The sequence below is a fragment of the Oncorhynchus gorbuscha genome, linkage group LG12, assembly GCF_021184085.1.
Source record: "Oncorhynchus gorbuscha isolate QuinsamMale2020 ecotype Even-year linkage group LG12, OgorEven_v1.0, whole genome shotgun sequence".
Lineage (NCBI taxonomy): Eukaryota > Metazoa > Chordata > Actinopteri > Salmoniformes > Salmonidae > Oncorhynchus > Oncorhynchus gorbuscha.
In genome coordinates, this window is record NC_060184.1 from 67,216,366 (window position 1) to 67,288,221 (window position 71,856).

The 71,856-nt window shown below is 42.9% G+C and overlaps 3 protein-coding genes and 1 long non-coding RNA gene across 9 annotated transcripts; 3 read left to right on the forward strand and 1 right to left on the reverse strand.

Moving 5' to 3' along the window:
- The first annotated feature begins 4,434 nt into the window (after window positions 1-4,434).
- LOC123991272 (neutral cholesterol ester hydrolase 1-like) lies at window positions 4,435-10,837 on the forward strand. 4 transcript variants are annotated; one of them, XM_046292705.1, is made up of 7 exons: window positions 4,436-4,694; window positions 5,315-5,454; window positions 7,566-7,791; window positions 7,877-7,946; window positions 8,090-8,261; window positions 8,341-8,480; window positions 8,579-10,837. In XM_046292705.1, exons 2-7 carry the CDS (start codon window positions 5,317-5,319, stop codon window positions 9,054-9,056), a joined length of 1,224 nt encoding a protein of 407 aa, XP_046148661.1. In that variant the 5' UTR covers window positions 4,436-4,694; window positions 5,315-5,316; the 3' UTR covers window positions 9,057-10,837. The 4 variants fall into 4 exon arrangements, with proteins under 4 accessions (XP_046148662.1, XP_046148661.1, XP_046148660.1 ...); XM_046292706.1 differs by lacking the exon at window positions 5,315-5,454 and having other exon boundaries at window positions 4,435-4,694; XM_046292704.1 differs by lacking the exon at window positions 4,436-4,694 and having other exon boundaries at window positions 5,176-5,454.
- Window positions 10,838-18,746: 7,909 nt separating this feature from the next.
- tnfsf10 (TNF superfamily member 10) lies at window positions 18,747-28,616 on the forward strand. 2 transcript variants are annotated; one of them, XM_046292710.1, is made up of 7 exons: window positions 18,747-19,356; window positions 21,427-21,567; window positions 22,826-22,852; window positions 23,230-23,275; window positions 24,591-24,707; window positions 27,425-27,669; window positions 27,831-28,616. In XM_046292710.1, the coding sequence occupies exons 1-7, from the start codon at window positions 19,240-19,242 to the stop codon at window positions 28,038-28,040; spliced, it is 903 nt and encodes a 300-aa protein (XP_046148666.1). In that variant the 5' UTR covers window positions 18,747-19,239; the 3' UTR covers window positions 28,041-28,616. The 2 variants fall into 2 exon arrangements, with proteins under 2 accessions (XP_046148666.1, XP_046148667.1); XM_046292711.1 differs by lacking the exon at window positions 22,826-22,852 and having other exon boundaries at window positions 18,751-19,356.
- Window positions 28,617-30,078: 1,462 nt separating this feature from the next.
- Window positions 30,079-36,935, reverse strand: LOC123991273 (E3 ubiquitin-protein ligase MSL2-like). Of its 2 annotated transcripts, none has more exons than XM_046292709.1 (3): window positions 36,635-36,935; window positions 31,295-32,631; window positions 30,079-31,196 (listed from the first exon to the last, which is right to left on the reverse strand). In XM_046292709.1, exons 1-3 carry the CDS (start codon window positions 36,711-36,713, stop codon window positions 30,885-30,887), a joined length of 1,728 nt encoding a protein of 575 aa, XP_046148665.1. In that variant the 5' UTR covers window positions 36,714-36,935; the 3' UTR covers window positions 30,079-30,884. The 2 variants fall into 2 exon arrangements, with proteins under 2 accessions (XP_046148665.1, XP_046148664.1); XM_046292708.1 differs by having other exon boundaries at window positions 35,460-36,935.
- A 27,490-nt stretch (window positions 36,936-64,425) lies between these two features.
- On the forward strand, window positions 64,426-66,641 carry LOC123990331. The gene is made up of 4 exons (XR_006830630.1): window positions 64,426-64,550; window positions 64,828-64,951; window positions 65,529-65,607; window positions 65,741-66,641. It is a non-coding gene; the product is annotated as an uncharacterized LOC123990331 (long non-coding RNA).
- The last annotated feature ends 5,215 nt before the right edge of the window (window positions 66,642-71,856 follow it).

Genomic DNA, 71,856 nt, shown 5'->3' on the forward strand with positions numbered 1-71,856 from the left:
AGGTCACTAGGCTCTGGATAGGAGATCAGCTCGTCCTTGAGTTGCTCCGACAACCCCTGGTAAAAAAACGCTTGTAGTGATTCCTCATTCCAACCACTCTCCACAGCCAATGTCCTGAATTCTATCACAAAGTCTGCCACACTGCGAGCTCCTTGGCGAAGAGAGAACAAACGTTTAGCTGCGTCCTTACCTCGGACTGGATGGTCAAAAAGCTTTCTCATATCTGCCGTGAAACCCTGGTATGACATCATGCATGTGTCCCGTCGTTCCCAAACAGCTGAAGCCCATTCCAGAGCTCTACCACGCAGCAGCTCAATAACAAAAGCTATCCTAGCCTTATCTGTGGCGTAAGAGTAGGGCTGCAGATCAAAAACTAACCCACACTGTAAAAGAAATGAACAGCATCCTCCCAGATCTCCCTCGTACTTCTCCGGTTTCGGAACCTTGGGCTCACGGAAGGAACCCGCTCCTGAATCGGCAGGTGATATGGGTGAAACAGGTGGTGGATGATCCGCCGGCAACCTGAGCTGATCCTGGATACTCGTTAATCTATCCGATAAGTTCCGGATTGAACCCGCTATCTCGTGTAGCGCCGTGTTGTGTTGTCCCAAAATCTTCTCCTGCTGGGTAATTGTATGGCAAACGGAGTCCAGGTCCGCTGGGTTCATCATTGGCCGGATCGTTCTGTCACGTTCTTTCAAAATCGAACCCAGAAGCAGACCAGGACAAGGAGAGTAGGTAGAAGGTGAGTATTTATTTACAAGTGAATGTGAATGGGTAGATATATCCAGGTGGCGTAGCGGGCAGCGGTGGTGAGTTGATGGGAGTAAATAGGTGGATCCAATGGGGTAGCGGAATCCTCCGACGACCAGGCAGGAATGGGGTAAATGATCCGGGTGAGTAATGTTCATGGCTAACGATCCGGCAGGGAATGGATGTCAGGTCAGAGCTTTTAAAGGGGAGAGGTGATGATCAGGACAGGTGTGCAGATTACTGATGGGATACAGGTGCGGGTGAACATTGATCTCCCAACAAGCTAATTCGCCCGGCAACCAGACAGGGTGCGTTCCAGGACACCCTGGAAACACACTCCAGGACAGAAACACAGGCAAACACAGACTCAGGAAGCGGGATTCGTGACAGTTGAAGGTTCTTCAACAAAGTACTGAGTAAAGGCTCTGAAATCTTAAAAAAATAATAATTAATAACTAGGCAAGTCAGTTAAGAACGAATTCTTATTTATAATGTCGGCCTACCAAAAGGCAAAAGGCCTCCTGCGGGGACGGGGATTGAGATCAAAAATAAATAAATATATATACAGTGCCTTGCGAAAGTATTCGGCCCCCTTGAACTTTGCGACCTTTTGCCACATTTCAGGCTTCAAACATAAAGATATAAAACTGTATTTTTTGTGAAGAATCAACAACAAGTGGGACACAATCATGAAGTGGAACGACATTTATTGGATATTTTTTAACAAATCAAAAACGGAAAAATTGGGTGTGCAAAATTATTCAGCCCCCTTAAGTTAATACTTTGTAGCGCCACCTTTTGCTGCGATTACAGCTGTAAGTCACTTGGGGTATGTCTCTATCAGTTTTGCACATCGAGAGACTGAAATTTTTTCCCATTCCTCCTTCAAATCAAATCAAATCAAATTTTATTTGTCACATACACATGGTTAGCAGATGTTAATGCGAGTGTAGCGAAATGCTTGTGCTTCTAGTTCCGACAATGCAGTGATAACCAACAAGTAATCTAACTAACAATTCCAAAACTACTGTCTTATACACAGTGTAAGGGGATAAGGAACATGTACATAAGGATATATGAATGAGTGATGGTACAGAGCAGCATACAGTAGATGGTATCGAGTACAGTATATACATATGAGATGAGTGTGTAGACAAAGTAAACAAAGTGACATAGTTAAAGTGGCTAGTGATACATGTGTTACATAAGGATGCAGTCGATGATGTAGAGTACAGTATATACATATGCATATGAGATTAATAATGTAGGGTAAGTAACATTATATAAGGTAGCATTGTTTAAAGTGGCTAGTGATATATTTATATCATTTCCCATCAATTCCCATTATTAAAATGGCTGGAGTTGGGTCAGTGTCAATGACAGTGTGTTGGCAGCAGCCACTCAGTGTTAGTGGTGGCTGTTTAACAGTCTGATGGCCTTGAGATAGAAGCTGTTTTTCAGTCTCTCGGTCCCAGCTTTGATGCACCTGTACTGACCTCGCCTTCTGGATGATAGCGGGGTGAACAGGCAGTGGTTTGGGTGGTTGATGTCCTTGATGATCTTTATGGCCTTCCTGTAACAACGGGTGGTGTAGGTGTCCTGGAGGGCAGGTAGTTTGCCCCCGGTGATGCGTTGTGCAGTCCTCACTACCCTCTGGAGAGCCTTACGGTTGAGGGCGGAGCAGTTGCCGTACCAGGCGGTGATACAGCCCGCCAGGATGCTCTCGATTGTGCATCTGTAGAAGTTTGTGAGTGCTTTTGGTGACAAGCCGAATTTCTTCAGCCTCCTGAGGTTGAATAGGCGCTGCTGCGCCTTCTTCACGACGCTGTCAGTGTGAGTGGACCAATTCAGTTTGTCTGTGATGTGTATGCCGAGGAACTTAAAACTAGCTACCCTCTCCACTACTGTTCCATCGATGTGGATAGGGGGGTGTTCCCTCTGCTGTTTCCTGAAGTCCACAATCATCTCCTTGCAAAACAGCTCGAGCTCAGTGAGGTTGGATGGAGAGTATTTGTGAACAGCAGTTTTCAGTTCTTTCCACAGATTCTCGATTGGATTCAGGTCTGGACTTTGACTTGGCCATTCTAACACCTGGATATGTTTATTTTTGAACCATTCCATTGTAGATTTTGCTTTATGTTTTGGATCATTGTCTTGTTGGAAGACAAATCCCCATCCCAGTCTCAGGTCTGTTGCAGACTCCATCAGGTTTTCTTCCAGAATGGTCCTGTATTTGGCTCCATCCATCTTCCCATCAATTTTAACCATCTTCCCTGTCCCTGCTGAAGAAAAGCAAGCCCAAACCATGATGCTGCCACCACCATGTTTGACAGTGGGGATGGTGTGTTCAGGGTGATGAGCTGTGTTGCTTTTACGCCAAACATAACATTTTGCATTGTTGCCAAAAAGTTCAATTTTGGTTTCATCTGACCAGAGCACCTTCTTCCACATGTTTGGTGTGTCTCCCAGGTGGCTTGTGGCAAACTTTAAACAACACTTTTTATGGATATCTTTAAGAAATGGCTTTCTTCTTGCCACTCTTCCATAAAGGCCAGATTTGTGCAATATACGACTGATTGTTGTCCTATGGACAGAGTCTCCAACCTCAGCTGTAGATCTCTGCAGTTCATCCAGAGTGATCATGGGCCTCTTGGCTGCATCTCTGATCAGTCTTCTCCTTGTATGAGCTGAAAGTTTAGAGGGACGGCCAGGTCTTGGTAGATTTGCAGTGGTCTGATACTCCTTCCATTTCAATATTATCGCTTGCACAGTGCTCCTTGGGATGTTTAAAGCTTGGGAAATATTTTTGTATCCAAATCCGGCTTTAAACTTCTTCACAACAGTATCTCGGACCTGCCTGGTGTGTTCCTTGTTCTTCATGATGCTCTCTGCGCTTTTAATGGACCTCTGAGACTATCACAGTGCAGGTGCATTTATACGGAGACTTGATTACACACAGGTGGAATGTATTTATCATCATTAGTCATTTAGGTCAACATTGGATCATTCAGAGATCCTCACTGAACTTCTGGAGAGAGTTTGCTGCACTTAAAGTAAAGGGGCTGAATAATTTTGCACGCCCAATTTTTCAGTTTTTGATTTGTTAAAAAAGTTTGAAATATCTAATAAATGTTGTTCCACTTCATGATTATGTCCCACTTGTTGTTGATTCTTCACAAAGAAATACAGTTTTATATCTTTATGTTTGAAGCCTGAAATGTGGCAAAAGGTTGCAAAGTTCAAGGGGGCCGAATACTTTCGCATGGCACTATATATATATATATATATATATATATATATATATATATACATACAAATAATTGGACAAAACACACATCATATATATATATAAAAATAATTGGACAAAACACACATCATGACAAGAGACAACACAGCACTACATAAAGAGAGACCTTAGACAACATTTACATAAATGTGATATTAAAGTTTTTTATATAAATATATAAATTAGCAAAAATGTCTAAAAACCTGTTTTGTCTTTGTAATTATGGGGTATTGTGTGTAAATTGATGAGGAATAAGACTAACGTCACAAAATTTTGAGGTCAAGGTGTCTGAATACTTTCAGAAGGCAGTGTATTTTTGAGGCCATTTAGATGCTTCTACCTGGTGGCAGAAGAAGAGAATGACACTTTCACATAAAAAGGCAAGAGAACTTTATCAAAGTTCGTACAGTGTGAAGATGGGCAGAAACTGCTTCTGCAATAGAAATCACTGAGAACACTTGTAGGCGATGTCATGGCTACGTTGGCTAGTTAAACTCATGCGTATAAACACGTCGGCGGGTGTAATGGACGTGTCATGCCGAAATGCGAACGTCAAATTAGGCATTCCTTAAAGTTGTTTTTGACGAACATGAAAACGTGACAGTTTGCGATGTTGCGTCTCTGGGTTTAGAAACTCTGTGCCTTCATGCTACGGGTGAGTAGACGTTCAAGCCCAGCACTGATTGTCACTCCATGTTAATTACATATATCTACTTTGTGGTTGTCCCTTCAAACGTATTCAATTATTCCTGACGAAACATTTGTCAAGTTCTCCATCTTGTTGTAGTTGAGTCTGAATAGTTTGACTAGTATAAACTACAGTTCCCATGAGCGCTACGCGTCTCATTACGCAATCCTGAGGATTTCTTATCAGCTTCTACGTAATGCAGCTGACTTTCGAAAGCAAAAGCCGGGAGCAAACTTCAAAATAAAAGCCACCTCAGACTGAAATCCACAACATCTAGGCCTATTTTGAAAGGTATAATATTGATAACAGATGCTCTTGTATCTCATTTTATATTGTAGGCCTACTGGACTCTAATGGGCTTGTTGAACAAAAATACTTGGAATCCAATTTTAAATTTAATCATAACAGGACTTTTATTCTGACACCACTATTAATCCTCATTCTTGTCTACGTTTCTGGTTTACCCCCAATGTTAAACCGACCTCTACCAACCACGGGGATACAGAAAAAAACGAATCACCGTGAATTCAATTCACATCTCTTTTATCGGGTGAACGTGCCCCGGTGACAGTCCGTTTTCCCTGCAGTTATGAGGCTCCGCTGGTCCGGGGGCGTGCTGCTGTCGGTGGCGGCTGCCTATTACGTCTATACTCCGTTACCGAGTGCGGTGAGCGAGCCCTGGAAGCTCATTCTGCTGGACGCGCTGTTCCGGAGCTTCATACATGCGGTAGGACTGACTGGTAATGACTTGAAAATAGAGTAGAACGTATTAGTTAAGGCAGGTGTTTTGCTGTAAATAGTATTGAATACTAGAATTAGTCGGTTCATGACATTAGTGCAGTGAACTGGTTAGCCTATGAGTCCCATCAGGTCATACAGCCCACAGGACAGTCATATAACCTATAGTACCTTGACAGTCCATTAAGGTCACCAATCAGGGGCGTCATGCACCCCAAAAATCTGCGGGGGCACAAAGTATGTAAGGGATGTGGTCTGGGGAATACATTTGAGAATTGAACATTTTTCAAACACCTGAGACAGCTTTCCCCTGCAATCTTGAGCCATAATAAATATGCTTAATTCTATGTAAAAACAATTGGTCTATTTCTATATATATATATATATATATATATATATTTTTTTTTTTTTTTTAAAATTTGACCCCATTTCTCCTCAATTTAGTTAAGACCTTGTCTCATTGCTGCAACTCCCCAACAGTCTTGGGAGAGGCGAAGGTCGAGACATGCGTCCTCTGAAACATTTACATTTTTTATTTCACCTTTATTTAACCAGGTAGGCTAGTTGAGAACAAGTTCTCATTTGCAACTGCGACCTGGCCAAGATAAAGTGTAGCAATTCGACACATACAACAACACATGACCCGCCAAAACACGCTGCTTCTTAACACTGCTCACTTAATCTGGAAGTCAGCCGCACCAATGTGTCGGAGGAAACCAAGTTCGACCCTCCCCTAACCCAAACAGCGCTGGGCCAGTTGTGTGCCACCCTATGGGGTCCCAGGCTGTAGTGGTGAACCCCAGGCTGTAGTGGCACTGCGCCACATGGGAGGCCAATACAACTATATTTCATCATATCTAAGCATACCTCTTGAGCTACCTGTATCCTGCTGACTAGTGGTTCTTTTTTTAAACAAACTAAATATGCTTCTCTGCATCTCTGCTAATATCTGGGTCTTATTCAGTACATTGCTTTTCTAAAGTCTACCAACCTTGCCAGCAGGCATGCCAGCTAAGATAGATGGACAAGCTAGCTGGTCTAACTTGATTGATAGCCTGAAATGACTTCTTGGTAGCTAGTTATGAGGTTGAGAGATTGGGAACCTATCTGGGCTAGTTAAACCCAGCTTCAAATAATTGCTAAGTGGCTAGTAGTGTTACAGAGAAAAAATAAAAACAAATGATATATCTGTGGGGGCACGTACCCCTGTGCCCCCTATGGGTATGACACCTCTGGTAATAGTGTTTTGGGTTGGAGAATAGTAGCATGACATTATAGGCCTTTACTTGACCAGACTGTCTGAACTTTGAACCTCTATCATTGGCCAGCTACAATAAGGACATACACACAGGACTTGTGTGGTGATAAATTGAGTACACTGCATTCTTTTCCAAAAAGTAGCCTGGCCCTCTTTGAAGTCACGTAGGTTGATTCATCGATGTCTTTTTATCTATAAATCTCTCTTACAAAAACTCCCGCCGTGCCTAACATCATTATTCATCTTCAGTTACTATATCCGATCCCGGGGATGGCTAACCCTGAGAATCCCTTTGGTCTCCTCAGAGTTAGGTAAAACTGCTTTTAGTTCATTTGCAGCCCATGTATAGAACAGATTAGAGACCTCCTTGTTGTGGAATGTGGTTGTTTTTCTTGACTATTTGTATTTTTACATTGTGTGTTATTTTTTGGGGGAAAATTGTGTATATGCAGGGCTCCTTGCTCCCTTGCAGAAGAGACCTTGGTCTCAATAGTGACTCCATTTAAATAAATAAATAATGAAAATTGTCACAGTGGTCACTGGCCTTGTGCAACAGTGGTCAACAACAGTAAGGATCTGATGAAATAGAGAGTGGGGAGTGGCTGAAAGTCATCAACACGCCTTAACCTGTGTCTCTACCTAACCTCCCTCTAACCTGAACTACCAGTCCAAACACCTACCTAGCTTATTAGTAATACTGTAGAAGATTACACACACTGATCACACTGAGACCTGCAGTGCCAGTCCCCACACCCTATACAATAATTCTGGATGGCTGGTTGTAGTTTATACATCCCATCACTGTGTGCAGATATTAAACTGAGCGTGTGTGTGTGTTCCAGGGTGATGCGGCGCAAGCTCTAGGGTTGTGTCACAGTGTCCATATGTTGAACTCTGTGGTGTCTCGGTTGGAGGTGATTGAGCCATGGTCTAGTCCTACTGTACGTGTCACTGACTCCGCCTTGGGGGGCGTGCCTGCACGAGTGTTCCAGCCAGTTGGAGGAGGAGCCAAGCTCAGGAGGGGAGTGCTTTACTTCCATGGTGGGGGATGGGCCCTTGGCAGCGGACGTAAGTGTGTTTGTGCTAGAGTGTCTTTTTAAACATTCCATATGTGTTTATGCACAAAATGTTCTGCATTTGTATGTATGTGTAGGAATGAGATCTTATGACCTGCTGTGTAGGAGGATGGCTGAAGAGCTAGATACAGTCGTTGTGTCGGTTGAGTGAGTATCAGAATAATACTTAAAAAATATATCTACATAAATCATATGGGAACCGAACTGGAAACCGGAAGGCTACCATTGTGCCCATGAGCAAGGCACTTATACTAACTTAACTTATGGTGTGTTAATTGTTGTTACCATAGTTACCGCTTGGCCCCTGATTCAGTGTTTCCAGACCAGTACCATGATGCTCTAGCAGCGTCCAGGGCCTTCCTGTCCCCAGAGGTCTTGCAGCGCTTTGGGGTCAACCCAGCCAGGGTGGGGGTGTCTGGAGACAGCTCTGGGGGGAACCTCGCTGCAGCCGTGGCCCAGCGGGTACACACATCTAAACTTGCACACACACACACTCACACACACATAAACACACACTCACATGTTTTTTTTCTGGCCACAGATTTCTGTAGATGACAGTATGAGTGTGAAGTTCAGTATCCAGGCGTTGATCTACCCAGTCCTCCAGGCTCTAGACCTGAACACCCCGTCCTACCAACAGAACCACAATGTACCCATCCTGCACCGACACCTCATGGCCAGGTACAACACACACACACACACACACATACACATACACATACACATACACATACACATACACACACACACCTGTTACTAACCTTCCTTTCGCTCTCTAGGTTCTGGCTGATTTACCTGGGGGCTGATCCCTCTCTCCTCCCTCATCTCCTCTCCTCCCCCTCCTCCCTCCTTCATCCCTCCATCTCTCCTTCCATCCGTTCTCATCTCAACTGGACCTCCCTGCTCGCGGCCAAACACCAAAAGCATTACCGGCCCGTTGGCATAGAGACTGGGTCGCGGGAGGTCACGGGGATAGTGCCGGGGTTGGTGGATGTGCGAGCGGCGCCGTTGCTTGCAGAACAGGGGATTCTGGGTAGAACGCCGCGAGCGTACGTGATGACGTGTGAGTTCGATGTTCTGAGGGACGATGGGTTGATGTACGCCAGGAGACTACAGGACGCGGGCGTCACGGTTACCAGTGTTCACTATGACGACGGTTTCCACGGCTGCATGGTCTTCTCCTTTTGGCCGTTTTTGTCCTCCGTTGGCCAGAGGAGTCTGGACAACTACATCCAGTGGCTAGACCACAACCTCTAGAACAGCCATACTCAACAGGCGGACCGCGGTCTGGAACCGGACCCAGAAGAGGGTCGATACGGACAGTGTGTTTAAAATCTATTTTTTAAGAAATCAATCAGGCTTTTAACTTACTGCTGTTGAGTAGTTATCATGGGCAGGGGACTCGACCCCAAGGGGGCCCCCATGGATTTTGTTGAATCACTCAGGTATCATATGAACACACATAAGAAGACATGGCAAAATGTGTAGAATTGCAGGAAATTTGCTTTAAAACTGCAAGTTTTTTTGCCCCATGTCAAAATGTGTGGAATTGCAGAAAATTTGCTTTAAAACTGCTACGTTTTTTCTCCGCCAGCAGAAGGGGTGTGAATTGTTTGAACAGTTTAGAGTTACATGCGTTGCGAAGGGCGGGTTTGTTACTACGCCGACAGATGACAATACCCATCCGGACCTTTTCCACTTAGGACATTTGTGTGACCAGACCATCTAAAATAGTAGTCTAGACCACGACAGAACCCTATGGAACCCAAGTTATGTTGAGAATCAAAACTATAGGATCACAACCTAGAATCCAATAGGAGCACCACTAGGACTAAAATGTCCAGGCAACCAGACAACCACACCTCCCATGCCTCTTTCCTTTTGACTACCTAGCTGATCCTGTGGTTGTTCAATGTAAAGACCGTGAACTGTCAGCTGTCTATGGAAAATGATTTAAAGCTTTGAATGCTAACAGTCTGATACACTGAAAGACTGACCAACATACACATCTGTGTGGAATCTCTGGGTTGTGCAATAATATGTTGTATTTATTTATTTGACCATTCCAAGCTTAGAGAAGCAGGCAGAAGAGGGCCAAAAACAGACCTCACCACATGTTTTAACTGCAGCCCCCGAGGAACAGTGTTTTAACAGGGTATAGGACCACTCAGAGAGAATCTGACACGGCATGAGACCAGACAGGCTGAAAATGATTTTTTATAGATATTATTTTAGAAATGAAGTAACTCACTGGGCAAAAATGGTTGAATCAACATTTTTTCCACTTTAAAAAATATCTGTGATGGAAAACTGATTGGAATTGCAAAAAGTCATTAACCTAAGGGAATTTTGTCATTTTTTTCACCCAACTTTTGACCTAAATCCAATGACATGGTGAAATTGTTTGTTGATTTCACGTTGAATTGACATTATTGACAACTCAACCAAATGTTCAATCAAAACTACACGTTGAAATGACGTCTGTGCCCAGTGTGAAGATATGTTATGTGCAGAGAGAACATTGACCATAGAACGTGTGTGTTTTTTTAGTATAAGGAATATTGTCTGTTCTAAATCAGTCAAAGGATCAGGTGTTTGTGTTATGTGAAGATATAAAGCCATGTGAACCAGGAATTCCAGGTATTCCAAATGGGCTTTTATTTTAGAAAGATCTGTCCTCTTTTCTCACACAATGTACGTAGCTATTGGTTTGGCGTATTATGTTGATGTGTTTTCCTTTTGCCTGATATTTGTTGACCACTCGGACATTTCAATGTACTTTAGGCCTGGCCAAAGTCATACATTTAGACATATGGCTCTGGGCCTGGCTATTGACCCTGGGTGTAATACCACTACTAGACAGATGGTGACACTGTTGTGCCCTACAGATTAGAAAACCCCTTCCAAGAATCAACTGACTGTAAACTGGTAGGGAACAAAGGCCTCTGTTTGAGCTTCAAAACTGTGAAGTTTTATATTATCACTGGAGAGAATTTAAACTAATGAATATATGTACATAAAATATATATTTTATCTGATGTTGAGTCTAAATGGATCTGAAGTTTCAGTGGCGTGAATTGGTTCAGCTAACTTCCTGTTCTGAGCACAGTATTGTAACAGTATTGTAATATACACTGCTCAAAAAAATAAAGTGAACACTAAAATAACACATCCTAGATCTGAATGAATTAAATATTCTTATGAAATACTTTTTTCTTTACGTAGTTGAATGTGCTGACAACAAAATCACACAAATTATCAATGGAAATCAAATTTATCAACAGATTGAGGTCTGGATTTCGAGTCACACTCAAAATTAAAGTGGAAAACCACACTACAGGCTGATCCAACTTTGATGTAATGTCCTTAAAACAAGTCAAAATGAGGCTCAGTAGTGTGTGTGGCCTCCACGTGCCTGTATGACCTCCCTACAACGCCTGGGCATGCTCCTGATGAGGTGGCGGATGGTCTCCTGAGGGATCTCCTCCCAGACCTGGACTAAAGCATCCGCCAACTCCTGGACAGTCTGTGGTGCAACGTGTCGTTGGTGGATGGAGCGAGACATGATGTCCCAGATGTGCTCAATTGGATTCAGGTCTGGGGAACGGGCGGGCCAGTCCATAGCATCAATGCCTTCCTCTTGCAGGAACTGCTGACACACTCCAGCCACATGAGGTCTAGCATTGTCTTGCATTAGGAGGAACCCAGGGCCAACCTCGCCAGCATATGGTCTCACAAGGGGTCTGAGGATCTCTTCTCTGTACCTAATGGCAGTCAGGAGCACATGGAGGGCTATGCGGCTCCGCAAAGAAATTCCACCCCACACCATGACTGACCCACCGCCAAACCGGTCATGCTGGAGGATGTTGCAGGCAGCAGAACGTTCTCCACGGCGTCTCCAGACTGTCACGTCTGTCACATGTGCTCAGTGTGAACCTGCTTTCATCTGTGAAGAGTACAGGGCGCCAGTGGCGAATTTGCCAATATTGGTGTTCTCTGGCAAATGCCAAACGTCCTGCACGGTGTTGGGCTGTAAGCACAACCCTCACCTGTGGACGTCGGGCCCTCATACCACCCTCATGGAGTCTGTTTCTGACCGTTTGAGCAGACACATACACATTTGTGGCCTGCTGGAGGTCATTTTGCAGGGCTCTGGCAGTGCTCCTCCTTGCACAAAGGCGGAGGTAGCGGTCCTCCTGCTGGGTTGTTGCCCTCCTACGGCCTCCTCCACGTCTCCTGGTGTACTGGCCTGTCTCCTGGTAGCGCCTCCATGCTCTGGACACTACGCTGGACAGACACAGCAAGCCTTCTTGCCACAGGTCACATTGATGTGCCATCCTGGATGAGCTGCACTACCTGAGCCACTTGTGTGGGTTGTAGACTCTGTCTCACTAGAGTGAAAGCATCACCAGCATTCAGAAGTGACCATAACATCAGCCAGGAAGCATAGGAACTGAGAAGTGGTCTGTGGTTATCACCTGCAGAACCACTCCTCTATTGGGGGTGTCTTGCTAATTACCTATAATTTCCACCTGTTGTCTATTCCATTTGCACAACAGCATGTGAAATTTATTGTCAATCAGTGTTGCTTCCAAAGTGGACAGTTTGATTTCACAGAAGTGTGATTGACTTGGAGTTACATTGTTGTTTAAGTGTTCCCTTTATTTTTTTAGCAGTGTACTTACAGGTGAAAAAATGTTTTTATTTTATTTAACTAGGCAAGTCAGTTAAGAACAAATGCTGATTTACAATGATGGCCTACCCCAGCCAAACCGTAACCCGGACGACGCTGGGCCAATTGTGTGCTGCCCTATGGGACTCCCAATCACGGCGGGATGTAATACAGCCTGGATTCGAACCAGGGACTGTAGTGACGCCTCTTGCACTGAGTTGCATTGCCTTAAACTGCTGCGCCACTCAGGAGGTGAAAAATGTTCTTCCTGTTAAAAATAACAATTGTGTGTGTGTGTGTGTGTGTGCTGTTCCAGTTTAAGGAATGCAGTTTGAACCTCCAGGGTGTTTTGAAACTGAGTGGCACGTCTCTTTATTGCTACAGGGTAAAATCACACACACACACACACACACAGACAGATGCATACATACATACAGTGCACACACATACACTAACACACACATACATGCACACTAGCACGCCAGCTATATGGGAGTGTGTGAATTGAATGGTAGCAGAAGGTTTTAGGCAGGAGATGGCGTCCCAAATTGAGAATTAGGGAACCTGTTCTAATTTTCTATCTTTCACACTCTCCCTTCGCATTCTCTTTCTCAACTTCTGCCTTCCTTTCTTTCCTGGTCTCTGTCTCTCTATCTCTTTTCTTTCTCATACCCTGAAGAGGAAGAGGGTAACCTGACCCATCAGATGATCACATGACCTGTGACATGACAGTAGAAAGTGAATAGGTACAGTACATGCTCGATCAACACATCTGAGTGTGTGTGTGTGTATACGCAAGTGACTACATGTTAGTGACTGCATGTCAGTGTGTTTGTGCGTGTCCCTGACCTTGTTTGGGGAGTTAGTCTATGTGCCCTGGGGAGTAACCTGTTAATCACATGCTGCTGGATGATTATTTCAAAAGAAAACAAAACCTACAGAATGAAAATGGAGAGGATGTGAAAAAAGAAGTGTGGGAGTTGATGGGGTAATGTGAGAGGAGAATGTTATCACTGAGAGTAAAGGTTACATTGTTCACTGCTTCCTGACAGGGAGAATTAGGGAGAGAGATGGAGGGGGGAGTAAGGGAGTAAGAAGTAGGGAAAGAGAGAGAGAGAATGGGAGGAAGAGGGGTAGAGAGAGTGAGAGTTTGTGCTTCAGGGCAGTGTGCTAGAGACCAACATAAAGACAGTCTGTATCTAGCCCCGTTTATACCTGGTTCTAACATGCATCCTTTGTCTTGGGCTCCCGAGTGGCACAGCGGTCTAAGGCAATGCATCTCAGTGCTAGAAGGGTCACTACAGACACCCTGGTTTGAATCCAGGCTGTATCCCAACTGGCTGTGATTGGGAGTCCCATAGGGCGGCGCACAATTAGCCCAGTGTCGTCTTGATTTGGCTGGTGTAGGCCGTCATTGTAAATAAGAATTTGTTCTTAACTGAATTGCCTCGTTAAATTAAAAAATATGACTTCCATATTCTGATTGTGCCCACATTTTCAGACAGATGTAGATGATTAAAAGATGCATTGTGATCACATTTTTTCTGACCACCTCCGGAGGTAGTCAGGCACGCATTTTTTAAATTTATTATTTTTATTTCACCTTTATTTAACCAGGTAGGCTAGTTGAGAACAAGTTCTCATTTGCAACTGCGACCTGGCCAAGATAAAGCATAGCAGTGTGAACAGACAACACAGAGTTACACATGGAGTAAACAATAACACAGTAGAAAAAAAGGGGGTCTATATACAATGTGTGCAAAAGGCATGAGGAGGTAGGCGAATAATTACAATTTTGCAGATTAACACTGGAGTGATAAATGATCAGATGGTCATGTACAGGTAGAGATATTGGTGTGCAAAAGAGCAGAAAAGTAAATAAATAAAAACAGTGTGGGGATGAGGTAGGTGAAAATGGGTGGGCTATTTACCAATAGACTATGTACAGCTGCAGCGATCGGTTAGCTGCTCAGATAGCTGATGTTTGAAGTTGGTGAGGGAGATAAAAGTCTCCAACTTCAGCGATTTTTGCAATTCGTTCCAGTCACAGGCAGCAGAGTACTGGAACGAAAGGCGGCCAAATGAGGTGTTGGCTTTAGGGATGATCAGTGAGATACACCTGCTGGAGCGCGTGCTACGGATGGGTGTTGCCATCGTGAACAGTGAACTGAGATAAGGCGGAGCTTTACCTAGCATGGACTTGTAGATGACCTGGAGCCAGTGGGTCTGGCGATGAATATGTAGCGAGGGCCAGCCGACTAGAGCATACAGGTCGCAGTGGTGGGTGGTATAAGGTGCTTTAGTGACAAAACGGATGGCACTGTGATAAACTGCATCCAGTTTGCTGAGTAGAGTGTTGGAAGCAATTATGTAGATGACATCGCCGAAGTCGGGGATCGGTAGGATAGTCAGTTTTACTAGGGTAAGCTTGGCGGCGTGAGTGAAGGAGGCTTTGTTGCGGAATAGAAAGCCGACTCTTGATTTGATTTTCGATTGGAGATGTTTGATATGAGTCTGGAAGGAGAGTTTGCAGTCTAGCCAGACACCTAGGTACTTATAGATGTCCACATATTCAAGGTCGGAACCATCCAGTGTGGTGATGCTAGTCAGGCATGCAGGTGCAGGCAGCGATCGGTTGAAAAGCATGCATTTGGTTTTACTAGCGTTTAAGAGCAGTTGGAGGCCACGGAAGGAGTGTTGTATGGCATTGAAGCTCGTTTGGAGGTTAGATAGCACAGTGTCCAATGATGGGCCGAAAGTATATAGAATGGTGTCGTCTGCGTAGAGGTGGATCAGGGAATCAGGGGTGCCTAGATATCTTACTAATGTAGACAGATCTGAAAAGTGAAATCACATCAAATCTTATTTGTCACATGCTTTGTAAACAGCAGGTGTGGACTAACAGTGAAATGCTTACATATATAAGCTGGGGCTTCCGTGTATGCAAATTATCCAATGGATATTCTTTAAAAAAATAATATGAATTTATTTATTTTAAGACAATTACTGATGCAGTAAGTCAACAGTGCTACCTGTCAATGAAATTAGAGGCTGGTATAATGATATTTTAAATGGTTTTACCATCCATATATGTTTACACTTGATTGAGGAGGTGGTCAGGATGAGCTGATCACAATCAAATCCGTGTGTCCTTTAATTGTTTACACCTGTCTAAAAATGTGGGCACAATGAGGATGTGGACCAGATCATGACAAAGGGCGCATGTTAGCACCAGGTAGAAAAGGGCTTCTGATATTGTATCTCACTCTCTTCCCCTCTCTCTCTCCCCCCACGCTGTAGGTTGATTCTGACTGACTGCCTGATTCCTGAAGTGAAATGAGGCATTGAGTTAGCAGCTCCCACTACAATGGTGCTAGTTACACACACACACAGTCATACAGTCACACAGTCAGTACATCAACTTTAGTTGGGGCTTTTCCTGGCGTCAGAAAAAATAAACAATGCCTAAAACAGAACTCTGGAAAACCCAAAATGTCCTCATTGGCCATTGGTCAGTTCTCTGATTCCCAATCTTTCAATTGGCCCATTCTATTGTCTCCTGCCTTCCACCCCCCTGTAGTGTGCGTGTGCCAGATATTACTGCAATGGACATGGATGCATTGTTTAGCTGTATTGTGTGTGTGTGTGTCTGTCTGTGTGTGTGTTACAGCCGTGTGGTTGACTGAATTGTTTAGCTGGGAAAGAGTTCTGAGGTCATCTCAACATCAAGGTCTAGAGAGAGAGAGAGTTCTGAGGTCATCTCAACATCAAGGTCTAGAGAGAGAGAGAGTTCTGAGGTCATCTCAACATCAAGGTCTAGAGAGAGAGTTCTGAGGAGGTCATCTCAACATCAAGGTCTAGAGAGAGAGAGAGTTCTGAGGAGGTCATCTCAACATCAAGGTCTAGAGAGAGAGAGGGTTCTGAGGAGGTCATCTCAACATCAAGGTCTAGAGAGAGAGAGAGTTCTGAGGAGGTCATCTCAACATCAAGGTCGAGAGAGAGAGTTCTGAGGAGGTCATCTCAACATCAAGGTCTAGAGAGAGAGAGAGTTCTGAGGTCATCTCAACATCAAGGTCTAGAGAGAGTTCTGAGGTCATCTCAACATCAGTTCTGAGGTCATCTCAACATCAAGGTCTAGAGAGAGAGAGAGTTCTGAGGTCATCTCAACATCAAGGTCTAGAGAGAGAGTTCTGAGGAGGTCATCTCAACATCAAGGTCTAGAGAGAGAGAGAGTTCTGAGGAGGTCATCTCAACATCAAGGTCTAGAGAGAGAGAGAGTTCTGAGGAGGTCATCTCAACATCAAGGTCTAGAGAGAGAGAGTTCTGAGGAGGTCATCTCAACATCAAGGTCTAGAGAGAGAGAGAGTTCTGAGGTCATCTCAACATCAAGGTCTAGAGAGAGAGAGAGAGAGAGAGTTCTGAGGAGGTCATCTCAACATTAAGGTCTAGAGAGAGAGAGAGAGTTCTGAGGAGGTCATCTCAACATCAAGGTCTAGAGAGAGAGAGAGTTCTGAGGAGGTCATCTCAACATCAAGGTCTAGAGAGAGAGAGAGTTCTGAGGAGGTCATCTCAACATCAAGGTCTAGAGAGAGAGAGAGTTGGGAAAGAAACAGAAAATAGAGAGTGGGGGAGTAGAGTAGTAGTACCATATTATGATTATTATTATTAGTAGTACAGTATTATTATTATTAGTAGTACAGTATTATTAGTAGTAGTATTACAGTATTAGTAGTAGTAGTAGTAGTACAGTATTATTATTAGTAGTAGTACAGTATTATTATTAGTAGTAGTACAGTATTATTATTAGTAGTAGTAGTACAGTATTATTAGTAGTAGTAGTACAGTATTATTAGTAGTAGTAGTACAGTATTATTAGTAGTAGTAGTACAGTATTATTTTTATTAGTAGTAGTAGTACAGTATTATTATTAGTAGTAGTACAGTATCATTATTAGTAGTAGTACAGTATTATTATTATTAGTAGTACAGTATTATTATTAGTAGTAGTACAATATTATTATTATTAGTAGTACAGTATTATTATTAGTAGTAGTAGTACAGTATTATTATTAGTAGTAGTAGTACAGTATTATTATTAGTAGTAGTAGTACAGTAGTATTATTATTAGTAGTAGTACAGTATTATTATTAGTAGTAGTACAGTATTATTAGTAGTAGTAGTACAGTATTATTATTAGTAGTAGTACAGTATTATTAGTAGTAGTAGTACAGTATTATTTTTATTAGTAGTAGTAGTACAGTATTATTATTAGTAGTAGTACAGTATTATTATTAGTAGTAGTACAGTATTATTATTATTAGTAGTACAGTATTATTATTATTAGTAGTAGTACAGTATTATTATTATTAGTAGTAGTACAGTATTATTATTAGTAGTAGTAGTACAGTATTATTATTATTAGTAGTAGTACAGTATTATTAGTAGTAGTAGTACAGTATTATTAGTAGTAGTAGTACAGTATTATTATTATTAGTAGTAGTACAGTATTATTATTATTAGTAGTACAGTATTATTAGTAGTAATAGTACAGTATTATTAGTAGTAATAGTACAGTATTATTATTAGTAGTAGTAGTACAGTATTATTAGTAGTAGTAGTACAGTATTATTAGTAGTAGTAGTACATTATTATTTTTATTAGTAGTAGTAGTACAGTATTATTATTAGTAGTAGTACAGTATTATTTTTATTAGTAGTAGTACATAATTATTTTTATTAGTAGTAGTACAGTATTAGTAGTAGTAGTAGTACAGTATCATTAGTAGTAGTAGTACAGTATTATTATTATTATTATTATTGTTATTAGTAGCATTAGAGGTTAAGTATTTTTAGAGGACAAAGTTGGGAAAGAACTGAAAGAATTGGAGAGAGGGGGAGGGATTTGGGGAGTAAAAAAGTTATCTTGTGGTGTGTGTGTGTGTGTGTGTGTGTGTGTGTGTGTGTGTGTGTGTGTGTGTGTGTGTGTGTGTGTGTGTGTGTGTGTGTGTGTGTGTGTGTGTGTGTGTGTGTGTGTGTGTGTGTAACATCATAGATAAAGTAACTCCTGTCCACCCACTCTCAGATAATGATGATGACTCTATCACTCAGACCTCCCCATGTCCCCGAAACAGAGCTGGCTGGGAGAGGACAGACACACACACACACATTTCAACTGGAACTAATAAGAACAAGGAACTGACTGAACCCCCCCCCACACTCAGAATACCAAGTGAAACCGAATAAATCCGAGACTCTCAGGGGACACGCATGCATGGAGCACAGATTGAGGCCAGATGTTTACAATACAGAAACAGAGAAACAAGATCCATGTATAAACCGAAAAGAATAATCCTATTTTTCGTTTGGAATAGAACAATGGAATAATATAAACATTTATTATTGCCACGTAGCTATATGCAATACCTACAGTGGTTGAATAGAAGGGCAGATGTATAGGCCTATAGCGTTGGGCCTAAATCTCTGTGATCAACAACAGATAGTCTATAGCAGACTGACTTCCTAGCCTAATAATAACTGCGTATCAGTGTTGGTTCAGCTCTAGCCAGAACCGAAATCTTCTCCATGACTCAAGTCATGTTTTTGTTCTTCACCGTGGCCTTGCCTGCTCCTCCCTCTCTCTTTCCCTCTCCTCCCTCTACCTCTCTCTTTCTGTGCGGGAGGAAGGGGGCAGAAGTTATAGTTACTCTCTCTTCACCGCTTTTGTTCTGAAACCGGAGCGTAACAGAGCAGGGCGCGAGGCGGTGGTCGGTATGGCGGGAGGCTCGAGCGGCTTCACATTTCTCGGGGTTCTGCTGCTCGCGGCCATTCTGCTGCAGACCGTGGCCGTTACCGTCACCGTGCTCTACTTCACTAACGTCCTCAACACGGTAAGAACCAGGAAAGAAGGAGTGTAGTATACAGACATTTAAAGTATATGAGGTCGCTTGATGTGGCCTGACATTTGCACTTTTGGGACTATTCCATTGGCCCCATTGTTTCGGGCAAACAAAGTCTGTAGGCCACGGATGAAAGCAATTGAAATGTATTTGACACGGGTCGTTTGTGCTTACGCGATGTCTTGCGCAGTGGCAGTGCGCATACAGTTGGAGAAAGTAGGTTCTCTCCAATAAAGCTTTTACAGGAAAACGTGTTGCCTTGCAAGTTAATTACCTGAATTGTTTGTTTAATGTTAAAACATGATTTTTTTTATTGGGTTATTGACTGTACGTTTGTTTGTGTGTAACTCTGTGTTGTTTTTGTGTCGCACTGCTTTGCTTCATCTTGACCAGATCGCAGTTGTAAATTAGAACTTGTTCTCAACTGGCCTGCCTGGTTAAAAAAAAGGTGGAAAAATAATATTGTAATAAAAATTGCAAATGTGTGCACTGCATAGAACGCTCAGTGCATTCTGTAAAATAAAGAGTGTTTGTGAGTTGTAGTGCTGTGCTGGGATACAAGGGAGTTCTGTGTAGAGAACCAAAACTCAAGACTATTGATATGCCAATTTTCCAGCTTTATTGTTTGCTTGTTGTTTCACCTTGTTTTTGCAGGGAAAGTTTAGTGGTTCTCAAGTGCTAGTGAAACTGTAAATGATTGACTTTTTGTTAGGCCTTCTGTGTTATCCTCTCCTGCAGCTGTACTCTATTTTTATGACATGTTCTATCTTCTCTTTCTCTCTGCATTGTTGGAAATGGACCTGTAAGGAAGCATTTCACTGTTAGTCTACACCTGTTGTCTATGAAGCATGTGACAAATGCAGTTTGATTTGATTGTACTTTAGTAACCTGGATTATTTCCATAATGATTGAGCAACAATGCTGACTCCCCCCCTCTCTCTCACTCCCTCTCCCTCTCTGCTTCCCTATACTCCCCCCCCCTCTCTCCCTCTCTGCTTCCCTATAATAATATGCCATTTAGCAGACGCTTTTATCCAAAGCGACTTACAGTCATGTGTGCATACATTCTACGTATGGGTGGTCCCGGGAATCGAACCCACTACCCTGGCGTTACAAGCGCCATGCTCTACCAACTGAGCTACAGAACCACACCCTCTCTCCCTCCCCCTCTCTGCTTCCCTATACTCCCCCCTCTCCCTCTCTGCTTCCCTATACTCCCCCCTCTCTCCCTCTCCCTCTCTGCTTCCCTATACCCCCTCTCTCCCTCTCTGCCCCCTCTCCCTCTCTCTGCTTCCCTATACCCCCCCCCCCTCTCCCTCTCCCTCTCTGCTTCCCTATACCCCCCTCTCTCCCTCACCCCTCTCTGCTTCCCTATCCCCCCCCTCTCCCTCTGCTTCCCTATACTCCCCCTCTCTCCCTCCACCCTCTCCCTCTCTGCTTCCCCATACTCCCCCTGCTTCCCCTCCCCCCCCTCTCCCTCTCTGCTTCCCCATACTCCCCCCCCTCTCCCTCTCTGCTTCCCTACTCCCCCTCTCCCCTCTCCCCCTCTCTCCCTCCCCCTCTCTGCTTCCCCATACTCCCCCCTCTCCCTCTCTGCTTCCCTATACTCCCCCCCTCTCCCTCCCCCCTCTCCCTCTCTGCTTCCCCATACTCCCCCCTCTCTCCCTCCCCCTCTCCCTCTCTGCTTCCCCATACTCCCCATCTCTCCCTCCCCTAGCACTCCCCCAGCTCTCTTTCCTCTGTCCCCCTCTAGTTCTCTCTGTCTGCCTCTCAGTGATTGTCATCAGTGTTTGTGGATGTTAATCATTACCAACCTGTATACAGTAGGAAACGGAAACCTAAAATACATATACAGAGGAATGTTACTTATAAAGACTTTAGACAGTCACTCCATTTGAACATGGCAGTATTAGTTTCATTACAGTGTAAAAGGGAGGCCCTGAAGTAAAGTAGTTTGTTTCTCAACTCCGGTCCCCCAAGTACCCCCAACGACAATACACATTGTGTTATGTAGGAGGTGTGTAATTATTGAAATTAAATGTGTGTGTGCGTGTTATTCAGATGAAGGAGACATTTGCAAGGAGCAGTGTGTCTTGTCTGACACGGTCTGACCTCAGAGGGGGGTACGTGCGCTCCCCGACCGAGGGGAGAGGAGACCCCTGCTGGCAGGTCACACAGCAACTACAAACCCTCATAGAGAAGGTAACACACACACACACACACACACATACACACATCCTCATCGAGTAGGTATCTGCCTGGCACGGGGCCCAGATCTTCCAGGAGGGCTGCCGAGTTGTGCAGCGGTCTAAGGCACTGCATCTCAGTGCTACAGGTGTGACTACAGACCCAGGCTGTATCACAACCGGCTGTGATTGGGAATCCCATAGGGCGGCGCACAATTGGCCCAGCGTCGTTAGGGTTTGGCCGCGGTAGGCCGTCATTGTAAATAATAATTTGTTCTTAACTGATTTGCCTAGCTAAATCAAATAAAAAGGACAGAGGTGCTCCCTATGGAATTTACCATTAACCACAGATTTAGGATCAGATTATTCTCCCTTAATCCTACTTTTAAAGGTCCAATGCAACCTTTTATATCATTATCAAATCATTTCTGGGTAACAAGTAAGTACTGTATGTACTATTACAGAGGTTTTCATAAAAATGGTCAAAAAGAAACAAAAATAGTTTTTTAACAAAAACTATTTCTCATGTAAGAATTTTGCTAAAACAGCCTGGGATTGGTCTGCCTGGGAGGGGAAAACTAGCTGTTATTGGCAAAGAGGTTTGGAACTCTCTTTGTTATTGGTCTAATTTACAGCCTAGTAATGTCACCAAGCTAGCCAAAACTCCACCCATGCAAAATATGCTGATTAGAAAGTTCTCTGTACACTGGACAACATGTAAAATGTTGGTCTCATGTTTCATGAGCTCAAATTAAAATATCCAAAACAAAGTTGTTTACATCCTTATTAGTGAGCATTTCTACTTTTCCAAGATTATCCATCCAGCTCACAGGTGTGACATATCAACAAGCTGATTAAATATCATGATCATTACACAGGTGCACCTTGTGCAGGGGGACAATAAAAAGCTACTTTAAAATGTGCCGTTTTGTAACACAACACTAAAGTCTCAAGTTTTGAGGGAGTGTGCAATTGGCATGCTGACTGCAGGAATGTCCAACAGAGCTGTTTTCACATAATTTTGTTACTTTCTCTACCATAAGCTACCTCCAATGTAATAAAGCCCTTTTGTGGGGAAAAACAAATTATTGCTGGACCTGGCTCCCCAGTGGTTGGGCCTATACCCTAACAGGCCCACCCATGGCTGTACCCATGCCCAGTCATGTGAAATCCATAGATTAGGGCCTAATGCATTTATTTAAATTGACTGATTTTCTTACATGAATTGTAACTCAGTAAAATCTTTGAAATTGTCACATGTTGTGTTTATATAGATTGTATTTTCTACCAGGATCTATCAGGTAATAACAGCTATCATTTTTCACACTTTTACAGTGTTAGTTTCATCAGCTGTTGTACAATATGCTCCAAAACACAATTTTGACTGCACTGGGCCTTTAACCATTAGGGGGGGAACGCAAAACTGACCTAAGATCAGCAACTTCACTCCCCTCAGCAGAGTTTCAGACATACAATGGGGTCTTTATGTTGCAGTCAACATGTGATCCGCTGTGGTTTAATCAGCACTGGAATGTACTCACCTGGCCAGAGACACACAGACCCCACACACACACACACAGTTTGTGCAGTACTGTTTTGTGCTTTTATTTGAAATGTGTTAAACAAATTGCCTGTATCTTATCCTTATCTCTCTCTTTGTCTCTCTGTCTCTCTCCAGTCTCTGTTTCAGCGATATCAGAGGGAGATCTCCTCAGCAGTTAGAGGTGAGATACTTTTGGTCATGTCGTGTAAGTGGTCACCTGCTTGTCGAACATCTCAATTCAAAATGTATGGGGATTAATAAAGGAGTTGGTCCCTCCCTTTGCTGATATAACCGCCTCTATTCTTCTTGGAAGGCTTTCCACTAGATGTTGGAACATTACTGTGGAGATTTTCTTCCATTCAGCCACAAGAGCATTAGTTAGGTCGGGCACTGATGTTGGGCGATTAGGCCTGGCTCGCAGTCAGCGTTCCAATTCATCCCAAAGGTGTTCGATGGGGTTGAGATCAGGGCTCTGTGCAGGCCAGTCAAGTTCTTACGCACCGATCTCGACAAACCATTTCTGTATGCAAAGGGAAAGGGCCGTCCCCAAACTGTTGCTACAAAGTTGGAAGCACAGAATCGTTTAGAATGTCATTGTATGCTGTAGCGTTAAGATTTCCCTTCACTGGAACTGAGGTCAACCCCGAACCATGAAAAATAGCCTCAAACTTTACAGTTGGCACTATGAATTAGGGCAGGTAACGTTCTCCTGGCATCTGCCAAACCCAGATTTGTCCTTCAGACTGCCTGATGGTGAAGTGTGATTCATCACTCCAGAGAACGCGTTTCCACTGCTCCAGAGGCCAATGGCGGCGAGCTTTACACCACTCCAGTTGATGCTTGGCATTGCACATGGGGATCTTAGGCTTGTGTGCAGCTGCTCGGCCATGGAAACAAATTTCATGAAGCTCCCAAAGAACAGTTATTGTGCTGACGTTACTTCCAATAGCAGTTTGGAACTCGTAGTGAGTGTTGCAACCTAGGACAGACGATGTTTATGCGCTACGCGCTTCAGCACTCGCCGGTCCCGTTTTGTGTGCTTGTGTGGCCTACCACTTTACAGCTGAGCTGTTGTTGCTCCTAGACGTTTCCACTTACAATAACAGCACTTACATTTGACTAGGGAAGCTTTAACAGGGCGGAAATTTGACAAACTGACTTGTTGGAAAGGTGGCATCCTATGACTGTGCACGTTAAAATTCACTGAGCTCTTCAGTAAGGTCATTATACTGCCAATGTTTGTCTATGGAGATTGCATGGCGGTGTGCTCAAGTTTATACACCTGTCAGCAACGGGTGTGGCTGAAATAGCTGAATCCACAAATTTGAAGGGGTGTCCTCATACTTTTGTGTATATATAGTGTAATTACCTGTCTGACATACAGTCATACAACTGGAGCAAAACAGCACCTTGTTCCCTGTGTCTATTGTACAAGTTCTATGCTGGTATCACTGACTGACGACCACACTAACTGATGTTCTGTCTCTCTCTGTCAGACGAGATGTCCAGGGTGTTGCCCTCACTGGCAATGGAGGACCAGGCTTCTTCTCGCCCCAAAGTTGCCGCCCATGTCACTGGCAGCTTCGCTCCCAAAGCAGCGAGGGAGGGAGGAGGTGAGACATGTTTTAGTTCACACCCTTCATACTCTAGAGACACTATGTGTGTGGGTGTGTGTGTATATCCCTTTGAATACTGATGCTGAGTATTAGATGAACGCAGGTTAGACACTGGGGGCATGTGGCTCACACTTGTGTGTGCTATGTTTTTCAGCTGTGTGTGTGTGTGTACACCACAGTGAGGGGAGAGCTTCAAAGTGATTATAAAAACTCAGGGAAAAAAAAGAAACGTCCTCTCACTGTCAACTGAGTTTATTTTCAGCAAACTTAACATGCGTAAATATTTGTATGAACATAAGATTCAACAACTGAGACAAACTGAACAAGTTCCACAGACGTGACTATCAGAAATGGAATAATGTGTCCCTGAACAAAGGGGGGGGTCAACATCAAAAGTAACAGTCAGTGTCTGGTGTGGCCACCAGCTGCATTAAGTACTACAGTGCATCTCATCCTCATGGACTGCACCAGATTTGCCAGTTCTTGCTGTGAGATGTTACCCCACTCTTCCACCAAGGCACCTTCAAGTTCCCGGACATTTCTGGGGGGAATGGACCTCATCCTATGATCCAACAGGTCCCAGACGTGCTCAATGGGATTGAGATCCGGGCTCTTCACTGGGCATGGCAGAACACAACATTCCTGTCTTGCGGGAAATCACACACAGAATGAGCAGTATGGCTGGTGGCAATGTCATTATGGAGGGTCATGTCAGAATGAGCCTGCAGGAAGGGTACCACATGAGGGAGGAGGATGTCTTCCCAGTAACGTACAGCATTGAGATTGCCTGCAATGACAACAAGCTCAGTCCGATGATGCTGCGACACACCGCCCCAGACCATTAACGGGCCCTCCACCTCCAAATCGATCCCATTCCAGAGTACAGGCCTCGGTGTAACGCTCATTCCTTCGAAGATAAACGCAAATTCGACCATCACCCCTGGTGAGACAAACCCGTGACTCATCAGTGAAGAGCACTTTTTGCCAGTCCTGTCTGGTCCAGCAATGGTGAGTTTGTGCCCAGTGATGACCTGCCTTACAAGCCAGTCCAGCCTCTCTCAGCCTATTTGGAGGGATTGTGCGTTCCTGGCATAACTCGGGCAGCTGTTGTTGCCATCCTGTACCTGTCCCGATCTTGTGCAGGTGTTGTTACACGTGGTCTGCGAGGACGATCAGTTGTCTGTCTCCCTGTAGCGTTGTCGTAGGCGTCTCACAGTACGGACATTGCAATTTATTGCCCTGGCCACATCTCATTGCAGCATGCCTAAGGTACGTTCACGCAGATGAGCAGGGACCCTGGGCATATTTCTTTTGGTGTTTTTCAGAATCAGTAGAAAGGCCTCTTTAGTGTCCTGCGTTTTCATAACTGTGACCTTAATTGCCTACCATCTGTAAGCTGTTAGTTAGTGTCTTAACAACCATTCCACAGGTGCATGTTGATTAATTCTTCATTTTTTTAATTGGACCTTTATTTAACTAGGCAAGTCAGTTAAGAACAAATTCTTATTTTCAATGACAGCTTAGGAACAGTGGGTTAACTGACTGTTCAGGGGCAGAACGACAGATTTGTACTTTGTCAGTTCGGGGATTTGAACTTGCAACCTTCCGGTTACTAGTCAAACGCTCTAACCTCTAGGTTACACTGCCGCCCCGATTTATGGTTCATTGAACAAGCATGGGAAACTGTGTTTAAACCCTTTACAACGAAAATCTGGATTTTGGGAATTTTTATGAATTATCTTTGAAAGACAGGGTTCTGAAAAAGGGCCGTTTCTTTTTTTGCTGAGTTTATATCACTACAGTAACTGGTAATATATGCAGTATATCTGTCCCATGTGAGCTCTATGGCATTTTAGAGCAGTACACTTTCCATAATACAGTAGGTATTCAGGGGATTGAGGCTGTTCCAATTCTTAACCTATTCTATTCTGTCTTAAGACCCAGCCCTGTCTACTGTAGGCAAGAGGGTTTATTGTCTTCTCAGGAAATCAGCCTTCTCTGTGTTGCTCTTGACACCCCCATTCTGTCACACACGTCTGTGAAGCAGAGGTTCTGTTGTGATAACATCCTGTCGCTCTATCTGATTAGATGTTAACTTTACAGTAATGCTATTGGTTAACACCTCAGCTTTTGAATCCAAACAATCAGATGTTTAAAAAGGAGTCTCAGATTCATTGACTCTTTCTCTTTGTTCCTGATCTGCTCTGGTGTGATACACTCTGGCGCTTTCCTTCTCCACCCCAGGGACTCTTGGGGCATGGCCTTTCAGGCTATGACTTCTCTCTCTTTCCATGGATTCTTTGTATCCATCTCTCTGATCATTCCCAGATTAATAATGCCTTGTAACTTAAGTTTATGCCTTGTGTGAGTTCATTCATTACAAAGTTATGAAATATCTGCCTTTGATAATATCAACTCTCCAACCTTTCTTGATAAACAATTTATGTAACTCAACAATAGTCCTGTTTACCCATTGCTAAATCATCTTTATGGAGTCAAATCTATATTTTAATACTTTGATCATATTAATTACATAGTCTTATTATGGGTCGAATGTGAGGTATGCATATATATTTATATATCAAATATTACTTCACTAGAGCTGCTCTGTATTATTCTTAACTGATTCTATTTTGTGTTAAGACCCAGCCCTGTCTAAATCCTGACCCTTGACCCTACCTACTAACACCTGTCTCCTTCCTGTCTGGCCACAGGTTCTCCCGGGCGGCGTGTGCAGGGGCAGAAGATCTCGTGGTGGGAGGGGCATAAAGGGCTGGCATTCCTTCAGGACGTTCGATTGATTGATGGGGAGCTGGTGGTGCCTTGCCCAGGACTCTACTATATCTATGCCCAGACCTACTTCAGACACACCCACCCTGGGGGAGAGGAGGGGGAGGAAGAGGTGGAAGAGGAGAGGGAGCAGAGGGGGAGGCCCATGTTGCAGTATGTTTATAAGAAAGTGAGTTCACAGGGCCAGGGTCATGTTCAGGGTGCTTGTAGACATTAAACAAGAAAATGGTTTGAAATTAAGGTGCCTTCTGAACTTGTCCAATACGTTTTTCCAGTTTCAACAGTTATATCTTACTGTATAGTGGTGGTGCTGTGTACCCCCTCTTCCAGGTGTCTTCCTATCCGGTACCCATCCTGCTAATGAAGACCAGCCGTACCTCCTGCTGGTCCCGGGATTCCCAGTTCTCTCTACACTCGGCCCACCAGGGAGGGCTGTTCCCATTGGCCACTGGGGACCGCCTCCTCGTCACCGTTAGCAACGCCTCCGCCATCGACATGGATGAGAGGAGCAGCTTTTTCGGGGCTGTCCTGGTCAGCTAGTGGTCAGGGGTTAGTCTATATGGTGGCTTGGATGGTTTGGGGCTAACGGACACCAGCATACTCACTGTTTGGGAGCCATATGTGTGTGTGTACTGACAGACAGATCATTCTGAGAGCTGTGTGTTAGTATGTGTGTTTTGTATGGGTGTACAGATGTACAAAGCTTTAAGCTCTGTGACTGCTAGGCTGGACATGCGAGGAGGCGTGAGCAGAGCTGGTGTGGTTATCCTATTATCTTCCACTCTGGTGCAGATGGCCTAGACTTCCCTCATGGCTCATCCAATTAGCTGTGCCTGAAGCAAGCAGGCCTGTGCTGATTAGATGAAAAGCAGATGAGTGGCGTGAGGTCGGGGGCCAATGTCTGCTTTAGAACTTCAGGACAACTGACCGACAATGAATCAGCGAGGGGATGATTGTGGATAACTGTCTTACTGCTCTTTTCATATTAAAAGGATGAGTCTCTTTTTCCTGTTTTTTTTTTTAACTCTCAGAGATGGGTTTTAATGTAATATTTGAATGTAGGGTGTTTTTGTGTTGAGTCTGTGTTATAACTGTAAATACATTGAATGTATGTTGCTTGATTGTAGACTTTTACATTCTTAACACAACCCCAAGCTCTCACCTGAGCAACACTGCCTGCAACCACATGTTCAATTCAGCACTTTTTCACTTTTGTTTGAGTTTAAATGTTTCAGGCCATGACCCAGGAGGCCCTACTGTAGCCCAGGCCCCCTACTGTAGCCGTCGCTATTGGAACCAGTGCTAGGACATGGGTAATGTTGAGGACTTTACTCAAATATTTCTTGATTCTCCCACCGACAGACAGGTGGACTGATATAGATGTATCTGTAGATACAGACAAGTATGCAGTGAGACAGAGGGAGAGAGAGGGGTCTGGATAGGGTTGTCAGTTTAGCCGCTTCAATAGAGGAGAATTATATGCAGATGTTTTTGGGGAAGAATTGTTTTCACAGCCCCTACAATCATGACTCCAGACAGTGTTTGTGTGGGCTGTGTAGGCGACGGTTACCATGGAGACTCACACTAAATCTTTCATCAATATGAATCAGACTCATGCACGAGTCCAACTACTCTCATGTTCATGTAGAATTAGCCTGGTTGCTGTCTCTTTTCAGCTATTTCATTCCACTTCTTGTGCTCTGTGTAATATGCCAAAGAGGGGCATACTCTTTTGGTAAATGACATGTAGTGGAATGCTAGCTAAAACGACTAGTACTCTGACTAATGTAGAACGGAATCTGTAAGTATGTGTGTACAATAAAGACACTGTCCAAATGAAAAGGATGCACTCTAATCATTTCTTAACACGAGTAGGCTACCATAGCTGCTTTGGCGGCAGGTAGTCTAGCGTTTAAGAGCGTTGGGCCAGAATCCCAGAGCCAACTAGGTGAAAAATCTGTGGACATGCCCCTGAGCAAGGTACTTAATCCTAATTGCTTCTGTAAGTTGCTCTGGAAAAGAATGTCTGTCTGATAAATGGTGGAAAATGTTTTTAGTTAAATCTGGTACTGTATAGTATTAGGCTACCACAGCTGTATAGTAGTCACAGTTGAAAGCATTCAGAGGTTAGTCTTTCAGTAACAGTCTACCACAACAAAACAGCTGGGTCAAGGCTGTCTGTTATGAGTGGACATTACATCATGTACCTCCTGGTAACAAGCTTACGAGTTTCTGCTGCAACCATGTGGGTTGTGCAGGTAGTGTATCACTCAACATCGCAAACTAGTGTTGATACTGAAGACTGCAGCTGACTCAACAGAACCAGAGGGTCATACCAAAGATATTTATGGTGCGTTTACATGCTAGTCGGAACTAGGAAACTCTGAAATGTCCAACTTGCTAACTGGTTGTAGATATAGTTAACTTAATTACCGACATGCTTAATATTCTGTGACTATCAACAGTGTACTAATGAAACAATTTCCTTTAAGTAATGTAAAGTGAATTGTGATTATCTTATTGGACTTGAAATAGTCTGATATGATTTCTGTTTGAGTGTGGAAAAGAGAGACACATCTTAGGTTTTGATTTTCTTTTTTGTGGAAATATGTTACACTTATATTACAGGTTTTTAAATGCCCAGAGGGAAAATGAAACCAAAGGACAGTTGGAGACAGCAGAAACTAGCACTAACAGGACAGCGACATAATTTAGACAGAACCGCCCACACTGGATCTGATAGGCTGGCAGCTGGTGTGGGTGTGGCCAACCGCTACCCAGGTTAGGTGACCTCCAATAAATACTGCAAATGTTTGTTGTTAATGTAACTTATAAAATATATCATAAAATGTCCTTTTAAATGGAATTTGATAAGTTCTGTGTACAAAAACAAAAGTTCATAAATTACAGCCAGTCTATGGATGTCTGGGTCCTGCAAACCCAGGGCCAGCCTCAAACAACACCATATTACCCATCTAGTGGACTGAGGCCCTAACCAAAAATAGTGCACTATCTAGGAAATAGGATGCCATTTGGGGCACTCACTTTTCACTGAACCACCCCTCCTCCCTCTGACAAAGAAAGAGTATGACAAGTCCATCTCAGGCCGAAACGTCATGCCATACACATCACTGATAGTACAAAACAAAACTTCTAACCCTCACAAAATGAAATCTCTGAACATACAGTAACGATATCCCTCTTCCTCCATCATCAGTACGTAAGACCAAAAGCACATTCCGGGCGCTGGCTGGACAGTGTGCATGTGTCTCTTAGTCACACTTCCTCTCCCGCCCGTCACAGTAGCTGCCTTATTCTTAACCCCGCCCCTCCAGGTCCCTCTTCACAGCCCATTGGTCAATAATGTCTGAGGAGGACATGTCTTCAACAGTCGAACCTCATGTCCATCGAATCATCAAACCCCCTGTCCTCATGACCCGCCCCCACACTGGACAGGAAGGACACTCCCGTCACCCCAGACGCTCCTGTTGCCGTGGTGATGAGCTGGTTGCCATGTGGGGTGTTGCTGGTTGCCGGGCTGCGCAGGGCAGCAGCGGTGATGGAGGTGAGGTTGATGCCAAGTGTGAGCCGCGTCTGTTCTAGAGCCTTCTCTGGAACCGCAAACGCCTCCAGCTTCTTCTCCCCGTTTGCCATGTAGGAGTTCTGGCAGCCGCGGCAGATACAGTCCAGACATGCCTTGGAGGAGAAATATTCATATTATTATCATTTACAATCAGTGAACTAAATGTGGACAGGGGAACAATGTCATTTCAGACCAAGCCATAGTAACTCACCTTGCGGTTTGAGTAGCAGGGGCAGCGCTGCCCTCTGCAGGTGAGAACAGAGGGGTTCTGAGTGGCTCTCCCACACTTACAGCCCTTCTTCTCCACCGGCTTCTTGTACAGGGGCTTGGATGGGCTGGGTGGGTGAGAGAGAGGGTGAGCATGGCCGTGGGGTGGCAGGCGGTCACGGGGCTGGGCGCGGGGCTTGGGGACTCCCTGCCTGGCCTTGGAGTAGGCCTTCTTAGGGCCCCCGTGGTGCTCCAGGGTCTTCTTCAGAACCTTGGATGACACCAGCATTGTCTTTCCCAACTTTGGAGGACCGCCGTTGGGAACGGGTGCCAGGTGAGGCGGGGTGATGGCGGAGTGAAGTTTGGGCTCCCGTTTGACAGTGGTGGCTGGGTTGGGGAGGTGAGAGGCGTTGGTGGTGCTTAGGGGTGAGCCTCTGAGGATGCTGGCGATGGGGAGGGGCTGCACCTTCTCACTGTCGCTCTCAGAGCGTGAACGCTTGCGGTGGCAGCGAGGGGGTAAGCGGGAGAGAACAGGGATGGGCTGGGGGAGAGGCAGGGGAAGTCTAGGGATGTTCTCTGGGGGGAGGGAGGGGGTGAGGCAAGGGGAGTCACGGGTAGGATGGCAGTAAGATCCGTTGTGGGGGGGAACAGAGGGAAAGTCTGGCTGGGGGTCAGGCGGTTCAGGTTCGGGCTCCAGGGTCCTAAGAACCTCCTCCACGCTCAACAACAGCGTATCTCCGCCATGTTTATTAAGCTCCTCCCCAAATGTGCTTATGTCACAAAGTCCCACCTCCCCACTACCTAACATGCCAACACACACAGGTAGCTCCTCACCCAAGCTCTCCTGCTTCAGAACACCTCCCCCTGTAGCTAAGGTAACAGGTGGTGGCACATCCTGATTGGTCAGGCCGTTACAGTCATGAAGCCCATTAACCCCGCCTACAGGGCTAAGGCCCTCCTGCCTCTCCTCTTCAGCCGGAGCCTCATCAGGTCTGGGGCCAGACGTTGAAGGGACCGTCGGGGGAGAGTGGCTCGCAGCGTCCTCCCCTTCCTGCCCGCTTTCGGCCAATGAAAGGCCCTCATTAAGAATGGCGAGGAGGTCGGGCGAATCGCTGGCTGCACTGGCGATGTGCGGGGCGAGCGGTGATTGGGCGATGTAGAGGCAGAGTTTCCTGTAGCAGTGGACCAATAATGAGAGCTGCCTGTTCTCCTGGAAGCGGGAGTAGTCTTTACACCAGGAACAGGACGGCTTTAGCAGCATCCTTTGGCCCTTACAGCCCCGACACACATAGTGCTGGCACTGGGAGTTAGTGGGTGCTATGGGGTCCTGCAGCAGGTTACCTGGACAGAGACGGAGAAAAGTTAGATGTCATTTATGGCAAGACAACATTGACTTATTCTTTATTCAACTGGGTAGGAACCATTGAGAGAAATCACTCCCGCGGCAGCATTATAACCCGTCCATACAACATGACAACTCAAACCATAAACAGGAGCCATAATTATTCATAACAAGTCAATGATATGAAGCATAGCGGTGGACTGATATGAGTATTGAGGTGGGCTATATATAAAAGTGATTAATTCAATTGCTGTCCAGCTCTGAATATTCAATTCTAATTCAATGAGCACAACACCAAAGCAACAGCATATCAATTAAGTGTAACGACTTTAAATCATAAAGGTTTAAATTAACCCCTTTACCATCTTAATATACTGAACAAAAAAGTAAACAAAACATGCAACAATTTCAATGATTTTACCGAGTCACCGTTCATATAAGGAAATCAGTCAATTGAAATAAATTAGGCCCTAATCTACAGATTTCTTTGGATTCCACATAAGTGGGCTGTGGTGCAGCCATGGTTGAGCATAGGCCCACCCACTTGGCAGCCAGGACCAACCACTGGGGAGCCAGGCCCAGGCAATAAGAATGAGTTTTTCTCCACAAAAGTGCTTTATTACAGACATAAATACTCCTCATCTGTGGCATTGTGTTGTGTGACAAAACGGCACATTTTAAAGTTGCCTTTAATTGTCCCTAGTGCAAGGTGAACCTGTGCAAATGATCAAGCTGTTTAATCAGCTTCTTAATATGCCACACCTGTCAGGTGGACGGATTATCTTGGCAAAGGATAAATGCTCACTAACAAGGACAAATAACAAATTTGTGCACAATATTTGAGAGAAATACATTTTTTGGTGCGTATTGAACATTTCTGGGATTTTTCATATCAGAACATGAGACCAACACTTTACATGTGCTTATATATTTTTGTTCTGTGTAGTTTAACATGATTCAAGTTAGTAAGTGTAGAGGGTTCCTATTCTGTATGCTTATTTCAACCATTTATAAAAGGTAAAATTAAGAGGCAGCTCAAGACCGAATGCCTCTGCAAGGCTTGATGACAGCTGTGCTTTGAAAGCAGCTTCCTTAGCTACGCCGGTTGTTAGGGACGGCAGCTGAAGGGGCTTGTGGGAGGGAGGGATGAAGGGAGTTCCATTTATAAAGGACAACAAACATGCCTTAGATACAGGACAGACTAGGATGCATCCTCTACTCGTCACACACAATTAATTAATATACTCTAAATTGAAAAAGTATCATGAAAGTGTGCAACAAAAAGTTTAAACAAGACTGCAGTTTTATGGCACCAAAAATCAAATGTACAGGTATCTGACAAAATAAAGGAAACACTCGAGTAAACGAGAGCTACAAAATATATTGAAAGCAGGTGCTTCCACACAGGTGTGGTTCCTGGTTTAATGTAAATGATAACTTGTTCTCAACTGGCCTACCTGGTTAAATAAAGGTAAAATAATAATAATACATTTGACAATTAACATACCATCATGCATAGGGTAATGTATAAAAATGCCAGGATGCCATTATTTTGTCTACCCATAGGGCACGAGTGGTCACTGAATTGTTTGATGTAAACCATATGCCATCTCAACCCAATTGAATACTTATGGGATATTAAGGAGCAGCGCCTTGGTGTTTTCCACCACCATCAACAAGACACCAAACTATGGAATTTCTCATGGAAGAGGGTGTTGCATCCTTCCAATAGAGTTCAAGATGCCACTTTATATCACGTTTACATACACTATATTACTCATCTCATATGTATATACTGTACTCTATACCATCTACTGCATCTTGCCTATGCCTTTCGGCCAGCGCTCATCCACATATTTATATATACATATTCTTTTTTCATTCCTTTACACTTGTGTAAAAGGTAGTTGTGAAATTGTTAGATGACTTGTTAGATATTACTACATGGTCGGTACTAGAAGCACAAGCATTTCGCTACACTCGCATTAACATCTGCTAAGCATGTGTATGTGATCAATAAAATTTGATTTGAAGATACTTGTAGAATATATGCCACGGTGCATTGAAGCCGTTCTGGCTCGTTTCGGCCCATCCCCCTATTAAGACACTGTTGGCGTTTGCTTTATTTTGGCAGTTACCGGAGTCGCTGCCTACACACAACAAAATACGTATTCTACTATGCACCTGTCAAAGTAAACATTGCATGTGAGGACTGGAGTAACAGGGGAAACCATCACCCCATTGAATGAACATAATACTCATTAATAATTTGTAACAGTGACGGGGAAGGCTATATCTATGCTTAGGCAACCGTTCCAAATAATAAAAAAGGAGAAAACACAAAGCACTAGTAGTCTATACCGAGCTCCCGCATCTGCCCCGCACTGGGGGGTTAATCTAGAGATGCATTTTTAAAGACTGCGCACACACGATGGATGCGTAATAAATACATTTTTTTAGAGGGGGAGACACTCTTCTGCCTACATGCACCTGTCTGAAAGTGATTTAGTTACATATGGAGGCGGAGAAGGGAGGTTAGCTAACTATGATGAATGCGGAACTAACTAACCAGTTCAATAGCTAACTCATGCAAACAAACCGGTCAAATTATCCACCCTGGATCAGTGTGTATAGCTATGAGATACATTTCATGGTGAAATGTGCAGTAGCTAGCTAGACAGCTCTACGCCATCGGCTAAATAGTTGCTCCGACATTCTATAGAAATGGGGGTGTGTCATGGCGGGGAGAGCTAGGTTAGTTAGCTATTGCAGCTGGATATCTACAGGGGAACCGAGACTGTTAAAATAATAATACCAGTGCACCTACCACACACGAGGCAGGACAGCGACTGGCGGAAGAACGGGAGCAGCTTGTAGAGCTCCGCCAGGGCCCGTGGGTCGCGAGGGTCGCACTGCAGCACCGAACGACACGCGGACACGTACAGTGTGGTCGCATTCACCGGGTTCATCTCAACAGCCAAGAGACAGAAACATCCAGTCCGAGAAAAAAGCAAAACAAACGCACACGTCCGACCTCAACGAAAGTCCCGTGGCTCCCGTTAAGCGGGGATGGGGCTCGCGACTCTCTTTTTGTCCGTTTTATTATTGGCCAAAGGAGGCGGGGAGCAGGCGAGCTGTGTCGAGGGCATAGATGGGTGATGTAGTTAGCTGCTAACTTAGTTTAGCTTGACACCAGCACTATTTTGGCTAAGGTATATTATATGCACCAAATAGGCAAATTGATGTGTGATGCAGCAAATCACAACTACAAAACACACACACATGAAGTATATGATCTGGTAGTACGGGTTGAACATTACATTACTGTGTTCATAATCACAACCAATCCATCTTTAAGACTATCGCTTCCCCCTTTTCCATGGCACAAAATATGCCCAAATGATCATCATGGCATAAAAATAAATCTGTAATTCCCATTAATAGCATAGCTAGCTATATAAAAATACATCTGGAGCAAAAATGTTTTCAAAATTGAATAAATTCATCAAAGTCCGTTCACGTCTTCCACGAAATCTGTGGTGCGAGCAGACCTCGCTGGTTATTCGACAACAATACAGTCACTGGTGTGGTCGGTGGCGCTCTTTCTCCTTCTCCGGCCTCCAATTATACACTGCTAGCCACCTTCGTACCAAATTCAAAAATAGCTGCTTTGTTAATGCTAATAGTTAAAACTTATTCGTTCATTCTCCCTCCTTCCACCATCCTTATTCGCAGTTTTATTATTCGCATTCTTAGCTAAAGTTGGCTCCTCTCCTTTTGGCCTGCATATTCGGGGCACATAGGCAGGGATAGCTAATGTTAGCGAGCAACACAGATTCTGTTGTTGTCTGTGGTTCATGGCGGCTACGCCGCGAAAACAAAACAGGCCGTCTTGGCTCCTGCTAGCGCACTGAGCTAAAGGTAAAGCCAGTTAGCGCAGGATAGCTAATAAGAGGGGGTATACTGGAATAGGCAGTGGAGATGGAAAGATAGTATGGAAACCTTTGTTGAAGTAAAATAAGCGCCCGTGAGAGCACCGGAGTATATTTACGCCAGCCGCGCCAGTTTGGAGCGGCGGCATCAGGAACAAAAATAGGCCGCTTTTCCTCTTTTTGGAGTTAGTCCCTCATTTTTTACCACCTCTCCGGTTGGGTATGAGCAGAAAAGCAGTCGGTGTTACGAAGTCCTCTGTCGGCGTTCGAAGAACACTCCTGTGTATCATTGGAGTAGCTAATATTGGAATAGGTTTGTGTAGCCTGCTGCTATCGCTAGCCGCGGAGGTTCTTCGCCCCTCCCTTTTCTTCCCCCGTCGGTAGGCAATCAAACAGAGGGCGCTGTTGCTCACATCTCGCGAGAATACAATTCAAACTGGTTCCCTTGGTTACATAAGTGATCTCTCAAGTCAATATATTATATTGACATGGAAAGTAAACACTTACATTGTCAAAGTAAACATTTACCAAAGATGGTCAAAGACAGGAATATACTAGATTGTTTGTAATCAAGCAATAATAATGAGGGTAGTAATCATATTAATAGCAATTGCAACAAATAATTAAAGCTGCAAGCAGCAAATTATTTATTTTTTGTTTAACCTTAATTTAACTAGGTAATGCCAGGGTTCAAGCTGTTCACCCAATGTGCCACTATCAGGACAAATCGGACACATTTTGGACCATATGAATGTTTGACTATTTTAAACGCTTTCATCTCGAGAACAGCTGGACCGATCTGCACCAAATTTAGTACATTTCCTTTCCAGTGCCTTCGGAAACCATTCAGACCCCTTGACATTGTGTTACGTTACAGCCTTGATCTAAAATGTATTAAAACATATATATATCCTCATCAATCCACACACAATAACCCATAATGACAACACAAAAACAGGTTTAAATAAACTTTTGCCCCCCTAAAAAAGATACCTTATTTACATAAGTATTCATACCCTTTGCTATTAGACTTGAATTTGACCTCAGGTTCATCCTGTTTCCACTGATCATCCTTGAGATGTTTCTACAACTTGATTTGAGTCCACCTGTGGTAAATTCAATTGATTGGACATGATTTGGAAAGACACACACCTGTCTACATAGCCCCACAGTTGACAGTACAAGTCAGAGCAAAAACCAAGCCATGATGTCGAAGGAATTGTCCGTAGAACTCTGAAACAGGATTGTTTCGAGGCACAGATCTGGGGAAGGTTACCAAAACATTTCTGCAGCATTGAAGGTCCCCAAGAACACAGTGGCTTCCATCATTCTTCATTGGAAGAAGTTTAGAACCACCAAGACTCTTCCTGGAGCTGGCCGCCCAGCCAAACTGAGCAATCTGGAGAGAAGGGCCTTGGTCAGGGAGGTGACCAAGAACCCTATTGTCACCCTGACAGAGCTCCAGAAGGACAACCATCTCTGTAGCACTCCACCAATCAGGCGTTTTTGGTAGAGTGGCCAGACAGAAGCCACTCCTCAGTAAAAGGCAGATGACAACCCGCTTGGAGTTTGCCAAAAGGCACCTAAAGGACACTCAGACCATGAGAAACAAGATTCTCTGGTCTGATGAAACCAAGTTAAACTCTTTGGCCTTAATGCCAATCGTCATGTCTGGAAGAAACATGGCACCATCCCTACGGTGAAACATGGTGGTGGCAATATCATGCTGTGGGGATGTTTTTCAGAGGCAGGGATTGGGAGACTAGTTAGGATCGAGGGAAAGATGAACGGAGCAAAGTACAGAGAGATCCTTGATAAAACCTGCTTCAGAGACCTCAGGACCTCAAGATTGGGGTGAAGATTCACCTTCCAACAGGACAACGACCCTAAGCACACAGCCAAGTCAAGGCAGGAGTGGCTTTGGGACAAGTCTCTGAATGTCCTGGTGGCCCAGCCAGAGCCCAGACTTGAACCCAATCGAACATCTCTGGATAGACCTGAAAGAAGCTGTGTATTAACGCACCCCATCCAACCTGAAAGAGCTTGAGAGGATCTGCAGAGAAGAATGGGAGAAACATCCCAAATACAGGTGTGCCCAGCTTGTTGCGTCATACCCAAGAAGATTCGAGGCTGTTATTGCTGCCAAAGGTGCTTCAACTGTGATATTTCAGTTTTATTTTTGATAAATTAGCAAATTTCTAAACCTGTTTTCGCGTTGTCAATATGGGGTATAGTGTGTAGATTGAGGGAGAAAAATCTATTTTAGAATAAGGCTGTAACACAACAAAATGTGGAAAAGTCAAGGGGTTTGAATACTTTCCGAAGGCACCGTATACACCCATGTTTTTAAACGCAAGATTTTCTAGGACAAGCTCAAACAATATTGCTGCTATAAGCCAATGAGCTTGCATTGATGTTTTTCCTGTCCAACAGCGCCACCATTCGGCCAAACTGAACCGTACATTACCGGTAAGCTAGACTCATCCCTGAGCATTTGTGCCAAATTCCATCACTCTGAGTCAAACAGATCAAGAGATATAAACGTGTCGGTTATAGCGCCACCGTGTGGTCAATCTGAATGTGCTTGCAAATGTTGAGTCTTGATAGTGTTTGGAACCTGTGTACCAAGTTTTGTTTCAGTACGAATATCCTTGTCTGATTTATATGCTTTTATGTGCCAGGTCACACCCATCTGAATGTTTTTATTGGTCAGTATTTATTGGTCAGCAGCCATGTTGTTTGAGATGCTAGCCTGGAAAATCTTTACGTTGTGAAAACAGATTGGTCAATATGCGCCTGAGGAGTAGCATTTTGTGTTTTTATTCAAAATCACTGAATTTTGTTTCTTATGAGGAGAGGCTCATCGCTAGTTGCCACAGTCATAAACTCTGCCTCTTTCTACAATTTATCTTATTATAATCTGATTTTAAACCTAACCTTAACCACACTCCTAACCTTGTGCCTAACCTTAAATTAAGACCAAAAATGTCATATGTTTTTGTGAATTTTTATGATATAGCCAATTATGACTTTGTGGCTGTGGTAACTAGTGCCAATCCGAGGAGAGGGACATGTAGTGCATTCAGAAAGTATTCAGACCCCTTCACTTTTTCCACATGTTACATTACAGCCTTATTCTAAAATAGATTAAATAAATGTTTTTCCTCATCTATACACACAATAACCCATAATGACAGAGCGAAAACTATTTTTTAGACATTTTGAGCAGCGTTTCTTTTCTTCTTCAGAAAACTGTGTGAGGAAGTTCTCTTTTGCACTGTTCAACCCATCCAGTAAATGTGGATGAGGAGTTAAGCTGGAGTGTTGCCTTGATCAAAAAGAGGAAGTCATGACACGGGCTCTCTTTCCATTCCCCCTGAAAACCGGATGCATCTGGTTGTGTCCGTCCTGCTGAGGGTGGAGAAGGTATCAAGGCCAAGGTTGGCGAGTTACTGCCACCTGCAGTCTGGAATGTTTGCTCTCAATTATAATTCATTGCCTGATTTCCCCCCCCCCTCAATAACCTGGATGGAATTATGTGATCTTTCTTTAACCCATAAGAAGTCCCACCCAGTTGACTACTTCAAAATGGTGAAAGCCCTCAATGGTGCTGCCTATGCTAAAACTGACTTTTGGTTATTAGAGTCCTCTATACATATTTATGTAACTGACACAGAAATAGCCATATACGGCTATGCTTACACTACAGTCATGTGCATTGAGTAGGAAAAAGTGACCTATAGGTTCCTCATAGTGGGCGTAGTGGAGTCAGATTGACTAACACACACAGGAAGGAACTGTCGTTTCTGTAGTGGTTGGAAATTAGATGACATCTCAAATTAAGTGAGATTGTTCATTGCTCAAAATTGTTTTGAGATAGTTTTAGTGCATCTAACAATGTGTGTGTGTGTATGAAGGGGCTTTCCTCTGTAACTCTGTGTGTGTGCGTGGGCACGCGTGCACGTGCATGTGTGTATGTCGCAGTACGTGTATACACTGCGCGTATACAGAACATTAGGAACACCTTTCTAATATTTAGTTGAGACCCCATTTTCCCTCCGAACAGCCTCAATTCGTCGGGGTGTGGACTCTACAAGGTGTCGAAAGAGTTCCACAGGGATGCTGGCCCATGTTGACTCCAGTTGTGTCAGGTTGGCTGGATGTCCTCTGGCTGGTGGACCGTTCTGATACACAGGGGAAACCCAGCAGCGTTGCAATTTTTGACACACTCAAACCGGCACCTACTACCTTCTCCCATTCAAAGACACTTAAACCTTTTGTCTTTCCCATTCACCCTTTGAATGGCACACAGGCACAATTCATGTCTCAATTGTCTCACGGCCTAATGGTAAGTCCTATGAATAACCCAGTGTTCAGTCTAATACGGACCTCTGTGGTTATTATTAATAGTTGGAGTGGGAGGGAGCTGGGACTGGGAGGGGTGAGTAACTGATATTCCCGCTCTCTATACCTCCACCCCTCTCTCTGCCTAGCAACCTAATAAAAACTCCCTAAACAAATAGGATGGACAGATCCAATCATAAAATCAAATGTCATATTTTACTGAAGCTGATCAGAACCTTTCAGACAGAGACAATATTTATTTTACTGTTCTCTACCTGATATGTACTCAGCAATTACATGGTAATGGTATAGTGTCGTTTCCTGATAGTTACCAATAATTCATATTTTACATTTGCCAACAGCCTATGCTACTTAGGCCAAGTCAACTAATTACTATTTTGTTTATTTGGGAGCTATATGTAACATTTCTACCTTCAAATAGCTGAGTAGGAAGAATGCAGTGGATTTATCCCAGACACCTGGTTTAGTGGTTTTAACTGAGTGGAGGCCATCGTTTGTGTTTGGGACTGATTGGATGCCACAATACTGTGTTATATGCCAAAGCATTAGCAAAGAGAGCTAACACATCTTCAGGTCTCAGGCAAGGGTACACATCACACAAGGGTCCTACACCAAACCACCTCTGACAGTTATTATAGACTGAAATAGGACAGTGCATCTTTGAGCTGCATGGTTCCGAGATTTTAAACGTTTTCTTGTTTTTCAATCCACAAACAAAACACATTCCACATTCACAGATGTGGCAGATATAAATAATAGTATAAAATATCGAACAAAACAACAAATTTGCAGCAGCACTATCTGGGATCATGTTAGCTATTTCCAGCTTTAGCTGAGACAATGAGCAAATCATCTTTTTTTTACAGCATCTAACACATGTATATAAACTAATATCCCAAATCACCCCATTCTCTCTGTCCAATTTCAAATATAGTTGAGTAGTGGAGACCAGAGTCTATCCAACCTGGGCTGTCTCTTGCCAAAGTCATTCGTGAGCTTTTCAAGAGTAAGAAAGACACAATCTGGTCAATCCACATTTTAAATGTAGGAGAAGAATTAGAAGCCCTCAGTAGAATAATATATTTCTTAGCAAGGTATGTGATAGTCATAAACACATTTTCTCTGTCTGGCTCAAGAACAAAGTCCTGCTGGGCATTAAGAATTTAGAGACACAGGGTCATATAAAACTGTACATCTAATATTTTCTGTGCAGCAGTGTGTATAGATTGGCAAAATCTGATAATCTCTCTACAGTTCCGAAATACATGAATACAGGTTCCACTTTCAGAGGTACTGAAGGCCGCCTGCAGAAACACCCATAATACTTGGATTGCCCCTTATCAACTCCGCCAAAGGCTCCGCCCACAACAAATAGAGCAAGGGGGACAGGAAGCATCCTTGTCTTGTGCCACGTCCCAAAGGGAATCTGTCAGTATTCAGACCGTTAGTAGTCACCATGGCATTTGAATGTGAATATGGGGACTTAATCCATTTAATAAAGTTTGGGCCCATATTGAACTTTTCTAAGACTGAGAACAGAAAGCTCCACTCCATCCTGTCGAACGCCTTCTCTGCATCCAGTAAAGCCAGCAGGACAGGGGTGTGGAACACCTTCTCAGAACCCAGTGAAGCCAACAAGACAGGGGTGTGGAACACCTTCTCAGAACCCAGTGAAGCCAACAAGACAGGGGTGTGGAACACCTTCTCAGAACCCAGTGAAGCCAACAAGACAGGGGTGTGGAACACCTTCTCAGAACCCAGTGAAGCCAACAAGACAGGGGTGTGGAACACCTTCTCAGAACCCAGTGAAGCCAACAAGACAGGGGTGTGGAACACCTTCTCAGAACCCAGTGAAGCCAACAAGACAGGGGTGTGGAACACCTTCTCAGAACCCAGTGAAGCCAGCAGGACAGGGGTGTGGAACACCTTCTCAGAACCCAGTGAAGCCAACAAGACAGGGGTGTGGAACACCTTCTCAGAACCCAGTGAAGCCAACAAGACAGGGGTGTGGAACACCTTCTCAGAACCCAGTGAAGCCAGCAGGACAGGGGTGTGGAACACCTTCTCAGAACCCAGTGAAGCCAACAAGACAGGGGTGTGGAACACCTTCTCAGAACCCAGTGAAGCCAGCAGGACTGGGGTGTGGAACACCTCAGAACCTAGTGAAGCCAGCAGGACAGGGGTGTGGAACATCTCAGAACCTAGTGAAGCCAGCAGGACTGGGGTGTGGAACACCTCAGAACCCAGTGAGGCCAGCAAGACAGGGGTGTGGAACACCTCAGAACCCAGTGAAGCCAACAAGACAGGGGTGTGGAACACCTCAGAACCCAGTGAGGCCAGCAAGACAGGGGTGTGGAACACCTCAGAACCTAGTGAAGCCAGCAGGACTGGGGTGTGGAACACCTCAGAACCTAGTGAAGCCAGCAGGACAGGGGTGTGGAACACCTTCTCAGAACCCAGTGAAGCCAGCAAGACAGGGGTTTAATATTTTGGTAAGAAGTCTTTTAGCAAGCAATGTGGTAATTATTTTATAGTTGAAATTCAACAAGTTTATGGGCTGGAAGGACGAGCAGGATAGAGGGTAATTGTCTTCTTTGAGCAACACCGTAATGCGGGCTGTGTACATAGATTCTGGGAGAGCACTGTTTGCGTTGGCATGAAAATAGGGCTTAGCTGGGGCCAAAAAGCTTTGTAGAACTCTCTGAGAAATCCGTCTGTGCCTGGGGTCTTGTGAGGTGGGGTCTTGTGAGGTGGCATGGAGATAATTGCCTCTAGGACCTCCTCAGGAGTAAAATGGGAGTTGAGATCTTCTTGGTCGGTCTCTGATAGTTTTGGTTGCAAGATTCCCTCTAGGCAGGAATGGAGTTCTGCATCCGTATCTTTTCTCTCAGAAGTATTATTATATAATTAGCAGTAAAAATCATGAAAGTTAAATGTATCTCATTTGGATCATATGTGACCTCGTCCTCTGCTGTTCAGATGGCCATGATTGTACGCTCTGACTGCTCTTTTTTAATTGGTAAGGAAGCAATCTAGAGGCCTATTGCTATACTCATGGTATTTCTGGTATGTCTCCCGAGTATAATCCAAGTTTAGTTTGGTTTTGGCTACTTTAAGTTGACTCCAGGAGGCGCTGTCTGGGGATTGTTTATCTACTTTTTCGCAGCATTCCAGCTCTCTCTCAAGATATAACCTGTGTGCTTCCATTGCTTTTTTCTTAGAGGAAGCATATACAATTAGATTAGTTCTTAGTGTGGCTTTGGCAGCATCCCACATTGTGGCCAGAGAAACAGGAGAGTCTTTGATGTCTTGTGTGTAGTTGCCTATCGATGTAGTAACCAATATATGGAATGCTTTGTTTGATAACATTAAGGTGTTGAATTTACAGCTCTTTGACCTGTTTTTACAGAGGTCAAAGTGGAGGCAGGCAAAGGCGTGATCTGAAAGTGCTATGGGTCCGATTGTACAAGGGGCAGAATGTATGGAACACTTTTGGATAAAAATGTAATCTATACAGGAGTAGGTGTTATGGACATTACAGTAGTATGTGTAGTCCATAGATGAGCTATAAGTCTCTCTCCAGATATATATCAGTCTCATCTCTTTAGTAAGAGTGTTCAACATCTTTGCCGATCTAGGGTTTGTGGTGGGGACTTTTATTCTTTTATTTAACCCTTATTTAACTAGGCAAGTCAGTTAAGAACAAATTCTTATTTACAATGACGGCCTACCAAAAGGCAAAAGGCCTCCTGTGAGGACGTGGATTAAAAGTAAATTAAATAAACATTTAGGACAAAACACACATCACGACAACACTACATAAAGAGAGACCTACGACAACAACATAGCATGGCAGCAACACAACATGATAACAACATGGTACAAGTGCCTTGCAAAAGTATTCATCCCCCTTGGTGTTTTTCCTATTTTGTTGCATTACAACCTGTAATTTAAATGGATATTTATTTGGATTTCATGTAATGGACATACACAAAATAGTCAAAATTGGTGAAGTGAAATGAAAAAAACTACAGAGAAGAAAAGTGCTTTATGCATATGTATTCACCCCCTTTGCTATGAAGCTCCTAAATAAGATCTGGTGCAACCAATTACCTTCAGAAGTCGTATAATTAGTTAAATAAAGTCCACCTGTGTGCAATCTAAGTGTCACATGATCTGTCACATGATCTCAGTATATATACACCTGTTCTGAAAGGACCCAGAGTCTGCAACACCACTAAGCAAGCGGCACCATGAAGACCAAGGAGCTCTCCAAACAGATCAGGGACAAAGCTGTGGAGAAGTACAGATCAGGGTTGGGTTATAAAAAAATATCCCAAACTTTGAACATCCCAGGGAGCACCATTAAATCCATTATTCAAAAATGGAAAGAATATGGCACCACAACAAACCTGCCAAGAGAGGGCCGCCCACCAAAACTCACTGACAAGGCAAGGAGGTCATTAATCAGAGAGGCAACAAAGAGACCAAAGATTACTCTGAAGGAGCTGAAAAGCTCCACAGTGGAGATTGGAGTATCTGTCCATAGGACCAATTTAAGTTGTACACTCCACAGAGTTGGGCTTTACGGAAGAGCGGCCAGAAAAAAAAGCCATTGCTTAAAGAAACAAATAAGCAAACACGCTTGGTGTTCGCCAAAAGGCATGTGGGAGACTCCCCAAACATATGGAAGAAAGTACTCTGGTCAGATGAGATTGAAATGTAGCTTTTTGTACATCAAGGAAAACACTATGTCTGGCTCAAACCCAAACACCTATCATCACCCCGAGAACAGCATCCCCACAGTGAAGCATGGTGGTGGCAGCATCATGCTGTGGGGATGTTTTTCATCGGCAGGGATTGGGAAACTGGTCATAATTGAAGGAATGATGGATGGCGCTAAATACAGGGAAATTCTTAAGGGAAACCTGTTTTAGTCTCTAAGAGGTTTGAGATTGGGCCGGAGGTTCATCTTCCAGCAGGAAATACCCCAAGAAAACCCCAGCCGAGTTGCCAAACAACTCGACATATCCTGTTGGATCTGTTAACCCCACGCTCAGTCACAATTCTGTGTTCCAAAAAATGGGAATAGTTCGCAACGCACAACGTCTCCCAAGAGAGAAATAAAAAAATGCCTGATTCTCTCCGCCCCGCATTAAGTAAGTGACAACCTAGCCCCCACCAGACCACAGTAAAAAAAGAGAGGGAGAAATTAAGTAAATAAAATCAATAGCCCAACCTACAAATACATCCCCCAAAGGACATAGGCTTAATCGTTTGGACTAAATAAAACCGAAATGAGGGAGTAAATTCCTAAGAGGGATCTATAGGATAAGTTTGTTATTATTAAAACGAAATATCAACAGGATAAGGCGGTCATAACCATAGGCATAAAATGGACACACTGAACCTCTCGTTAGGTGTGTAGATGTGTCGTAATCAATGGCTATCAATGGTGAAGGCCTATGTGAAAATTAGAAATACAAATAACAAAAGTAGGCTATAGGCCTAATATAAATTGACAGTATCTGACCACTTTGTCTGCCAATATCCTATATGTTCTACAGACAAGATAAACAGGCTGTAAATGGTTAATTCTCTCACTTGACATAAAAGGGGAAATAAAAGTAGGCTAAAACGTTAGTAGGCCTAGGATATGCTATAGGGCCTATCCCTCTCTCAGCTAAAAGAAAATAAATACAAACTAGACGGCTATAATGACATTTGTCAGGGCGGGTGGGTCATTCGATAGCAGCTATAGGTTGTCTTACCTTCATTAGTAATAACAATAATCTCTTTTAGTCGTTGGTCTATTTTTCAGTGGCCATGATTGTACTTCAAAAAACTCTTTGCCTCTTCAGGAGTTTTGAAGTGTAAAATCAGATCAAATCAAAGTTTATTTGTCACGTGTGCCGAATACAACAGGTGTAGTAGACCTTACAGTGAAATGCTTACTTACAGGCCCTAACCAACAGTGCCATTTTAAAATTAAAAATAGGTATTAGGTGATCAATAGATAAGTAAATAAATAAAAAACAACAGTAACAAACAGTGAAAAATAACCGTAGAGAGGCTATATACAGTAGAGAGGCTATATACAGTAGAGAGACTATATACAGTAGAGAGGCTATATACAGTAGAGAGGCTATATACAGTAGAGAGGCTATATACAGCAGAGAGGCTATATACAGCAGAGAGGCTATATACAGTAGAGAGGCTATATACAGTAGAGAGGCTATATACAGTATTGAGGCTATATACAGTAGAGAGACTATATACAGTAGAGAGGCTATATACAGTAGAGAGGCTATATACAGCAGAGAGGCTATATACAGCAGAGAGGCTATATACAGTAGAGAGGCTATATACAGTAGAGAGGCTATATACAGTATTGAGGCTATATACAGTAGAGAGACTATAAACAGTAGAGAGACTATATACAGTAGAGAGGCTATATACAGTAGAGAGGCTATATACAGTAGAGAGGCTATACACAGTAGAGAGGCTATATACAGCAGAGAGGCTATATACAGCAGAGAGGCTATATACAGCAGAGAGGCTATATACAGTAGAGAGGCTATATACAGTATTGAGGCTATATACAGTAGAGAGACTATATACAGTAGAGAGACTATATACAGTAGAGAGGCTATATACAGTAGAGAGTCTATATATAGTAGAGAGTCTATATACAGTATTGAGGCTATATACAGTAGAGAGACTATATACAGTAGAGAGACTATATACAGTAGAGAGGCTATATACAGTAGAGAGGCTATATACAGTAGAGGCTATATACAGTAGAGAGGCTATATACAGTAGAGAGACTATATACAGTAGAGAGACTATATACAGTAGAGAGGCTATATACAGTAGAGAGGCTATATACAGTAGAGGCTATATACAGTAGAGAGGCTATATACAGTAGAGAGGCTATATACAGTAGAGAGACTATATACAGTAGAGAGACTATATACAGTAGAGAGGCTATATACAGTAGAGAGACTATATACAGTAGAGAGTCTATATACAGTAGAGAGGCTATATACAGTAGAGAGGCTATATACAGTAGAGAGGCTATATACAGTAGAGAGGCTATATACAGTAGAGAGACTATATACAGTAGAGAGTCTATATACAGTAGAGAGACTATATACAGTAGAGAGACTATATACAGTAGAGAGTCTATATACAGTATTGAGGCTATATACAGTAGAGAGGCTATATACAGTAGAGAGGCTATACACAGTAGAGAGGCTATATACAGCAGAGAGGCTATATACAGCAGAGAGGCTATATACAGCAGAGAGGCTATATACAGTAGAGAGGCTATATACAGTATTGAGGCTATATACAGTAGAGAGACTATATACAGTAGAGAGACTATATACAGTAGAGAGGCTATATACAGTAGAGAGTCTATATATAGTAGAGAGTCTATATACAGTATTGAGGCTATATACAGTAGAGAGACTATATACAGTAGAGAGACTATATACAGTAGAGAGGCTATATACAGTAGAGAGGCTATATACAGTAGAGAGGCTATATACAGTAGAGGCTATATACAGTAGAGAGGCTATATACAGTAGAGAGACTATATACAGTAGAGAGACTATATACAGTAGAGAGGCTATATACAGTAGAGAGGCTATATACAGTAGAGGCTATATACAGTAGAGAGGCTATATACAGTAGAGAGGCTATATACAGTAGAGAGACTATATACAGTAGAGAGACTATATACAGTAGAGAGACTATATACAGTAGAGAGTCTATATACAGTAGAGAGGCTATATACAGTAGAGAGGCTATATACAGTAGAGAGGCTATATACAGTAGAGAGACTATATACAGTAGAGAGTCTATATACAGTAGAGAGACTATATACAGTAGAGAGACTATATACAGTAGAGAGTCTATATACAGTATCGAGGCTATATACAGTATTGAGGCTATATACAGTAGAGAGGCTATATACAGTAGAGAGACTATATACAGTAGAGAGACTATATACAGTAGAGAGGCTATATACAGTAGAGAGGCTATATACAGTAGAGAGGCTATATACAGTAGAGACTATATACAGTAGAGAGGCTATATACAGTAGAGAGGCTATATACAGTAGAGAGACTATATACAGTAGAGAGTCTATATACAGTAGAGAGACTATATACAGTAGAGAGGCTATATACAGTAGAGAGGCTATATACAGTAGAGAGACTATATACAGTAGAGAGTCTATATACAGTAGAGAGACTATATACAGTAGAGAGACTATATACAGTAGAGAGGCTATATACAGTAGAGAGACTATATACAGTAGAGAAGCTATATACAGTAGAGAGACTATATACAGTAGAGAGGCTATATACAGTAGAGAGACTATATACAGTAGAGAGTCTATATACAGTAGAGAGACTATATACAGTAGAGAGACTATATACAGTAGAGAGTCTATATACAGTATTGAGGCTATATACAGTATTGAGGCTATATACAGTAGAGAGGCTATATACAGTAGAGAGGCTATATACAGTAGAGAGGCTATATACAGTAGAGAGACTATATACAGTAGAGAGGCTATATACAGTAGAGAGACTATATACAGTAGAGAGGCTATATACAGTAGAGAGGCTATATACAGTAGAGAGGCTATATACAGTAGAGAGGCTATATACAGTACAGGGGCTATATACAGTAGAGAGGCTATATACAGTAGAGAGGCTATATACAGTAGAGAGGCTATATACAGTAGAGGCTATATACAGTAGAGAGACTATATACAGTAGAGAGGCTATATACAGTAGAGAGACTATATACAGTAGAGGGGCCATATACAGTAGAGGCTATATACAGTAGAGAGACTATATACAGTAGAGGCTATATACAGTAGAGAGGCTATATACAGTAGAGAGGCTATATACAGTAGAGAGGCTATATACAGTAGAGAGGCTATATACAGCAGAGAGGCTATATACAGCAGAGAGGCTATATACAGTAGAGAGGCTATATACAGTATTGAGGCTATATACAGTAGAGAGGCTATATACAGTAGAGAGGCTATATACAGTAGAGAGGCTATATACAGTAGAGAGACTATATACAGTAGAGAGGCTATATACAGTAGAGAGGCTATATACAGTAGAGAGACTATATACAGTAGAGAGGCTATATACAGTAGAGAGTCTATATATAGTAGAGAGTCTATATACAGTATTGAGGCTATATACAGTAGAGAGACTATATACAGTAGAGAGACTATATACAGTAGAGAGGCTATATACAGTAGAGAGGCTATATACAGTAGAGAGACTATATACAGTAGAGAGACTATATACAGTAGAGAGGCTATATACAGTAGAGAGGCTATATACAGTAGAGAGGCTATATACAGTAGAGAGGCTATATACAGTAGAGAGACTATATACAGTAGAGAGACTATATACAGTAGAGAGGCTATATACAGTAGAGAGGCTATATACAGTAGAGAGACTATATACAGTAGAGAGTCTATATACAGTAGAGAGGCTATATACAGTAGAGAGGCTATATACAGTAGAGAGGCTATATACAGTAGAGAGACTATATACAGTAGAGAGGCTATATACAGTAGAGAGACTATATACAGTAGAGAGTCTATATACAGTAGAGAGACTATATACAGTAGAGAGACTATATACAGTAGAGAGTCTATATACAGTATTGAGGCTATATACAGTATTGAGGCTATATACAGTAGAGAGGCTATATACAGTAGAGAGGCTATATACAGTAGAGAGGCTATATACAGTAGAGAGGCTATATACAGTAGAGAGACTATATACAGTAGAGAGGCTATATACAGTAGAGAGACTATATACAGTAGAGAGTCTATATACAGTAGAGAGACTATATACAGTAGAGAGGCTATATACAGTAGAGAGACTATATACAGTAGAGAGACTATATACAGTAGAGAGACTATATACAGTAGAGAGGCTATATACAGTAGAGAGACTATATACAGTAGAGAGGCTATATACAGTAGCAGTAGAGAGACTATATACAGTAGAGAGACTATATACAGTAGAGAGTCTATATACAGTAGAGAGACTATATACAGTAGAGAGACTATATACAGTAGAGAGTCTATATACAGTATTGAGGCTATATACAGTATTGAGGCTATATACAGTAGAGAGACTATAAACAGTAGAGAGACTATATACAGTAGAGAGGCTATATACAGTAGAGAGGCTATATACAGTAGAGAGGCTATACACAGTAGAGAGGCTATATACAGCAGAGAGGCTATATACAGCAGAGAGGCTATATACAGCAGAGAGGCTATATACAGTAGAGAGGCTATATACAGTATTGAGGCTATATACAGTAGAGAGACTATATACAGTAGAGAGACTATATACAGTAGAGAGGCTATATACAGTAGAGAGTCTATATATAGTAGAGAGTCTATATACAGTATTGAGGCTATATACAGTAGAGAGACTATATACAGTAGAGAGGCTATATACAGTAGAGAGGCTATATACAGTAGAGAGGCTATATACAGTAGAGGCTATATACAGTAGAGAGGCTATATACAGTAGAGAGACTATATACAGTAGAGAGACTATATACAGTAGAGAGTCTATATACAGTAGAGAGACTATATACAGTAGAGAGACTATATACAGTAGAGAGTCTATATACAGTATTGAGGCTATATACAGTAGAGAGGCTATATACAGTAGAGAGGCTATATACAGTAGAGAGGCTATATACAGTAGAGGCTATATACAGTAGAGAGGCTATATACAGTAGAGAGGCTATATACAGTAGAGAGACTATATACAGTAGAGAGGCTATATACAGTAGAGAGACTATATACAGTAGAGAGTCTATATACAGTAGAGAGGCTATATACAGTAGAGAGGCTATATACAGTAGAGAGGCTATATACAGTAGAGAGGCTATATACAGTAGAGAGACTATATACAGTAGAGAGTCTATATACAGTAGAGAGACTATATACAGTAGAGAGTCTATATACAGTATTGAGGCTATATACAGTAGAGAGGCTATATACAGTAGAGAGGCTATATACAGTAGAGAGGCTATACACAGTAGAGAGGCTATATACAGCAGAGAGGCTATATACAGCAGAGAGGCTATATACAGCAGAGAGGCTATATACAGTAGAGAGGCTATATACAGTATTGAGGCTATATACAGTAGAGAGACTATATACAGTAGAGAGACTATATACAGAGAGGCTATATACAGTAGAGAGTCTATATATAGTAGAGAGTCTATATACAGTATTGAGGCTATATACAGTAGAGAGACTATATACAGTAGAGAGACTATATACAGTAGAGAGGCTATATACAGTAGAGAGGCTATATACAGTAGAGAGGCTATATACAGTAGAGGCTATATACAGTAGAGAGGCTATATACAGTAGAGAGACTATATACAGTAGAGAGACTATATACAGTAGAGAGGCTATATACAGTAGAGAGGCTATATACAGTAGAGGCTATATACAGTAGAGAGGCTATATACAGTAGAGAGGCTATATACAGTAGAGAGACTATATACAGTAGAGAGACTATATACAGTAGAGAGGCTATATACAGTAGAGAGACTATATACAGTAGAGAGTCTATATACAGTAGAGAGGCTATATACAGTAGAGAGGCTATATACAGTAGAGAGGCTATATACAGTAGAGAGACTATATACAGTAGAGAGTCTATATACAGTAGAGAGACTATATACAGTAGAGAGACTATATACAGTAGAGAGTCTATATACAGTATTGAGGCTATATACAGTAGAGAGGCTATATACAGTAGAGAGGCTATATACAGTAGAGAGGCTATATACAGTAGAGGCTATATACAGTAGAGAGGCTATATACAGTAGAGAGGCTATATACAGTAGAGAGACTATATACAGTAGAGAGGCTATATACAGTAGAGAGACTATATACAGTAGAGAGTCTATATACAGTAGAGAGGCTATATACAGTAGAGAGGCTATATACAGTAGAGAGGCTATATACAGTAGAGAGGCTATATACAGTAGAGAGACTATATACAGTAGAGAGTCTATATACAGTAGAGAGACTATATACAGTAGAGAGTCTATATACAGTATTGAGGCTATATACAGTAGAGAGGCTATATACAGTAGAGAGGCTATATACAGTAGAGAGGCTATACACAGTAGAGAGGCTATATACAGCAGAGAGGCTATATACAGCAGAGAGGCTATATACAGCAGAGAGGCTATATACAGTAGAGAGGCTATATACAGTATTGAGGCTATATACAGTAGAGAGACTATATACAGTAGAGAGACTATATACAGTAGAGAGGCTATATACAGTAGAGAGTCTATATATAGTAGAGAGTCTATATACAGTATTGAGGCTATATACAGTAGAGAGACTATATACAGTAGAGAGACTATATACAGTAGAGAGGCTATATACAGTAGAGGCTATATACAGTAGAGAGGCTATATACAGTAGAGGCTATATACAGTAGAGAGGCTATATACAGTAGAGAGACTATATACAGTAGAGAGACTATATACAGTAGAGAGGCTATATACAGTAGAGAGGCTATATACAGTAGAGGCTATATACAGTAGAGAGGCTATATACAGTAGAGAGGCTATATACAGTAGAGAGACTATATACAGTAGAGAGACTATATACAGTAGAGAGGCTATATACAGTAGAGAGACTATATACAGTAGAGAGTCTATATACAGTAGAGAGGCTATATACAGTAGAGAGGCTATATACAGTAGAGAGGCTATATACAGTAGAGAGACTATATACCGTAGAGAGACTATATACAGTAGAGAGTCTATATACAGTAGAGAGACTATATACAGTAGAGAGACTATATACAGTAGAGAGTCTATATACAGTATTGAGGCTATATACAGTATTGAGGCTATATACAGTAGAGAGGCTATATACAGTAGAGAGACTATATACAGTAGAGAGACTATATACAGTAGAGAGGCTATATACAGTAGAGAGGCTATATACAGTAGAGAGGCTATATACAGTAGAGACTATATACAGTAGAGAGGCTATATACAGTAGAGAGGCTATATACAGTAGAGAGACTATATACAGTAGAGAGTCTATATACAGTAGAGAGACTATATACAGTAGAGAGGCTATATACAGTAGAGAGGCTATATACAGTAGAGAGACTATATACAGTAGAGAGTCTATATACAGTAGAGAGACTATATACAGTAGAGAGACTATATACAGTAGAGAGGCTATATACAGTAGAGAGACTATATACAGTAGAGAGGCTATATACAGTAGAGAGACTATATACAGTAGAGAGGCTATATACAGTAGAGAGTCTATATACAGTAGAGAGACTATATACAGTAGAGAGACTATATACAGTAGAGAGTCTATATACAGTATTGAGGCTATATACAGTATTGAGGCTATATACAGTAGAGAGGCTATATACAGTAGAGAGGCTATATACAGTAGAGAGGCTATATACAGTAGAGAGACTATATACAGTAGAGAGGCTATATACAGTAGAGAGACTATATACAGTAGAGAGGCTATATACAGTAGAGAGGCTATATACAGTAGAGAGGCTATATACAGTAGAGAGGCTATATACAGTACAGGGGCTATATACAGTAGAGAGGCTATATACAGTAGAGAGGCTATATACAGTAGAGAGGCTATATACAGTAGAGGCTATATACAGTAGAGAGACTATATACAGTAGAGAGGCTATATACAGTAGAGAGACTATATACAGTAGAGGGGCCATATACAGTAGAGGCTATATACAGTAGAGAGACTATATACAGTAGAGGCTATATACAGTAGAGAGGCTATATACAGTAGAGAGGCTATATACAGTAGAGAGGCTATATACAGTAGAGAGGCTATATACAGCAGAGAGGCTATATACAGTAGAGAGGCTATATACAGTATTGAGGCTATATACAGTAGAGAGGCTATATACAGTAGAGAGGCTATATACAGTAGAGAGACTATATACAGTAGAGAGACTATATACAGTAGAGAGGCTATATACAGTAGAGAGGCTATATACAGTAGAGAGACTATATACAGTAGAGAGGCTATATACAGTAGAGAGTCTATATATAGTAGAGAGTCTATATACAGTATTGAGGCTATATACAGTAGAGAGACTATATACAGTAGAGAGGCTATATACAGTAGAGAGGCTATATACAGTAGAGAGGCTATATACAGTAGAGAGGCTATATACAGTAGAGAGACTATATACAGTAGAGAGACTATATACAGTAGAGAGGCTATATACAGTAGAGAGGCTATATACAGTAGAGGCTATATACAGTAGAGAGGCTATATACAGTAGAGAGGCTATATACAGTAGAGAGACTATATACAGTAGAGAGACTATATACAGTAGAGAGGCTATATACAGTAGAGAGGCTATATACAGTAGAGAGACTATATACAGTAGAGAGACTATATACAGTAGAGAGTCTATATACAGTAGAGAGGCTATATACAGTAGAGAGGCTATATACAGTAGAGAGGCTATATACAGTAGAGAGACTATATACAGTACAGGGGCTATATACAGTAGAGAGGCTATATACAGTAGAGAGGCTATATACAGTAGAGAGGCTATATACAGTAGAGGCTATATACAGTAGAGAGACTATATACAGTAGAGAGGCTATATACAGTAGAGAGACTATATACAGTAGAGGGGCCATATACAGTAGAGGCTATATACAGTAGAGAGACTATATACAGTAGAGGCTATATACAGTAGAGAGGCTATATACAGTAGAGAGGCTATATACAGTAGAGAGGCTATATACAGCAGAGAGGCTATATACAGCAGAGAGGCTATATACAGTAGAGAGGCTATATACAGTATTGAGGCTATATACAGTAGAGAGGCTATATACAGTAGAGAGGCTATATACAGTAGAGAGACTATATACAGTAGAGAGACTATATACAGTAGAGAGGCTATATACAGTAGAGAGGCTATATACAGTAGAGAGACTATATACAGTAGAGAGACTATATACAGTAGAGAGGCTATATACAGTAGAGAGTCTATATATAGTAGAGAGTCTATATACAGTATTGAGGCTATATACAGTAGAGAGACTATATACAGTAGAGAGACTATATACAGTAGAGAGGCTATATACAGTAGAGAGGCTATATACAGTAGAGAGGCTATATACAGTAGAGAGGCTATATACAGTAGAGAGACTATATACAGTAGAGAGACTATATACAGTAGAGAGGCTATATACAGTAGAGGCTATATACAGTAGAGAGGCTATATACAGTAGAGAGGCTATATACAGTAGAGAGACTATATACAGTAGAGAGACTATATACAGTAGAGAGGCTATATACAGTAGAGAGACTATATACAGTAGAGAGACTATATACAGTAGAGAGGCTATATACAGTAGAGAGGCTATATACAGTAGAGAGGCTATATACAGTAGAGAGGCTATATACAGTAGAGAGACTATATACAGTAGAGAGTCTATATACAGTAGAGAGACTATATACAGTAGAGAGACTATATACAGTAGAGAGGCTATATACAGTAGAGAGGCTATATACAGTAGAGAGTCTATATACAGTAGAGAGACTATATACAGTAGAGAGGCTATATACAGTAGAGAGACTATATACAGTAGAGAGGCTATATACAGTAGAGAGACTATATACAGTAGAGAGACTATATACAGTAGAGAGACTATATACAGTAGAGAGGCTATATACAGTAGAGAAACTATATACAGTAGAGAGGCTATATACAGTAGCAGTAGAGAGACTATATACAGTAGAGAGGCTATATACAGTAGAGAGACTATATACAGTAGAGAGTCTATATACAGTAGAGAGACTATATACAGTAGAGAGACTATATACAGTAGAGAGTCTATATACAGTAGAGAGGCTATATACAGTAGAGAGGCTATATACAGTAGAGAGGCTATATACAGTAGAGAGACTATATACAGTAGAGAGGCTATATACAGTAGAGAGACTATATACAGTAGAGAGTCTATATACAGTAGAGAGACTATATACAGTAGAGAGACTATATACAGTAGAGAGGCTATATACAGTAGAGAGGCTATATACAGTAGAGAGTCTATATACAGTAGAGAGACTATATACAGTAGAGAGGCTATATACAGTAGAGAGACTATATACAGTAGAGAGGCTATATACAGTAGAGAGACTATATACAGTAGAGAGACTATATACAGTAGAGAGACTATATACAGTAGAGAGGCTATATACAGTAGAGAAACTATATACAGTAGAGAGGCTATATACAGTAGCAGTAGAGAGACTATATACAGTAGAGAGGCTATATACAGTAGAGAGACTATATACAGTAGAGAGTCTATATACAGTAGAGAGACTATATACAGTAGAGAGACTATATACAGTAGAGAGTCTATATACAGTATTGAGGCTATATACAGTAGAGAGGCTATATACAGTAGAGAGGCTATATACAGTAGAGAGGCTATATACAGTAGAGAGACTATATACAGTAGAGAGGCTATATACAGTAGAGAGACTATATACAGTAGAGAGGCTATATACAGTAGAGAGGCTATATACAGTAGAGAGGCTATATACAGTAGAGAGGCTATATACAGTACAGGGGCTATATACAGTAGAGAGGCTATATACAGTAGAGAGACTATATACAGTAGAGAGTCTATATACAGTAGAGAGACTATATACAGTAGAGAGACTATATACAGTAGAGAGTCTATATACAGTATTGAGGCTATATACAGTAGAGAGGCTATATACAGTAGAGAGGCTATATACAGTAGAGAGGCTATATACAGTAGAGAGACTATATACAGTAGAGAGGCTATATACAGTAGAGAGACTATATACAGTAGAGAGGCTATATACAGTAGAGAGGCTATATACAGTAGAGAGGCTATATACAGTAGAGAGGCTATATACAGTACAGGGGCTATATACAGTAGAGAGGCTATATACAGTAGAGAGGCTATATACAGTAGAGAGGCTATATACAGTAGAGGCTATATACAGTAGAGAGACTATATACAGTAGAGAGGCTATATACAGTAGAGAGACTATATACAGTAGAGGGGCCATATACAGTAGAGGCTATATACAGTAGAGAGACTATATACAGTAGAGGCTATATACAGTAGAGAGGCTATATACAGTAGAGAGGCTATATACAGTAGAGAGGCTATATACAGTAGAGGCTATATACAGTAGAGAGGCTATATACAGTAGAGAGGCTATATACAGTAGAGGCTATATACAGTAGAGAGGCTATATACAGTAGAGAGGCTATATACAGTAGAGAGACTATATACAGTAGAGAGGCTATATACAGTAGAGAGACTATATACAGTAGAGGGGCCATATACAGTAGAGAGACTATATACAGTAGAGAGACTATATACAGTAGAGAGGCTATATACAGTAGAGAGACTATATACAGTAGAGAGACTATATACAGTAGAGAGGCTATATACAGTAGAGAGGCTATATACAGTAGAGGGGCTATATACAGTAGAGAGAATATATACAGTAGAGAGGCTATATACAGTAGAGAGGCTATATACAGTAGAGAGACTATATACAGTAGAGAGGCTATATACAGTAGAGGGGCCATATACAGTAGAGAGGCTATATACAGTAGAGAGACTATATACAGTAGAGAGACTATATACAGTAGAGAGGCTATATACAGTAGAGAGGCTATATACAGTAGAGGCTATATACAGTAGAGAGGCTATATACAGTAGAGAGGCTATATACAGCAGAGAGGCTATATACAGCAGAGAGGCTATATACAGTAGAGAGGCTATATACAGTATTGAGGCTATATACAGTAGAGAGACTATATACAGTAGAGAGACTATATACAGTAGAGAGGCTATATACAGTAGAGAGTCTATATATAGTAGAGAGTCTATATACAGTATTGAGGCTATATACAGTAGAGAGACTATATACAGTAGAGAGACTATATACAGTAGAGAGGCTATATACAGTAGAGAGGCTATATACAGTAGAGGCTATATACAGTAGAGAGGCTATATACAGTAGAGAGACTATATACAGTAGAGAGACTATATACAGTAGAGAGGCTATATACAGTAGAGAGGCTATATACAGTAGAGGCTATATACAGTAGAGAGGCTATATACAGTAGAGAGGCTATATACAGTAGAGAGACTATATACAGTAGAGAGGCTATATACAGTAGAGAGGCTATATACAAGCTCCGGTTAGTCGGGGTAATTGAGGTAATATGTACAGCCAAATGTTTTGAGAATGACACAAATATTCATTTTCACAAAGTTTGCTGCTTCAGTGTCTTTAGATATTTTTGTCAGATGTTACTATGGAAAACTGAAGAATAATTACAAGCATTTCATAAGTGTCAAAGGATTTTATTGACAATTATATGAAGTTGATGCAAAGAGTTTTTGCAGTGTTGACCCTTCTTTTTTAAGAACTCTGCAATCCGCCCTGGCCTGCTGTCAATTAACTTCTGGGCCACATCCTGATTGATGGCAGCCCATTCTTGCATAATCAATAACACAAGTTCTCAATGGTATTAAGGTCTGGGGAGTTTCCTGGCCATGGAACCAAAATATCGATGTTTTGTTGCCCGAGCCACTTAGTTATCACTTTTGCCTTATGGCAAGGTGCTCCATCATGCTGGAAAAGGCATTGTTCGTCACCAAACTGTTCCTGGATGATTGGGAGAAGTTGCTCTCGGAGGATGTGTTGGTACCATTCTTTATTCATGGCTGTGTTCTTAGGCAAAATTGTGAGTGAGCCCACTCCCTAGGCTGAGAAGCAACCCCACACATGAATGGTCTCAGGATGCTTTACCGTTGGCATGACACAGGACTGATGGTAGCGCTCACCTTGTCTTCTCTGGACAAGCTTTTTTCTGGATGCCACAAAAAATCAGAAAGGGGATTCATCAGAGAAAATTACTTTACCCCAGTCCTCAGCAGTCCAATCCCTGTACCTTTTGCAGAATATCAGTCTTTCCCTGATGTTTTTCCTGGAGAGAAGTGGCTTCTTTGCTGCCCTTCTTGACACCAGGCCATCCTCCAAATGTCTTCGCCTCACTGTGCGTGCAGATGCACTCACACCTGCCTGCTGCCATTCCTGAGCAAGCTCTGTACTGGTGGTGCCCCGATCCCGCAGCTGAATCAACTTTAGGAGACTGTCCTGGCGCTTGCTGGACTTTCTTGGGCGCCCTGAAGCCTTCACAACATTGAACCGCTCTCCTTGAAGATCTTAATTGTCTGATAAATGGTTGATTTAGGTGCAATCTTCCTGGCAGCAATGTCCTTGCCTTTGAAGCCCTTTTTGTGCAAAGCAATGATGACGGCACATGTTTCCTTCCAGGTAACCATGGTTGACAGAGGAAGAACAATGATTCCAAGCACCACCCTCATTTTGAAGCTTCCAGTATGTTATTCGAACTCAATCAGCATGACAGAGTGATCTCCAGCCTTGTCCTCGTCAACACTCACACCATATAGGCTGTCTCGTCGTTGTTGGTGATCAGGCCTACCACTGTTATGTTGTCTGCAAACTTAATGATGGTGTTGGAGTCGTGCCTAGCCACGCAGTCGTGGGTGAACAGGGAGTACAGAAGGGGACTGAGCACGCACCCCTGAGAGGCTCCAGTGTTGAGGATCAGCATGGCAGATGTGTTGCTACCTACCCTCACCACCTGGGGGCGCGGCCCGTCAGGAAGTCCAGGATCTAGTTACAGAGGGAGGTGTTTAGTCCCAGGATCCTTAGCTTAGTGATGAGCTTTGAGGGTACTATGGTGTTGAACGCTGAGCTGTAGTTAGTGAATAGCATTCTCACATAGGTGTTCCTTTTGTCCAGGTGTGAAAGGGCAGTGTGGAGTGCAATAGAGGATTGCATCTACTGTGGATCTGTTTGGGTGGTATGCAAATTGGAGTAGGTCTAGGGTTTCTGGGATAATGGTGTTGATATGAGTCATTACCAGCCTTTCAAAGCACTTCATGGCTACGGACGTGAGTGCTAAAGGTCTGTAGTCATTTAGGCAGGTTGCCTTAGTGTTCTTGGGTACAGGGACTATGGTGGTCTGCTTGAAACATGTTGGTATTATAGACTCAATTAGGGATATGTTGAAAATGTCAGTGAAGACAATTGCCTGTTGGTCAGCACATGCCCAGAGCACTGTCTGGCCCTGCGGCCTTGTGAATGTCAGCATGACGGAAAGCATGATCACACAGTCATCTGGAACAGCTGATGCTCTCATGCATGCCTCAGTGTTGCTTGCCTCGAAGCGAGCATAGAAGTTATTTAGCTCATCTGGTAGGCTCGTGTCACTGGGCAGCTCGTAGCTGTGCTTCCCTTTGCAGTCTGTAATAGTTTGCAAGCCCTGCCACAGAAGACGAGCGTCGGAGCCGGTGTAGTACCATTCAATCTTAGCCCTGTATTGGCACTTTGCCTGTTCGTCGGAGGGCATAGCAGGATTTCCTATAAGCTTCCGGGTTTGAGTCCCTCATCTTGAAAGCGGCAGCTCTACCCGTTAGCTCAGTGGGAATGTTGCCAGTAATCCTTGGTTTCTGATTGGGGTATGTATGTACAGTCACTGTGGGGATGAAGTCCTCGATACACTTATTGTTAAGCCAGTGACAGATGTGGTGTATTCCTCAATGCATTTGGAAGAATCCTGGAACATTTTCCAGTCTGTGATAGCAAAACAGTCCTGTAGTTTAGCATTTGCTTCATCTGACCACTTTTTTATAGACCGAGTCACTGATGCTTCTTGCATGAATTTTTGCTTGTAAGCAGGAATCAGGAGGATAGAATTGTGGTCAGATTTACCAAATGGAAGACGAGGGAGAGCTTTGTACTCTGTGTGTGGAATAAAGGTGATCTAGATTTTTTTCCCTCTGGTTGCACATTAACATGCTGATAGAGATTAGGTAAAACTGATTTAAGTTTCCCTGCATTAAAGTTTCTGGCCACTAGGAGTGCCCCCTCTGGGTGAGCGGTTTCCTGTTTACTTATTTCCTGATTCAGCTGACTGAGTGCGGTCTTAGTGCCAGCATCTGTCTGTGGTGGTAAATAAACAGCCATGACAAGTATAGCTGAAAACTCTCTTGGCAAATAGTGTAGTCTACAGTTTATCATAAGATACTCTACTTCAGGCGAGCAAAATCTAGAGACTTCCTTAGATTTCGTGCACCAGCTGTTGTTTACAAATATGCACAGACCGCCCCGCTCGTCTTGCTGTTGTATCTAGCTGGTGCAGCGTATATCCTGCTAGCTGAATAGCCATGCCATCATTCAGCCATGATTCCGCGACACAAAAGATGTTACAGTCTTTGATGTCCCGTTGGTAGAATATTCGTGATCTTTCCTCGTCTAATTTATTGTCCAATGATTGTACGTTGGCAAGTAATATTGACTGTAACGGCAGCTTTCCCACTCACCTTTTGCTGATCCTTACGATGCACCCTGCTCTGTGTCCTCTTTACCTGTGTCTCTTTCTCTTGCCAATAATGGGGATTTTGGCCTTGTTGGGTGTTAGCAGTATACCCTGTGCATCCTACTTGTTGAAGAATTAATCTTAGTCTAATCCGAGGTGAGTGATCACTGTCCTGATATCCAGAAGCTCTTTTTAGCCGTAAGATACTGTGGCAGAAACATTATGCACAAAATAAGTTACAAATAATGCAAAAACGCCCACATAATTGGTTAGGCGCCCGTAAAACTGCTGCCATTTCTTCCGGCACCATTTTAAAGTAAGGGCTCCTTGAAGGATCCTGAGCTCGTTTGGGTATTTGAATTCCCTGAAGATGTCTTGGTCAACGAAGTGTTACAGATGCTATTGTTTCCATGGCATCTGCCAGTGAGTTTTCCATGGATAGAATTTGCTCCTCTGCCTCATCCAGGCACCCGTGTTGATGGTTATCTTGTTGTTGATGTCAGGCATTTTCCAGAATTGTCACCTTGCTCCCTATCGCACTGAGCTGAGAGTTAATGCCAACTAGTTTGATGTTGAGTTCTGTACGTTGGGATCTCAGCTCAGAAAGGATGTCTTTAACAGAGGACGAGGTTGGCAGTTGTTGGGCCGGTCCTCTTGCTCCTGGCGCTAGCTTTTTCTGAAGCTAGCTATTTCTTTGAGGCTTTATCTGTGGCTATTGCTCGAGTCCGGGTAAAAATGTCACATTTATGTCACCTTTTGTAGCCGCCATGGCTTTTTTGACTTAAGTTAATGGGGTTGAACTTGAAATGTGGAGGTAAGATTAAGAATTGGAAATTACTTGTGCGTAGCTCTGTTCAAGGGTAACATCATCCCCCATCAGTTACTTAATTGAAAAGATTACTACACTGCTTGCCTTTCTAGAAAAATCATTTTCATAGAACAGAGTCATAGTTCTCCTGAAGGTTATCCTTACCTCACCCCCCAAGGTTATCCTTACCTCACCCCCCAAGGTTATCCTTACCTCACCCCCAAGTTTATCCTTACCTCACCCCCCCCCAAGGTTATCCTTACCTCACCTCCCCAAGGTTATCCTTACCTCAGCTCCCCAAGGTTATCCTTACCTCACTTCCCCAAGGTTATCCTTACCTCAGCTCCCCAAGGTTATCGTTACCTCACCTTCCCAAGGTTATCCTTACCTCAGCTCCCCAAGGTTATCCTTACCTCAGCTCCCCAAGGTTATCCTTACCTCAGCTCCCCAAGGTTATCCTTACCTCACCTCCCCAAGGTTATCCTTACCTCAGCTCCCCAAGGTTATCCTTACCTCAGCTCCCCAAGGTTATCCTTACCTCAGCTCCCCAAGGTTATCTTTACCTCAGCTCCCCAAGGTTATCCTTACCTCACCTCCCCAAGGTTATCCTTACCTCACCTCCCCAAGGTTATTCTTACCTCAGCTCCCCAAGGTTATCCTTACCTCAGCTCCCCAAGGTTATCTTTACCTCAGCTCCCCAAGGTTATCCTTACCTCAGCTCCCCGAGGTTATCCTTACCTCAGCTCCCCAAGGTTATCTTTACCTCAGCTCCCCAAGGTTATCCTTACCTCAGCTCCCCAAGGTCATCTTTACCTCAGCTCCCCAACCTATGCCATCAGATAAAACTGTGTGTGACTTGCTAGGAAAACTTACTTGATCACTTGACCAATAAAAATAATTCTTATTGAATAACATACTTCTCCTGAAGAGTGTGGGCCTTACTTGAAGCAGACATGAAGCAATAATCATCATTAGAGATTATCCATCTCTGCCATCCGATAACACTGTGCAACGCGAGTGCCTGTGTGCATGTGTGTCATTGACTCAGAGTGACAGCGTGTTTCCAAATTTGGCCTCATTAGTTCCTGTTTTCCAATGCCTTATAAGAGGACCCTAACTCCCTGTCTCTACATCAGAACAGCAGCTAGTGTTTAGCAGCTAGCGTTAGCGACATAGCTACCATTTGAAGATGCGTGTGTTTTTCTCTGTTAGCCGTGTACTGTGTCTACTGGCGCTGACCATGGCCATCCTCTCCTCTACATTGGAAGGTAAGTGTGGGTGTGGTTGTATATTTTTGGTTGTGTGTGTGTGTATTTATGGTATATAGCATCAGTGTGTGTATCGCTGTGTTAGTGTGTAGTTGTGGTATATTGGAAGTGTATTGCTGTGCGTGTGAGTATGGTGTGTGTTGGATTCCGGATTTTGTGCGCATGTTACACTTATGTTGCAGTGTGTGTTGCTGGTGTGTACTGCCTATTTAATGTTTGCTTGTGTGCTGATAGCGTCAAGTACAGCATGTTTAAAGTGTGTGTGTGTGTGATGCAGTGCGTTCCCAGGGAATGAGGCCTCTAAATTGCTGTTTGAAGACATCCAAAAAACGTCCAGCAGAACCAATCACACTGTGTCTTATTCAGATGCCTCGTGGGAAATGTAACCTCAAAGCATACATGTAAGAACACACACACACACACACATATTTGCACAGATGCAGAGGAGCAGGCAAATACTCACATTTACCAAGTTAATACATTAGACCATGGGTAGGCAACTAGATTCAGCCGCAGGTCGATTTATATCTGAGGGTTGGTTGGGGGGGGGGGGGTGGAACGTAATTATATAATTTGTATCCTGGAAATTTAAGAGGTTGTATTCATATCTTTAATTATATCTCTCTCTCGTCCTATCTCATCCTCTCGCCCTCCTCTCTTTCTGTCCCTGTCTCTCTCATCCTCTCGCCCTCCTCTCTTTCTGTCCCTGTCTCTCTCAACCTCTCTCCCTCCCCTCTTTCTGTCCCTGTCTCTCTCGTCCACTCTCCCTCCCCTCTTTCTGTCCCTGTCACTCTGTATTCCTCTCTCTGTTTGTCTGTCTCTGTGTCTGTCTCTCTCTCATTCTCTCTGTCTCTCTCCTCTCTTCTCTCTCTGTGTCTCTCTCTCTCTCTCTCTCTCTGTCTCTCTCTCTCTCTCCCTGTGTGTGTGTGTCTCTCTGTCTCTGTGTGTGTCTGTGTATGTCTGTCTGTACTTCCACAGTTTCGCCAGTGGGGAGCAGTGGAAGTGCATCAACCCCAAAGCCAGATGGCTCTCTGCTGAGCTAGCCTCACTGGAACAGGTCAGTCAACCCCTTACACACTGCATACTACACCATGAACCCAAATCCCTACAACCTTCAGAACAAACAAGCTCAATCCTAAATCCCCTCTCTCTCTCTCTCTCTCTCTCTCTCTCTCTCTCTTCACACACAGAGAGGAATACAGTGTGACCCACTGATTAAATAACCATCAGACCATGATCCTAGATCATCATCATCGTCAGCAGCAGGTTCAGCAGCCTCTCTCAACCAGGAACTACAGAACTAAGATCTCTCTCAAGCAGGAACTACAGAACTAAGATCTCTCTCAAGCAGGAACTACAGAACTAAGATCTCTCTCAAGCAGGAACTACAGAACTAAGATCTCTCTCAACCAGGAACTACAGAACTAAGATCTATCTCAACCAGGAACTACAGAACTAAGATAATAAGAAGACAGTGAAAATGAAGATTATGATTTGTGTGATTTAAGTATTTCAAGCTCTCTTTATCAGATTATTTATGTATTTATTTATTTATTTCAACCTCATCCCGGCATTAATTTATTGTACTCAATTCATTAAGGTGTTTTAAAGGCATTTGTATTTATTTATTTCCTCTGTCCTTTTTTTATGCTGTGATAATAACATAACTTTGTTTGTATAAAGTCTTTCATTCTCAAAGTGCTTTACAGTGATGCAAAATAAAGAATGGGAGACCTATCTGAGTATCTCCATAGTAACGAGACCCTGTAATGGCTGCATAAAGGTTAAAGGTTGTGACACTCAATCGTGTCACTGGGTTGTGGTCATGGTGATGACACTGCCCATCCGTTCTACCAACAAAGCCATTCCCTCAGTCCCTGACCATATTCCTTTCCACTAGTCGCTACTCCTTGTCCTTGTCCTTAACCCCTACTGCTAGCTACCCCCTAAACTCACAGATGCAGCTGTTTCAGTGAACCTGTATTTATTTGGACAACAGATAAACAAATAAAATACTATTGACTGAAATGGTCATGATCATAATAGCATATTGTTCCCATGTCAGTCAGTCAGTCACATGACCCAGTCTTCCTCTGGCCCCTCTCCTCTTCTCTCAGTGTGACTGTGAACTGGCTAACATGGAAGGTACTGGAATGAGTAATAAAAGCATGACAACCGGACGCTCACTGTGTGTGTGTTAGACGTGGCTCCTTCCTCTTTCTTAGGGAGAGAGAGAGCCAGCAGGAAGGAAGCCAAGTTTATTCGCTTCCTGACCGCAAACTATTAATGACCAAGTCTGCAATGGTCACCATCAGATTTACAATAATGGCACATGGCATGATAAAAAAAACATATGTTGTAAAGTGATGTCTTATGTCTCTCTCTCTCTTTCTCTCTCTCTCTCTCTCTCTCTCTCTCTCTCTCTCTCTCTCTCTCTCTCTCTCTCTCTCTCTCTCTCCCTCCCTCCCTCCCCCTCCCTCCCTCCCTCCCTCCCTCCCTGTCTGTCTGTCTGTCTGTCTGTCTGTCTGTCTGTCTGTCTGTCTGTCTGTCTGTCTGTCTGTCTGTCTGTCTGTCTGTCTGTCTGTCTGTCTGTCTGTCTGTCTGTCTGTCTGTCTCTCTCTCTGTCTGTCTGTCTCTCTCTCTCTCCCTCTCTCTCTGTCTGTCTCTCTCCCTCCCTCCCTCTGTCTGTCTGTCTGTCTGTCTGTCTGTCTGTCTGTCTGTCTGTCTGTCTGTCTCTCTCTCTCGCTCTCTGTCTGTCTCTCTCTCTGTGTCTCTCTCCCTCCCTCTCTCTCCCTTTCTCTCTGTCTCTCTCTCTCTCTCTCTCTCTCTCTCCCTCTCTCTCTGTCTGTGTCTCTCTCCCTCTCTCTCTGTCTGTCTGTCTCTCTCTCTCTCTGTCTCCATCTTCCCCCTCACTGCCTGTCTGATTAGTGGTTACCACAAGTAGTCTGTAGAACATAGAGGTGTTAATTTCGCTTCTGCATGGTTATGCAATACACGTGCACGCACGCACTCACTCACTCACTCACTCACTCACTCACTCACTCACTCACTCACTCACTCACTCACTCACTCACTCACTCACACACACACACACACACACACACACACACACACACACACACACACACACACACACACACACACACACACACACACACACACACACACACACACACACACACACACACAATCTTTCACTATTTCACTCTTTCTCCTCTCTCTCTCCTTCTCTCTCTCCTCTCTCTCAATTCAATTCAATTCAATTCAAGGGGCTTTATTGGCATGGGAAACATCTTTTTACATTTCAGAATGTTATAAAGTGCAGCTCAGTTTCCACCTCATTTTGTGGGCAGTGAGCACATAGCATGTCTTCTCGAGAACCATGTCTGCCTTCGGCAACCTTTCTCAATAGCAAGGCTATGCTCACTGAGTCTGTACATGGTCAAAGCTTTCCTTAATTTTGAGTCAGTGACCGTGGTCAGGTATTCTGCCACTGTGTACTCTCTGTTTAGGGCCAAATAGCATTCTAGTTTGCTATGTATTTTTGTTAATTTTTTCCAAGTAATTCTCTTTTTGATTTCTCATGATTTGGCTGGGTCTAATTGTGTTGCTGTCCTGGGGCTCTGTTTGTGTTTGTGAACAGAGCCCCAGGACCAGGATTTAGATAATTAGCAGGTATCGGCCTAATTCTGTTCTGCGTGCATTATTTGGTGTTTTGTGTTTCACAAAATGGTGATGGTCCCATTTTGTGAATTCTAGGATGGTGAGAAGACCACAGACCTCACAACGATGAAGGGCAATGGGTTCTATAACTGATTCAAGTATTTTTAGCCAGATCCTAATTGGCATGTCAGATGTTATGTTCCTTTTGATGGCATAGAAGGCCCTTCTTGCCTTGTCATTCAGGTCGTTCTCAGCTTTGTGGAAGTTACCTCTCTCTCTCTCTCTCTTCTCTCTCTCTCTCTCTCTCTCTCTCTCTCTCTCTCTCTCTCTCTCTCTCTCTCTCTCTCTCTCTCTCTCCTTCACTCTGTCTCTCTGTCTCTCTGTCTCTCTCTGTCTCTCTCTCTCTCTCTCTCTCTCTCTCTCTCTCTCTCTCTCTCTCTCTCTCTCTCTCTCTCTCTCTCTCTCTCTCTCTCTCTCTCTCTCTCTCTCTCTCTCTCTCTCTCTCTCTCTCTCTCTCTCTCTCTCTCTCTCTCTCTCTCTCTCTCTCTCTCTCTCTCTCTCTCTCTCTCTCTCTCCCCTTCACCTGCCTGTCTTTCTATCATGGTCCAAACATACCAAGACAGTCGTGAAGAGGGCACGACAAAACCTTGTCCCCCTCAGGAGACTGAAAAGATTTGGCATTTTATATATATTTTTATTTAACCTTTATTTAACCAGGTAGGCCAGTTGAGAACATTTGATTTACAATTGCGACCTGGACAAGATAAAGCAAAGCAGTGTGACAAAAACAACAACACATAGTTACACATAAACAAACGTGCAGTCAATAACACAATAGAAAAATCTATGTACAGTAGAACTACAGTCGTGGCCAAACGTTTTTATAATGACACAAATATTAATTTCCACAAGTTTGCTGCTTCAGTGTCTTTCAATATTTTTGTCAGACCCTTCTTTTTCAAGACCTCTGCAATCCGCCCTGGCAGGCTGTCACTTAACTTCTGGGCCACATCCTGACTGATGGCAGCCCATTCTTGCATAATCAATGCTTGGAGTTTGTCAGAATTTGTGAGTTCTCAATGGGATTAAGGTCTGGGGAGATTCCTGGCCATGGACCCAAAATATCAATGTTTTGTTCCCCGAGCCACTTATCACTTTTGCCTCATGGCAGCGTTCTCCGTCATGCTGGAAAAGGTATTTTTCGTCACCAAACTGTTCCTGGATGGTTGGGAGAAGTTGCTCTCGGAGGATGTGTTGGTACCATTCTTTATTCATGGCTGTGTTCTTAGGCAAAATTGTGAGTGAGCCCACTCCCTAGGCTGAGAAGCAACCCCACACATGAATGGTCTCAGGATGCTTTACCGTTGGCATGACACAGGACTGATGGTAGCGCTCACCTTGTCTTCTCTGGACAAGCTTTTTTCTGGATGCCACAAACAATCGGAAAGGGGATTCATCAGAGAAAATGACTTTACCCCAGTCCTCAGTAGTCCAATCCCTGTACCTTTTGCAGAATATCAGTCTGTCCCTGATGTTTTTCCTGGAGAGAAGTGGTTTCTTTGCTGCCCTTCTTGACACCAGACCATCCTCCAAAAGGCTTCGCCTCACTGTGCGTGCAGATGCACTCACATCTGCCTGCTGCCATTCCTGAGCAAGCTCTGTACTGGCGGTGCCCCGATCCCGCAGCTGAATCAACTGGCTGGACTTTCTTGGGCGCCCTGAAGCCTTCTGCAGAAATGCAGTGTTTTTGGGGGATTCAGTTCATGTGCATGGCAAAGAGGGACTTTGCAATTAATTGCAATTCATCTGATCACTCTTCATAACATTCTGGAGTATATGCAAATTGCCATAATTTAAACTGAGGCAGTAGACTCTGTGAAAATTAATATTTGTTCTCAAAACTTTTTGGGCCACAACTGTACAGTGTGTGCAAATGTAGAAGAGTAGGGAGGTAGGCAATAAATAGGCCATAGAGGTGAAATAATTACAATTTAGCATTAACATTGGAGTGATAGATGATGATGTGCAAGTAGAGATACTGGGGTGCAAAAGAGCAATAGGATAAATAACAATATTGGGATGAGGTAGTTGAGTATGCTATTTACAGATTGGCTGTTCACAGGTACAGTGATCGGTAAGCTGCCCTGATGCTTAAAGTTAGAGAGGGAGATATAAGACTCCAGCTTCAGAGATTTTTTCAATTCGTTCCAGTCATTGGCAGCAGAGAACTGGAAGGAAAGGTGGCCAAAGGAAGTGTTGGCTTTGGGGGTGACCAGTGAAATATACCTGCTGGAGCGGTGCTACGGGTGGGCATTGCTATGGTGACCTGTGAGCTGAGATAAGGTGGGGCTTCACCTAACAAATACTTATAGATTACCTGGAGCCAGTGGGTTTGGCGACAAATATGTAGTGAGGGCCAGCCAACGAGAGCATACAGGTCGCAGTGGTGGCTAGTATATGGGGTAACAAAACAGATGACACTGTGATACACTACATCCAGTTTGCTGAGTGGGCCCCAGATCCTCAAAAGGGCCCCCAGATCCTCAAAAGGTTCTACAGCTGCACGATCAAGAGCATCCCGACCGGTTGCATCACCGCCTGGTATGGCAACTGCTCGGAATCTGACCGTAAGGCGCTACAGAGGGTAGTGCAAATGGCCCAGTACATCACTGGGGCCAAGCTTCCTCCCATCCAGGACCTACAGTGCCTTGCGAAAGTATTCGGCCCCCTTGAACTTTGCGACCTTTTGCCACATTTCAGGCTTCAAACATAAAGATATAAAACTGTATTTTTTTGTGAAGAATCAACAACAAGTGGGACACAATCATGAAGTGGAACAACATTTATTGGATATTTCAAACTTTTTGAACAGTTCAAAAACTGAAAAATTGGGCGTGCAAAATTATTCAGCCCCTTTACTTTCAGTGCAGCAAACTCTCTCCAGAAGTTCAGTGAGGATCTCTGAATGATCCAATGTTGACCTAAATGACTAATGATGATAAATACAATCCACCTGTGTGTAATCAAGTCTCTGTATAAATGCACCTGCACTGTGATAGTCTCAGAGGTCCGTTAAAAGCGCAGAGAGCATCATGAAGAACAAGGAACACACCAGGCAGGTCCGAGATACTGTTGTGAAGAAGTTTAAAGCCGGATTTGGATACAAAAATATTTCCCAAGCTTTAAACATCCCAAGGAGCACTGTGCAAGCGATAATATTGAAATGGAAGGAGGATCAGACCACTGCAAATCTACCAAGACCTGGCCGTCCCTCTAAACTTTCAGCTCATATAAGGAGAAGACTGATCAGAGATGCAGCCAAGAGGCCCATGATCACTCTGGATGAACTGCAGAGATCTACAGCTGAGGTGGGAGACTCTGTCCATAGGACAACAATCAGTCGTATAGTGCACAAATCTGGCCTTTATGGAAGAGTGGCAAGAAGAAAGCCATTTCTTAAAGATATCCATAAAAAGTGTCATTTAAAGTTTGCCACAAGCCACCTGGGAGACACACCAAACATGTGGAAGAAGGTGCTCTGGTCAGATGAAACCAAAATTGAACTTTTTGGCAACAATGCAAAACGTTATGTTTGGTGTAAAAGCAACACAGCTCATCACCCTGAAAACACCATCCCCACTGT

Bases quoted from the DNA above. Each gene is read 5' to 3' on its own strand.
- tnfsf10 (XM_046292710.1), top strand. From the start codon at position 19,240: ATGGCGGGAGGCTCGAGCGGCTTCACATTTCTCGGGGTTCTGCTGCTC. The intron at 23,276-24,590 runs GTGAGATACTTT...TCTCTCTGTCAG, and splicing joins GATCTCCTCAGCAGTTAGAG to ACGAGATGTCCAGGGTGTTG. The intron at 24,708-27,424 runs GTGAGACATGTT...GTCTGGCCACAG, and splicing joins AGCAGCGAGGGAGGGAGGAG to GTTCTCCCGGGCGGCGTGTG.
- LOC123991273 (XM_046292708.1), bottom strand. From the start codon at position 35,601: ATGAACCCGGTGAATGCGACCACACTGTACGTGTCCGCGTGTCGTTCG. The intron at 32,632-35,459 runs GTAGGTGCACTG...GTCTCTGTCCAG, and splicing joins GCTGTCCTGCCTCGTGTGTG to GTAACCTGCTGCAGGACCCC. The intron at 31,197-31,294 runs GTGAGTTACTAT...TTCTCCTCCAAG, and splicing joins CCTGCTACTCAAACCGCAAG to GCATGTCTGGACTGTATCTG.
- LOC123991272 (XM_046292705.1), top strand. From the start codon at position 5,317: ATGAGGCTCCGCTGGTCCGGGGGCGTGCTGCTGTCGGTGGCGGCTGCC. The intron at 5,455-7,565 runs GTAGGACTGACT...TGTGTGTTCCAG, and splicing joins TCCGGAGCTTCATACATGCG to GGTGATGCGGCGCAAGCTCT. The intron at 7,947-8,089 runs GTGAGTATCAGA...TTGTTACCATAG, and splicing joins ACAGTCGTTGTGTCGGTTGA to TTACCGCTTGGCCCCTGATT.